Genomic DNA, 72,089 nt, shown 5'->3' with positions numbered 1-72,089 from the left:
AATTCTTGGCTCGGGTCACTGTGTGGTGTGTGCACATTCACCCTGTCTGTGCATGGGTTTCCTCTGGGTGCTCTGGTTTCCTCCCAAAGTCCAAAGATGTGCTGGTTATGTGCATTCACCATGCTAAATTCTCCCTCAATGTATCCGAAACAGGCGCCGGAGTACAGCAGCTAGAGGATTTTCACAGTAACTTCATTGCAGCGTTAACATAAGCCTACTAATAAATAAACTTAAACTTACTGATATAATAAAGCAATTAAATAGCTGCTATTGCAAAACAAAAAGAATATTTAAGGACACGGGGAGTGAGCAAGAGAGTAGAATGAGATGGCTGGTGTTGAGTCAAATGGCTTGTTTCTGTGCTATAACTTTCTATTATTCAATGAATATTACAGAGAGCTGAGTGAAGTGGGGTTCTTCAGATCGAGTTTCTGAAGAGATACTGTACCGTGCTTTTAATATGCGATATTGCCACAGGGGTAAGCCAATGCTGACAGATCTGATAGATTCAGAAAGAAGAGTGGTGTTCAGCGCACAGCTGGGGGGATTGCTTGTAGTGCAGTTCTCCCTTCATTTGGCAAACTTGCCTTTGTGCTTGGGTTCATGGCATGTCTTGTTGAGCTGGTGTTTCAGGCTCTCCATCAAAAAAAACCGAGAAGAAAGCTATTGCAGTCTTCTCATAACAAATGAGAAAGTCCAATAAAAAGTACAACTGGATCCATTAACTTATTATTTTTCTTTCTTGCTTGAAGGGACGGAATCAAAGCCTGGCCTTCCTTTAGAAACTGTTCAGTTGGATGGTTACTATCAAAGGCCTGAATTATTTTAGGGATATTGCAACATCCCTAAGAGGGGCTCTTGCATGGGCAATTGAAGTCTGCTTCCTTATGTTGACCTGGTATGCATGTTTCAAGGAATCCATTCAACTACGGTGGCAATGATGGTACAGTGATTAGCCCTGATGCTTCATAGCGCCAGGGACCTGGGTTCCATTCCCAACTTGGCTTATTGTCTGTGTGGAGTTTGTATATTCTCCCTGTGTCAGCATGGGTTTCCTCCGGGTGCTCCGGTTTCCTCCAACAGTCCAAAGATGTGCAGGCACGGTGGATTAGCCATGCTAAAATTGCCCCTTAGTGTCAGGAGGACTAGCTAGGGTAAATGCATGGGGTTATGAGGATAGAGCTTGGGTGGGAGTGTGGTCGGTGCAGATTCGATGGGCCAAATGGCCTCCTTCTGCTCTATAGAAGTCTATGATTCAATGCCACCTCATTCATTCACATTGTAACTCTCATCACTGTTCTAGTACAACTTCAAGTGACTGAAGGCATATCAACAGCATGAACAATCTGTGTGCACTCTGCATAAAAGCAAAAGTGAAACTAAACTCTATTGTCTCTCCCCACCCCACCCCCCACCCCCATCCTATCAGGAAGTCTAGCCCAAGTGTTGACTACTATGTGAAGAACTCCCTGACATCCTTCTCTTTTACTCGTTTTAACTTTTCCTATCTCATAATTTTATTTGAATGTGTGGCTGGTACTTTTTTATTGAAGGTGAGGAACATTTTAAACGTGGAGAATGGCTAATGCAAATGGAGGTGGACTTTCTAATGTAAATGGTGTCACTAATGAGGTGAATCATTCTGGCGGCCATTGACGTGTTGCATCATTAACCAGAATGTCAGCGACTGCTCCCAAGAAACAGATTGACATGACTCATTCAATAACACCACCAGACTAACCTGAAGAGGAGTAGTAAATCAGCAACCCCGCTTAAACAAGATCCTTGTTTAAAATTTAAAGATTTTTCCTAAAAGCTTATTTATTAGTGTCACAAATAGGTTTACATTAACACCACAATGAAGTTACTGTGAAAATCCCCAAGTCACCACACGCCAGTCCCTGTTTGGATACAATGAGGGAGAATTTAGCACGGCCACACCAGCATGTTATTCCAATTGTGGGAGGAAACCGGAGCACCTTGAGGAAATACAAGCCGACACAGGGAGAACGTGCAAACTCCACACAGACAGCGACCCAAGTTGGGAATTGAACCTGGGGCCTTGGCGCTGTGAGGCAGCAGTACTAATGACTGTGCTACCATGCTTATCACCTGTTTTGCTCCACCTCCTAACATTGGAACAGGAGGCAACCATTTAACCCCTTGAGCCAGTTCCACCAGCCAATGAGATCATGACTGCTCTGCAACCTAAGTCCACCCATCTTTGTCCATATTCACTCATATCTTTAGTTAACATAAATCCATCAATCTCAGATTTAAAATTTGCAATGACTCTGGCATGAATTCCTATTTGTGGAAGAGAGTTTTAAACTGTTACCAATCTTTATGGCTGGAACCTCACTCCAGATTGGTTGACTCTCATTTTTAGACTTTGTCACCATTTCTGGACTTGCCCGCCATCTGAAATAATTTCTGCCTATCTGCCCAATCTGTCCTTTTAATATCTTAAAAGGTTCAAAATTGTAGGAAAAATAAAGTTTGCCCAAATCACTCCTCATTATTTAGTCATTGGAGTCGAAGTAGCATTCTGGAAAATATGTGCTGCACTCCATTCATGGCCAATATGTCCTTCCTAGGGTGAGATGCCCAGACCTGCTCATGGTATAGTAGGCATGGCTGAACCAGAGTTTGTACAAGTGAAGAGTGATGCCCACATGGCCCCTTCCTTTATTATCATCCTCCTGATATAAAGGACAACATTACTTTAGCATTTTTGATTGTTTTCTGTGCCTTCTCATGACATTCTAATGAGTTGTGTACCTGGACCCCCAAGTTTCCTTGGAACTCCATTGTTTTCATTTTTCCACCATTTGGAAAATACCCTGTGCCACTCTTTCTGGGTCCAAAGTGCATGAACCTCATGCTTGCCTATGTTGAAATCCATTTGCCAATGTTGCCCATTTATTTTACAGATTGCCTACTCATTTGTAATTTTATGCATCTATCTGCAGTGCTAACAATGCTGCCTTCCTGCTACCATCACCAAATCTGTAAAAATGACTTTGTTTCCCATCATCTAATTCATTAATAAACACGGTGAATAGATCATCTGCTTTCATAGAATCCCTACAATGCAGTAGAGGCCATTTGATCCATTAAGTCTGCACAGTCTCTCTGACAGAATATCTTACCCAGACCCTCTTCTCTGCCTTATCCCTGTAATTCCATACATTTAGCATGGCCAATCCACCTAACCCACATATCTTTGCACTGTGGGAGAAAACTGGATCACCCGGAGGAAGCCCATGCCGACATGGGGAGAATGTGCAAATCTACACAGACAGTTAACCAAAGCCAGAACTGAACCTGGATTCCTGGCACTGTGAGGCAGCAGTGCTAACCGCTGCGCCACCGTGCCGCCCCATGGTGAAACAGTTGATCTGGAGATCAATTTCTTCCTCAAGGCTTTCACATATTTTAGCTATGATTTCTCCTAATCTGCCTACTTTTTGTGTTACTTTAGCCTTTTCAACATTTTTTCACCCTATCTTAGAGTTTTATAGTTTTTTCAAACTCCATTCCTCCGTATGTTACATGTTTTTGCCCCTTCTCCTTTTTTCATGTGTTGTCCCTCTTTAATGCTCTGTAGCTGTCACATTGTTCAGCCAAAGTCAGTGTTCGTAGCTGAAAAGCCAATTGACTTGGTTTGTTTCCCTCTGAAAAAATGCAGTTGGACTAGCTGACTGCATTTGATATTTTTCAATGATTTTCAAGCTCTCCTAGAAGGTGGTTTACATAGAATCATAGAATCTCTGCAGCACAGAAGAAAGCAATTTAGCCCATCGAGCCTGCACTGATGACAATTCCACCCAGGTCCTATTCCCATAAACCCACATATTTACCCTGCTAATCCCCCTGATACCGAGGGATAATTTAGTACATCCAATCATCCTAACCCACATATTTTTGGCTTGTGGGAGGAGGATAAATGTCAGGCTAGGAGGGAAGTTCTAATTCTGATACAGGTAATCAAATGCACTGTAAAATCTAGCATTCACTGATACTGGGAGTGTGGTGATGTCCTGCCAATTAAAGGAAAGTTTATTTATTAGTCTTACATTCACACGGCAATGAAGTTGCTGTGAAAATCCCCTTGTCGCCACACTCTGGTGCCTGTTTGGGTAAACTGAGGGAAAATTTAGCATGGCTAATGCAACTAACCAATATGTCTTTTGGACCGTTGGAGGAAACTGGAGCACCCAGAGGAAACCCACACAGACATGGGGAGAACGTGCAGACTCTGCACAGACAGCGACCTAAGCCAGGGATAGAATCCGCGTCCCTGGTCTTGTGAGACAGCAGTGTTAACCACTGTGCCACTGTGCTTCAGGCAGCTGGTGAAGTATGAACGGTGCGAGATGCGAGATTTGATGGATGGGGTTTCGCATAGGAAGAAAAACATTTGGTGAACTTTTCCTGAGACATTTGAAATGTTTGAGTCGAGTCCATAATAGACCGATTGGTCAATGTTTGCTGAGGGAGCTTTTTGAACTGATTTGATTTATTATTGTCACATATATTGGTATACTGTGAAAAGTATTGTTTCTTATGCACTATACTGACAAAGCATGCCATTCATAGAGAAGGAAATGAGAGAGTGCAGAATGTAGTGTTACCGTCATGGCTAGGGTATAGAGAAAGATCAATTTAATGTGAGGTAAGTCCATCCAAAAGTCTGTTGGCAGCAGGGAAGAAACTGTTCTTGATTCATTTGATACATGACCTCAGGCTTTTGTATCTTTTTCCCAAAGGAAGAAGGTGGAAGAAAGAATGTCCGACCTGCATGGGGTCCTTAATTATGCTGGCTGCTTTTCCAAGGCAGCAGGAAGTGTAGAGCCAATTGGCGGGAGACAAAGGATCTCACTCCTGTACTGATGTCTCTGCTGCTAATGCCAGAAGTGTGGACACACTGGGCCTATACGCAGGTAAGAAGCCCTTCAGATTGGAACCATCTTTGCTAAAATCTGGTCTGATCTTGAATCTCAGAAATAGTTTCCTATTTCACACTGGTGACATTGTGATTTGACAGGGCATGGTAGTTTAGTGATTATGTTGCTGCTAATTCACAAACATGAAGGAGGCCCAGGGCCAGATTACTGTCTGGTTCAATCGAGCCATTTCCTGAAGTTGTGGTCTCGTCTATTAACATTGAAGTCAATGGCAATTTGTATGGCCTGTCCATCCTACCAATGGGGAACACACAATGGGCATTGACTACAACATAACCAAAAGATCTCGCAGGCGGAAAGGGCCAGAAGAGACTGCTCTTGGGCTTCAGGCGAGCATTCATAATCAGGCCATCTGCAATCAGTCACATGTTTAACCAGCTGTTGTTGATAAAGTCACCAGATGGCAAATTTTGAATATTTGGCTGACTTCCCCCAAGGTTCATGAACTGATTTACCTGGTATAGCTTGCGCAGTCTTGAAGGATACATCTGCTTCCATGAAAATAGCCATGATATGGAGAATTGAACTCATTTAAATATCTGCTCCAATAACAGTTAAACAACAATGTCCTTGTTAGTGACTGTAACTTCCTGGTTAGTGCAGTGGTTAGTATTCCACCCTGTCTCCGGGGTTAAGCTCCTCAACGGGGAGCTGCCAAGTTCCATCACAACACGGCCGCAATGTTTGTTTTGATTTGGGGTGGCACGGTAACACAGTGTTTAGCGCTGCTGCCTCACAGTGCCAGGAACCTGGGTTCAAACCCCAGCTTTGGTCACTATGTGGAGTTTGCACGTTCTCCCTGTGCCTGCGTAGGTTTCCTCCGGGTGTTCCGGTTTTCTCCCACAGTCCAAAGGTGTGCGGTTTACGTGGATTGACTGTGCTAAACTGCCTCTTACTGTCAGGGAGACTAGCTAGGGTAAATGCAAAGGGGTTACGGTGATAGAGCCTGTGTGGGATTATGGCTGGTGCAGACTCAATGGGCCAAATAGCCTCCTTTTCCACTGGAGGATACAATGAAATAGCGAAGCTGACATCACTTAAGGTGGGAATCAGACTGAAACCCAGCATATTTCCCAACCCAGTGAAGATGGTGGGTGGCAAGAGTCAGAGGGTAAATGCAGCCCTGCACACCTCCTGTTTCTACCTCCCCATTAGGGTTTTCTCAGCATCAGGAGGTAGAAATGCATCCTCCTTCTACTTAATTTGGAAAGAAAGGGGGTTATTTTGATGAAAGGGTGACAGCAGGTATTAAGTGGCCAGCACTGCTGCCTCACAGTGCGAGGGACCCAGGTTCGATTCCAGCCTTGGGTCACTGTCTGTGTGGAGTTAACACATTCTCTCCATATCTGCGTGGGTTTCCTCTGGGTGCTCCGGTTTCCTCCCACAATCTAAAGATGTGCAGGTTAGGTTGATTGGCCATGTTAAATTGACCCTTTGCGTCAGGGGGATTAGGAGAGTAATTATATAGGGTTGTGGGGATAGGAGCTGGGGGGATTGTTGGCAGTGCAGACTCGATGGGCCAAATGGCATCCTTCTGCACTGTAGATTCTATGATTCTATGAAGTGGGGACGGTGCTAAGAGGACAGTCAATAGTTCAATAGTCAGATTTTAACCTGTAGTTTTGGGCGATTTAATCACTGCCATGATTGGGCGGCATGGTGGCACAATGGTTAGCACTGCCGCCTCACAGCTCCAGGGGCCTGGGTTCAATTCCCAGCTCGGGTCACTGTCTGTGTGTGGTTTGCACATTCTCCCTGTGTTTGCATGGGTTTCCTCCAGGTGCTCCAGTTTCCTCCCACAGTCCAAATATGTGTGGGTTATGTTGATTGGACGTGTTAAATTAATTCTTAGTGTCCTGGGATGTGATAGGTTAGAGGGATTAGCAGAGTAACTAAACGGGGATAGGGCCTTGGTGGGACTGTGCTCGGTGCAGACTTGATGGGCCGAATAGCCCTTTTCTACACTGTAGGGATTCTATGATTCTATTCTAAAATTATCCCTTAGTGTCCTGGGATGCGTAGCTTACAGGGATTAGTGAGTAAATATGTAGGGATATGGGGCTAGGGCCTGGGTGGGATAGTGGTCAGTGCAGACTCGATGGGCCGAATGGCCCTTTTCTGCACCGTAGGGTTTCTATGATTCTATGATTTGAATTTACCTGCTGCTACTGAACCAGAAACCTGCTGGGTTAACGCATGAGCGTTAACTGGAAAAAATTTTCCTGGCACCTCCAGACACCCAATTGATCTGAAGGTATGGAGACCACCAGGTGACCATTCAATAGAACGCTGTGATAGATTATGGATTGAAAAGCAGGGCACGCGGGTCCTCAGACATGTGCCGGAATTTTATCATCTCACCCACGCCAGAATCGGGGCAGACGAATCTCGTAGAATGGCATTCTCCGTTGGCCTCAGGCAGGATCTTAACGAGGGGGGTGCAGGTAAAGATGCTCAACTTTTCATCACATCGATGCTCATAGAATACAATCCCTACAGTGCAGAAAGAGGCTCTTCAGCCCATCGAGTCTGCACTGACCACAATCCCACCCAGGCCCTACATATTTTACCCTCCAGTCCCTCTAACCTAATCATCTTAGGATACTAAGGGGCAATTTTAGCATGGCCAATCAACCTAACCTGCACATCTCGGGATTTTGGTCAGTTATTGAACTAGTCTTTTCTGCCTTGTTGACTTTTAAAATGGATGTTTACCATTTTTTCTGCTGCTCTGTCTGGTCTCATGCCCTCCACCCCAAATATTTCACTCGTATCCACCAAGGAAGGGAACTTGCCACGCTGATTCAATCTAGTGTATGTGTGACTCCAGTACATTCAGTGCAATTTACTCTCAACTTATCTCGTGTGGCACACAGAAAGCCACCTTCTCAGGGCATCTAGGAATAGGCAACAGGTGCAGCAATGTCCACAGTCTAAAAATAGAAGTTTCCCTTTTAAGCTGCTCTAGCTTAATAGCAAAAGTAATTTTCCCAGACAATGGATTACTGATTCAAGCCACTTGTGCAACAATACCGGGTGATCAGACCTTTTATCGTTTGTTCAGACGCTGACAGTGGCGTTCTTGTCAGTTATTTGACTAGCCTTTCCTGCCTTGTTGAGTTTTGAAATGGATGTGCATTGATTAAACTCCCCAGAACATCAGCAGATGCCAATCAGCCCATTACTTTAAAAAAAAAGAGTCAGCGGTACAAAGAATATTGTGTGTGATCCACTTCGCGAGGTGTAAACAGTAAATCAAAGCACCATTTGCAGATCTAATATGAAAGCCAAATCCTGCAGGTTCTGCAAGTCTGAAATAAAGCAATTCTCAGCAAAGTAGACCAGGCCCCATCTGTGGAATGAAACAGAAATCAAGCTTCAATCAGGGTGACCAGCCGTCAAAGCTGGAGTGTTAAACTCTGTTTCTTTTTATTCCTCTCTCCACACAACTTGACCTGTTGAGGTTCTTTTTTTCTAACTTACTCTTTCATGAAATTTATTTATCATTTATTAGTGTCGCAAGTAGACTTACATTAACATTGCAATGAAATTATTGTGAAAATCCCTTCGTCGCCACACTCTGGCACCTGCTCAGGTACACTGAGGGAGAATTTAGCATGGCCAACGCACCTTACCAGCACGTCTTTTGGACTGTGAGAGAAAACCAGAGCACCCAGAGGCACGGGCATTGCTGTCTGGACCAGCATTTATTGCGCATCCCTTCTTTCCCTTGGGAAGATAGTGATGAGCTACCTTCTTGAAGCGCCGCTGTACATAAGACCATATGATATAGGAGCAGAACTAAGCCATTGGACCCATCGGATCTGCTCTGCCATTCAATCATGGTTGATAAGTTTCTCAACCCCGTTCTCTGGTTTTTCCCCCTATCCTTTGATCCCCTTACCTATCAAGAACCTATCTACCTTCGCCTTAAATACACTCAATAACCTGGCCTCCACAGGCTTCTGTGGTAATGAATTCCAGAGATTCATCATTCTCTGGCAGAATAAATTCCGCCTCATCTCAGTTCTAAAGGGTCGCCCGTTTACTTTGAGGCTGTGGCCTCGGATCCTGGTCTTGTCTACTAATGAAAACACCTTCCCCATCTCCACTCGATTCAGGCCTTTTCAGTATTCTGTAACTTTCAGTGAGATCCCCCCCCATCCTTCTAAACTCCATCGAGTGCAGAGCCGAGTTCTCAAATGCTCATCACATGTCAGTCAAGCTTTACGTTCCACAGTGCTGTTAGGAAAGGATTTTGACCCAGTGACAGTGTAGGAACGGTTCTTTTCTCAGACCTAATCTGCATTGCAAAGTGACCATTTCTCAATGTTTGCCAATATTGCATGAGGATATAAGGTTCACCTATCCTGAGCATATCTTTAATGACCAATTAGATTAGTAAATTGGATGTAGATTCTTAATCTTGCCCGATTGACAACACTGGTTTTGTTTCATTATGAAATGTTAATACTCTGCACTGCATAATAGATCTGGCAGGAAAGGCTTTTATACAGACCACTGAATGTAAACCATTTAAACTTAAAGAAGGTCACCTATCAGGGCTGCTAGGTGTTCAATGAGATTCCCTGAAAAAGGTTAATTTTCTTTTCAGTGCTGTGCTCTTTCACTGTGTCTCCAGATACCCAGTCAAATCTGCATATAGATGGAATGAAAATGTTACAGAGTTTTGGTTCAGGGACAGTAGATCCTCATTTTCTACCTTGTGATCGGCTTTATGAAGCGTGGTTATCCTTAAAATGGGCACGCAGTCCAAGTTCCAACCTGATTGATTAATCACAAGACACGAAGCTGAGTTTCACGGTGTCCATGAGGACACCCAGCATCCCGACCTGTAAAATAGGATATGATAACGTTGGAAGGGGTTCCTGATGGCATCTCATCACATCGTGACATTCAGGGAGTGCCTGAATGTTGGCAGCACACCCAGCCTCGATTAAAGGGCAATTAAATCGATAATGGAGTGCAATTTTAAAAGGCATCTTTACACTGGGGGCACAGACTAAATGGCAAGTGGGGGATGCCCAACATGCTTCTTCCAAATCTAGGGTGGGATATGAGGGTGAGGTTGAAGCATGGGGTAAGGATGTGAAAGAATCATTGAATCCCTACAATCCAGATGGAGGTTATTCAGCCCATCAGGCCTACACCATCAACAATCCCACCCAGGCCCTATCCCTGTAACCCCACATACTAGTCCCCTTGACACCAAGGGTCAATTTATCATAGCCCCATCAACCTAGCCTGCATATCTTTGGACTGTGGGAAGAAACTGGAGTACTCCGAGGAAACCCATGCAGGTACAGGGAGAATGTGCAAGCTCCACACAGACTGTGACCCAAAGCCAGAATTGAACCCGGGACCCTAATGCTGTGAGACAGCAGTGCTAACCACTGTGCCGCCCTGCCATCCTGTAGAGTAGACATGTCTTTTGTGAGTCTGGAGGACTGTCGCATGACAAAATTGACAACAAAATATTTTTTAAAAAGACAGAGAACTAACACAGGAAATTAAAGGCCAGTTAGTCTGGCTTCAGTTTTGGAGAAACTGACAATCTACAATAAAGGGTGAAATTACCAAACATTTGGAGAAACAACTTAGACCATTCATGGCAAAAAAAATAATGGTTTCTGAACTTATGGGAAATCTCTCACATGAGTGAGATAAGGCTGGAGGTCAGAAAGCAGTTATCATAAAGGACATTTCTCAAATTGACACATAAATGAGTGATATTCTACAGGACTTTATGATAGGGACATGGTCACTGTTTGTTTGTGTTGCACTTGAGAATTGAAGAAATATTATTGGAAGATGTTCATGACACCGTGGCAAATTGTCAGGAATTTTCTTCGAGACTGGCGTGGAGATAGCGTTGGTGGATACGATTCAATTTTGAAACAAAATATAAAATAATGTAGATAATATAACATCAGATATAAATTTCAAATGGATTAGAGAAGCGATGGGAGTTTTTAAAGTCTTTTTATTAGCATCACAAGCAGGCTTACATTAACACTGCAATGAAGTTATTTTGAAAATCCCTGAGCCGCCACACTCCAGCACCTGTTCGGGTACACTGAGGGAGAATTTAGTGTGGCCAATGCACCTAACCAGCACAACTTTTGGATTAAGAGAGGAAACCGGAGCAGCCAGAGGAAACCCATGCAGACACGGGTAGAATGTGCAGACTCTGCACAGACAGTGACCCAAGCCAAGAATCAAACCCAGGTGCTTCGTGCTGTGAGGAAGCAGTGCTAACTATTGTGTTATTGTGCCACTGTGCCATCCCTTGGGAAACCTTGGTTTGTGGGTATGTCAGTAGTTAAGTTGGATAATCCTCAAAACTGGCACAAGAATTTTAGAATAGGATAGAATCCCAAGTGCCGAGGGGGCCATTCGGCCCATTGAGCCTGCCCCATCAAATTGCCCAATTTGGGAAAATTCCACCCAAGAGTTTCTGATCTTTCCAAACTTAAAGCGTGATTATCAACAACATCTGGGAATCAGGAGACAAAACGAACATATTGCAGCTATCAACATCAAAAGGTGTCACAGCAGTCTAGCAACCTACCCTCCAACGCATCGCTGGGCTGCTACCCTAGGGGAGTGGCAGAGGCTTCATGGAACACAAACCATGAACCTGCCCTCTCTCAGGAAGGCAGCATTCACCTTCTTCCTGCTGTCAATTCACCAATGCCATTACTGTTGTCCAGTCAACACACATTTCTGCCTCCAGTGCTGAGAAGGTGCTATCTGAAGCTGGGCTGCTCAAAGGCATCATCCTGGGCTACTTGTAATCTACCTCCACTGAACGGTATTATAGTACAGGACATCGGCACAGGCACACAAGCAGGAAGAAAATGCACACAAGAGTGATTAATATCATCTTGTTTGCAACATGCTGAGATTTAATTTATCAATTATTTTGGAATGCATATTTTGTATTCACTTTTGTTGTTGTCTTCTGGTCAAGAAGATTATGCAATGATCCACAACAAGAGGGAAGGTGGGGTGTGTGTAAATGTTGGTGAATCGGGACAAGATGTTGAGGTTATTGCATCACAGTTGAATTACTTCTTCAAGTACATCCAGGGCAGAAAGTAGATGCAGCATCCCTTAATCTTCCTTATGTGTCATCTCCTCCCACCCATATCCTCTCCTTTCTCTTCCTCCTCCTCCTCTTCATGCTCCTGTTCCTCAGTGTCTCACCTGGACATTTCTGGCAAGTGTTGTGCCATTACACTTGCACAGCATGCAGTAGCTACCCCAAATTGTGTGACCCACATGAGCTCCCTCAAAGAGATCCAGTCAGAGTGATTGCTGCTTCAGGATGCTGAGATAGCGAACCAGAGTCATGGCTAACCCATGAACCACATCAAAGAGCAGCCACCCATGGGTTTGCCACCTTGAGTGAAATACAATGACCGCAATCTTTCCAGGAATCAGTCAAAAGGCTTTCACTAATTTAGAATATTACAACCCAGAAGGAGGCCATTTGGCCGATTCTGAAGGAGCCACGTTGTAGAATCCCAACATTGCACCAACTCTCTGACAAGAACATCATACCCAGGCCCCCTCCTTATCCCACCCAACCCTATCCCCATTAGCCCACAAATTTCAGGGGCAATTTAACAAGCTAATCCACCTATCCTTTGGACTGTGGAAGGAAACTGGAGCACTCGGAAGCACCCCACACAGGCATGGGGAGAACGTGCACACTCCATACAGACAGTGACCGAGGCTGGAATTGAACCCAGGTCCTTGGCACTGTGAGGCAACAGAGCTAACCACTGTGCCACCATGCCACCCACAAAGATATCAAAGATATCCCCATGCCTTAAGAATTTTCTCACATTCTAATTTCTGATGTGGAGACGCTGGCATTGGATTGGGATGGACACAGTAAGAAGTCTCACAACACATCAGGTTAAGGTCCAACACAATGATTCACCTGATGAAGGAGCAGTGCTCTGAAAGCTCGTGATTTCAAATAAACTTGTTGGACTGTAATCTGGTATTCTAATTTCTAATGTTGGGTTTTAATATTTCAAAAATGCACAGCTAGCTCAAAAGCGTCTAGCTTTGATTCTATGATCTATAAAAAGAGAAAATGATTAGTGAATGCTTGACTCAAACCCTCCATCAGAATTCTAATTCTGTTTCGATTATATTGATTCACTTTTATCCTTCATAAGCCAATTTGCAGTAATTTACCGAAGATTTATTAATTTCTTTCAATTGAGGTAATCTCATGCTTGCTGCTAGGCTATGACAAGGAAAGATGCAATTGTGAGCAAATTTTGGTCATGTTTTGAAAAAGTATTTTCTTGTCAGGATTATTTAAGATGCATGTGGTGAAATAATTTACTTCACAAATTAGCATGTTATATCTGAAATAATATTCCATTGAATTCTCTCAAGTTCCTATAACATTGAATTTCATATTTAAAATATTTATATTTATAAATAAATATTTATAACCTTTCCATGAGGAAGTATAATTTGATATGAAAGGCAATTTACTATTTACTAGGTTCTAAACGGCTAGAAAATACACAAAGAATATTCAGCAGGAAGATATACCACATTAGATCTAGTTCAAACCCAAATCTCATGTCTTCAGCCTAATCCTCCTGCTATGATTTCTAAAAAAATTTCAAATCAATTCATGGGCTGTGGACTCGGCCAGCATTTATTGTCCATCCCTGATTGCCCTTGGGAAGTTGAGCTGCCTTCTTGAACCACTGCAGTCTATGTGGTATAGCTATACCCACACTGTTGAGTGGTTCAATTCAACTAAGAGGCTTGCTAGACCATTTCAGAGGGCGTTTAGAATTCAATTACATTGAAGTGGATCTGGAATCTCATATCAGCCAGACCATGTAAAGATGGCAGCTTTCCTTCCCTAAAGAACCAGATGGGTTTTTACAACAGTTTATTTAAAGATAAAGTTTATTTATTAGTCACAAGTAGGCTTACATTCACACTGCAATGAAGTTACTGTGAAAATCTCCTGATTGTCACACTCCGGCACCTGTTCGGGTACACTTAAGGGAGAATTTAACATGGTCAATTCACCTAACCAGCACATCTTTCGGACTGTGGGAGGAAACCGGAACACTCGGAGGAAAGCCACGCAGACAAGGGGAGGACGTGCAGACTCTGCACAGACAGTGACCCAAGCCAGGAACCGAAGCCAGGTCCCTGGCACTGAGGCAGCGATGCTACTGTGCCACTGTGCCACCTGTTAATGGTTTCATGGTCATCATTAGACTTTTAGTTCTAGGGTTAGAATTCTCTATCCTTGCCCACAGATGGGATTCTCTAGTCCTGGTGCAGTGAATGGAGATTTCATTGAATAGCAAGTTCTCCATTTTCACTGGCAGTGGCTGTGGGATGTGCAAGACCAGAGAATTCTGACTCAGATATCTATTGAATTCAAAATCTGCCATCTGTCATGCTGGGATTTGAATGCAGGTCCCCTGTGTCCCTATTATCCAAGATGTCTAGGTTATTGCCTCTACAATTAATATAATCGAATAGTAATTTGTCTACGTGTCACTGCATCATTAGTGTGAATCTTTCTCTTGACAACTCCAAAGACTCATCAGCTTGGGTGGGAATTTTTGGTCTCACCAAGCAAAGCCATAAAATCCCACCCTTTATTTTTCAATCATTTTTCTAGCTTCCTAATATTTGTTTTCAGGACTTCATCGCCTTTCCTACCTAAATCATTGATACTATGATCTCTGGCTTGTCATCCTTCCTGAGAAGAACATCTGCAGTCTTTCCATGATATCCTTAAGCCTGGCAGCAGGGGGGCAAACTACCATTCTGTATTCACATCTACTGCCTATCTCTTCCCTGAACTAATGAGTCCCCCATCACTATTGCTCTCTGCCTCTTCTTTCACCCCTCCTGCACAGCAGAGCAACCTGTGGTGCCGCAACTTTTTTCTGACTGCACTCCTCTGAGAACCAATGCCCCAATCATTATCCAAAGTAGAAAACCAATCAAGCATAGCATACATTTACCAGCATGGTGTGACAAGGGTTGTAACACATCAACCACACATTTCACCTTTGTGGCTCCAATATATTCCAGCATTGAGACACTGTGCCCACAAAGCAGCATGCAGCAGCCTGTTGCCCTGGCAAAGCCACTTGCATGTTCACCTGCTTCTGGTCAGAGAGAATAAAATAAGCTCTCCTGTGAAGATTACCTGTCACCTCATTGATTGGTGAACTTGGAGATTTTAGATATTTGCCTATTCCAACCTGGAATGATCCTACAATTCAGGGCGATGGATACCTCCAGTACCATGGACAGTGCCATCCTCACCTTGTTCTGAGGCAGCAGTTCTGGTAGCAAGAGGTAGCAAACGCCTTTCAGCACTGCTTAGGTGGAGGTATGAGGATTGCTCTTGGAAGGTCCTATAACCTCCCTGTTAACCCTTCACCCTCCTTTGCCTTCTTCAGTGTCTCCTTTTGTTGCCTTTGCGACACCTGTCCCTTGCTGCAACCCCAGAGGGACTGCAGCCATAACACCAATAACCGAGCCCTTGCTGCCACGACCAACATCATCCCCACATGCAGCACCACTCACTTCAGATTACACCAACTTTAACACTCCTAGAAGCAATGTGCACTCCCCCAAGCTCAAATGGAGCCCGTTAAAAGTAAACGCAATCAAACCTGCAAGTTGATGGTCCTTTTAAATTGCATTGGTGGGGTGGGATGGTGAAGTGGGGGTGTGTGAGGGGAAGGGTAGGTGTCTCTTCCTGCTTTGAATGCAAGTTCAATGGTTTTTAAGTGGGGCTGACAAAGAGGTGTGGGTCGGTGCTCGAAATGAGGCTGGGGTATTAAAGTTGACACCAAGCTGATGGAGGAATATTTGAAAATAACAATCTGAAACTGCATTTTGATTTGAAATTATTTAGTTGTTCTCAACAAGTTATGGAACAAGAGAGCTAAACTACAGCTTAGTTGACTTCAGGAGATGCATATTATACTACAAATCTGCCTCCCCAACACTCCTTCATTACAGAATTACCAATATTAACAAATATGCATCTTGTTTTGCAACACGGCAGTTTGTTACACATGCTGAACAGAATGATAGCCATCTATCTGATCACATTGGAGTTTGTTGGAATAAGTAACTGCCATTGCAAGGACTTTCTGAACTCCTATATCACCCCATTGAAACTGGATTCAATCCAAACGCTTCTGTCACCCTAACCAGCCATTCTAGCTGTGGAGTGACACATGCAACACTGTGCATGGTCATCTTAAAATCAGATGGAACAGAAATCAAACAAAATTATATTTGAATAAACAGGAAACTTGGTGAGAGCAGGCAGCATGCAAAGAACCCTGCCCAGTTTGGTCAAGTGTCTGACAAGTGTTGTATATTCAGTAAGTTCTCAATAAACAATGTGCAGCAAACCCATGTCAGGAAAGAAAGGATGGAAAAAGGAAGGGATGGAAGGAAGAAAGTAAGGAAGGAAGGAAGAGAGTGAGGAAGGAAATGAGGAAAGGAGGTAGGAAGGAAGGAAGGAAAGGAGGGAAGGAGGGAGGGAGGGATCATTTTTATTATTATATAACAGGATGTGGGGGCCACTGCAAAAGTCAACATTTGCTACCCATCTCTATAATTACCCTTATTTGTGGTTGATGAAAGTGATCGATGAGCTGCCTTCTTGAACTAAGCAGCCAGACTTAGATCTGGCAAATGATCATCTGCGACCTGAGGTAGATGATGGCCAGAATTCTCTGGTCTTGCACGCCCCACTACCGCTGCCAGTGAGAATGGAGAATTTGGTGCACAGCCAAATCTCCATTCACAGCAACGGGACCAGAGAATCCCAGCTGTGAACAAGGTCGGACAATCCGGCCTGATGAATCTAAGTGATATTTGACTATTGCAGTTTTATAGGCTGCTATTGGCATTCCTTCAACAGCCAAAATTGTCGAAGGGGTGACAAATGTAATTTTGCAAGATATTGTGGGAATAGTGGGCAATTTGGAAGTGGTTTTTCAGTTTCAAATAGACAGACCCATGATGACAGACTGAATAAGGTGTTCCGACACTTGGAATAGAATCATAGATCCTTACAGTGCAGAAGCAGGCCATTCGGCCCATCGAGTCTGCACTGACCACAATCCCACCCAGGCCCTTTTTCCATAACCCCACATGTTTACCCTGCTAACCCCCCTGACACTAGGGTCAATTTAGCATGGACAATCCACCTAACCTGCACATCTTTGGACTATGGGAGGAAACCAGAACATCCAGAAGAAACCAATGGGGAGAGTGTGCAGACTCCACACAGACAGTGACCCGAGGCTGGATTTGAACCTGGATCCCTGGCGGTGTGAGGCAACAGTGATAACCACCATGCCACGCAAAGCATGAGGTTCAGACAAAGGCACACAAATGTGAAATGTTTCAAAACTTTGTACAGGATTTGGGTCATCGGGTAGACGAAGATGAGTTGCATCCCACCAGGAAAAATGTTTCAGAAATAAGAAATGTGCCACAGCCTCAAAATATCCCTGAATAAGAATATTTTTTGGGTTTATTTTTTTTTTAAATTCCTGTGTATTAAACTCTACAACAATCATATTGAAAAGCAGTACAGAAATTAGCTTACAGTGCGACACTGATTTAATAAAATCACATTTGCAGGAGAAAAATAAAGAACAGAAAAAGAAAAAGAAAGTGTAGGAAGAAGTAAAAAGGAAAATAGATGCAAAGTAAAGCTTTCCTAGTCCCAAACAACAAAAAAAGAAAATCAACCACAATCATTGGACAGATATAGTTTCACGTGATATAATATATACAACCTAATAAGCATCACTTACAGAGTCATAGAGATATACAGCACAGAAAGAGGCCCTTCAGCCCAACTTGTCAATGCCGACCAGGTTTCCTCACCTGAACTAGGCCAATTTGTCCATACCTCCAAAACATTCCTATCCATTTGTCTATCCAGATGTATTTTAACTGTTGTAATTGTTCCCACCTCTACCAATTCCTCTGGCAGCTAATTCCATTTACGCACAACCCTCTGTGTGAAAGAGTTGCCCCTCAGGTCCCTTTTAAATCTTTCCCCTTTCATCCTAAACCCGTACCTGTGGGAAAAGCCCTTGACTATTCACCTTATCTCTGCCCCTCATGATTTTATAAACCTCTAAAAGGTCAACTTTCGTTTTCCTACACTCCAACGAAAAAAGTCCCAGACTATTCAGCCTCTCCTTATAATGCAAACCTTATCCCGGTAACATCCTTGTAAATCTATTTTGCACCCTTTCCAGTTTAATAACATCCTTTCTATAGCAGGTTGACCAGAATTGTATCCAAATATGGCCTTATCAATGTCTTGTACAGTTGTATCATAACTCAACTCCTGCACTCAATGCTCTGGTCAATGAAGGCAATCTGCAGGTGCCATGGTGGCATAGTGGCTAGTCTCACAGCACCAGGGACCCGGGCACAATTCTGTTATTGGGTTGCTGTGTCTGTGGAATTTGCACATTCTCCCCATGTTTGTGTGGGTTTCCTTTGGGCACTCCAATTTCCTCCCATACTCCAAAAATGTGCAGTTTAGGTGGATTGCCCCTTCATATCAGGAGGTTAGCAAGCTAAATACTTGGGGTTACGGGGATAGGGCCTGGGTGGAATTGTTGTTACTGCAGGCTCACTGGGCCTCCTTCTGCATTGTAGGGATTCTATGAAACCAGTGACACCACATTCAAGGAATTATGTGCCTGCACCCCTAGTTCTCTCAGTTCGACAACACTCCTCACAACCCTACCATTAACTGTACAAGTCCTGCCCCCTGGTTTGTCTTACCAAAATGCAGCGCCACACATTTATCTGAATTGAACTCCATCTTCCATTCCTCAGCCCACTAGCCCAGTTGGTCAAGATCGTGTTGCAGTCTTAGATAATCTTCTTCACTATCCACTACACTACCAGTTTTGATGTCATCTGCAAACTTATTAACCACTCCTGCTATATTCTCATCCAAATTCTTTATATAAATGACAAACAACAGTGAACTAATCCAATAATAATCTCTCCCTCAATGTCAACAAAATGAAGGAGATTGTCATTGACTTCAGAAAATGTAAAGGAGAACATGCCTCTGTCTACATCAATGGGGACAAAGTAGAAAGGGTCAAGGCTTCAAGTTTTTAGGTGTCCAGATCACCAACAACCTTTCCTGGTCCCCCCATGCCGACACTATAGCTAAGAAAGCTCATCAACGCTTCTACTTTCTCAGAAGACTAAGGAAATTTGGCATGTCAGCTATGACTCTCACCAACTTTTACAGATGCAACATAGAAAGCGTTCTTTCTGGCTGTATCACAGCTTGCTATGGCTCCTGCTTTGCCCAAGATTGCAAAGAACTACAAACCGTCGTGAACATAGCCCAATCCATCACACAAACCAGCCTCCATCCATTGACTCTGTCTACACTTCCCGCTGTCTCGGCAAAGCAGCCAGCATAATTAAGAACCCCACCCACCCCGGACCTTCTCTCTTCCACCTTCTTCCTTCAGGAAAAAGATACAGAAGTCTGAGGTCACGCACCAAACAATTCAAGACTAGCTTCTTCCCTGCTGCTGTCAGACTTCTGAAGGGATTTGCCTTGCATTAAGTTGATCTTTCTCTACACCCTAGCTATGACTGTAACACTACATTCTGCACTCTCTCGTTTCCTCCTCTATGAATGGTATGTTTTGTCTGTATAGTGTGCAAGAAACAATACTTTTCACTGTATGTTAATACATGTAAAATAATAAATCAAATCAATCCCTGTGGGTTTCACTTTCACTGATATGAAAGTACAGAGCTATAGCTCCTCAAAATTATTTAGGAAAGTTTGCCAAGCCACATAAAAACCACTGATGGAGACTTTTTAATTTTTCAAGTATAAAATTCTGCGCAAGGTCACATATCCAATTTGTTAAAAAGGATGGGGCAGACTGCTTCCAATATCATGGAATAATATGCCTAGACAGTAATGTTGAAAAGGTGACCATCTCAGTCTGAATGTTTTGTAAGAGGGCGGTCATTTTGTTCCACTCCAAAGACTGTTGTATCAGGAGAAGGTTCAATGTTCTTTAAAATATATGAGAGCGATGTAAAACTTTTGTCTGAAAGGAGGCCAATTGAGGACACACCAGTATATATGAATTAGGGAGGCTGGGGCAGTAAGGCATTTAACACAGGTTAGATTTGGATGAATCTCAGATAATTTAAATCTGAATAATTAGAGATAGTGTAAGATTTTAAGCTGCAGCAGCCCATATCTTGCACATACAGATGGTGAATGTGCATGAGACAGAAAAGACTTGCAGCTCTCGTCTGAGAAATCTGAATCAAAATCTTGCTGCCAAAGAGTTGAAAGTGAAAGGCAGTGTAGTGAAAAGTTTCGAGAGTATAATTCGGAAGTGAAATTCTTCCAGTGTCTGTGTGCGTTTCCTCCAGATGCCCTGATTTCCTCCCACAGCCCAAAGATGTGGGGGTTAGGTGGATTGGTCATGCTAAATTGCCTCTGACTACTGAGGGTAAATGCATGGAGTTATGGGGATAGCGCCTCGGTGGGATTGTGGTTGCTGCAGACTTGAAGAGCCAAATGGCCTCCTTGTGCAGTGTAGGATTCTACAATGCTATGAAACCCCTGACATAAGGATTTAGTTCTAATCTAATATCAATCAGTGATTCGGAGGTAATCATGGAAAGGGGGTGTTTTTTGTCAGTTGCAAAAGAAATGTGTGCAGAGTAATCAAAAGAAGCAAAACTCTTATCTCTAAGCTTTAGTGAATCACGACAGTAAATTCATACTAAAATGTGGCAACATTTATTCAATGAACTCTTGAGGAAGAGTTCCATGGAATTGGACAATGGAGTGTGACAAAGTATTCCAGTGCGTAAAACTCAATTAGTAGATGGTTCAAGGTTCATACGTAACAATGTGTGCAAAAAGATTAAATTAGTATATGATGCCCCTCTATACAGTGTAGGTTTTGTGATCTCTCATGTTGGATAATGATGAGGAGAGACCAACTGTATTTGCCTCATACACCCTGAGTGCCAGTGATTGGAATCATGCTCAGATTGAACATGAAGCTTTGTCTTTGATTTTTGGAGTAAGAAGATTTGTAAAAACTTATGGTATGTTTGGGGTTTCACAATCAAAATGGAATATAAGCCATTGACAGCTATCTTAAATCCCCAGTATCCATTCTAGCTTCAACCTAAATGCAGAAATGAGCTTTGATTTTGTCTGCTTCTCGGTACGACTTTAAGTACAGACGATCGGAAGATTATTGCAATAATAATGCGATGTCTTGATTAGCATCCCCATCGGAGGCAGAGGGAAACAGGGGAGATATCTTTTTCTTTTCATTCATAAATAAGTTGTCAGCCACAGCAGATGATATTGGTAAAACAAGTCATTTGGATCCTGTATTGACGAGGGTGTAAAACTAGCGGGTTGCCAACACAAGCATTGGATTTAGAAATCTGACCGTTTTTAATGCATGAGGATAAGTTGTCAGCTGATAAAAGATGTGTTTTGTGGCGAGCCAGAGTTGCAGTTCCTGAAAGGTACAAATCATAGCTGTTATGTTGAACTTCATGTTCAACACTTAGGGATGAGTTTGACAAGAAGCTATTTTTGATGGCAAGGTAAGGATATAGAAAACACAGTGAAATAGTATAGAGCATGTCAAACACAGTACAGAGCATGACAAGCTGCTGAAAAGATGTTGCCATTGATATCTTTGCAACCAAAGAAATGGGCAGCTAGAGTTTGGCAGAAGTTGCACATAGGTTTTTCAAAACTTGGAGGGCAACGTTGTGATAACTTGTCATTCAACGTGGGGTTGAGGAGTTTTCAGTTTATCAAACCATAACTGGCAAACTCTTGATGTCTTGGCTAATTTGGTTGCTACTTATGGCTTCCCAAAGGAAGCTGGCTCAAACAATGGATCCCAGATTTTCAACTGAAGAAAATATAAAATTTATGAGAACGAATGGGGTGAAACACACTAAAATTCCACCATTGCATTCTGTTTAAAATGGAGAACCATTTGCATAGGACAAATAGTCAAACATGCTGTTGTTAAACAAATGTTGTAGGGTTAGGGTGGCACAGTGGCACAATGGTTAGCATTGCTGCCTCACAGCACCAGGTGCCCGGGTTCAATTCCCAGCTTGCGTCACTGTCTATCCGTAGTTTGTACGTTCTCCCATATCTGCATGGATTTCCTCCGGATGCTCCAGTTTCCTCCCACAGTTCAAAAAATATGCTGGTTAGGTGCATTGGCCATACTAAATTCTCCTTCAGTGTACCTGAACAGGTGCCAGTGTGGCGACCAGAGGATGTTCACAGTAACTTAATTGCAGTGTTAATGTAAGCCTACTTGCGACACTATTAAATAAATGTGAACTTAAAATCTAATTGGAAGAAATGTCAGATATCATGGAAACACAAACTATTGTTTTTTTTGTTTATTCACATCTTACAACAATACCAGCAGCATGCCTGCTGAATTATTTCTTATAAGATGGCCTAGGACAAGGTTTTCATTGCTGAAGCCATGTTTAGCATAATTAGTATCAAACTAACAATCCAGGCAGAAAGCATTATGATAGGGGTAGAGTAAGGCAAAGAAGTCTGAAGTTGAGCCAAAAGCTTGAAGGGAAAGATCATCATACATGTTGAAATGGTTACCAGAAAGAGTTGCGAAAATGTGTTGCAATTGTACATATTTGGTTAAGATGGTTGGCAGCAGAAAGGTGAGATTTCTAATATTGATCATGTTTTACCTTCAGAGGTTTATGAAGAAGAATTAAAGTGGGAGAGTTTAGTGAATTGGATACTGTGTTACAAGTGGTGCATCAATGGTCACTTCAAAATAAGTTGTGCCTGGACTTAGTACAGAGCCAAAGTGAGACAGATGTATCTGATCAAATGAAGAATTCAATTCAGGGTCAAGGGCAAAATCCATCTTTGGAGAAGACTTCTCCTCAGACTCAGATCAAGATGAGTCAAGGTCCTTCCCCAAATTCTGACAGTTCGGGTCAAGAAAAGAGGTTTAGCAATTGGAAAGAAATGGTTAAATTTGAGTTATAAATAAATGAAGAGCAAAGATGTATATAAATTGTATGGAATTTGAACTTTTTGTAAATTTTTGATTCCGCAAGATAGAGCCTAGTAGCACCCTCTTTTGGCTGTTTGCGTATGTAACTAAATCAAAACTATAATAATTCAGTTCACTGTGTACATGAACTCATGGCCTCTTTTTATCCTGCAAATAAATGTTTCTTTTCCCAAAGTGGCTTTCAAAACCTCAGAATGCCGAAAGGTGCTTTAGATTCAATTAAGTTCTTTTAAAGTGTAGTCATTGCTGTTGTCTTGAGGAATTTACATATAGCAAGGTGTTCCAGGCAGCAAAGATGATCTATTTTGGTCATGTTGGCAGAGGCCAGGAGTCTGGACAAGGCTGATGGGACTTGGGTTTCATGTCTTGTTTGAAAGTCGCCACAGTGCAGCTCTCTCTCAGCTCTTTACATTATCAGCCTGGGTTGTCGCCTCCAGATTTGAGAGCATGACAATAAATTGTAATCTTCTGATTCAGAAGCAAGAATACTCTCACTGAAGTGCGGCTTATGGCTTCCCAGAGGAAGTCAAACAACAGTCCTTAGTTTTTCTCTTGAAGAAATTGTAAAATTTATGAAAATGAATGGGGTAAAACACTCTAAAGTTCCATTATAGCATTCTGCTTAAAATGGAGACCCAGAATGCATAGGACAAATTGGTAGACATGCTTTTGTTAAACAAGTGCAGGAAAATGCACACTGGAGCCAGACAATAATCACACCTTTCTAATTCAGAAGGAAGAATGTGTTATAATTCAGGTCAGAAAATCCAAAGTGTTTTATGAAGTCTGTCTGGATCATAAGTTTTGCATTTTGAATTTGGCTAGGGTGAGCATGAGATATTTCACTTCAGGTATGACTCAACTGATCCACTCGGAAGCTTTTATCAAACAAAGTTTATTTAAGAATACAGTTAACATGTGTAGAAAGAAAAGCAGCAATAACCTTTAGCAATTACAAACCAGAAAAACAATCATGATGTTGTATATGAAATGTTCCAATTAAACACAGCAAATGCAAATGCTCATGTGATGCTGGAACTTAGTCCTTTGGGTGGAGAATTGAAGCTCTGATTTCCCAAATCTTGTAACTTCTAGCAGCCCTCTAGATATATACCTAAAACAGCTTGAGGTCAGAAAAGTTTCCCAAAACACCAGGGAGTGAGAGGCAAGGCAATCGCCAACAGCAGATTTTCCACTCCAGGAAGGCCAGGGACCTGCTTCCAGCTAGCCAGCAGACTCTATACCAGGGGGAGGGAGAGAGAGGGAGATTTCCAGTCTGATGGTCACCCCCTTCGAAACTAAACACAACTCAAAACTGGAAATTAAAGAGTTCCTGTCACCTGACCTTTCAACTATATGTCTTCCTAACAATGCAGGGTCATAAAACAAATCCCAGAATGTACCTGAGACCCAGAGTAAAAATAAATAAAACCCCATTTAAGCCACTGAAGCAAAAATTCAATATAGCCCAGCAATAATGAAAAATACACTAAAACTGTGATAGCTGTAGAGAACATGATTTTAAAAAATTCTCAAAGCTGCACTAACATCACACCTCCCCTTTAAAAAAAGAACCATCAGCATTTAAACCCTTTTAGTTTCACGCTACGAGTACACTACAATAAATATCCGTATGTTTTACAAAATCAAACAGTCCGTTTCAGTCTTTGTCTTCCACCATTGAACACTCCTCCTTCTTACCACATTTGTGACAAACTGCTTCACCTTTAAGATTCTCCTACAGTCCTTAATCCTGCTTTCATTCAAAATCCTCACTTAATTTTGTCATTATGATGATAAATTAGCTCTGGTAATGTCCTCAGAGAACTAAACATGATCAGTGGAATAACGCAATACATGTGTGTATTCAAGGCCATTCAGAAAGGTCATTTTACTTCTGTCCTTTTTCTTGTTTATTGGCCTTAGCTCCTCCTTTGCTAAGCAATTTGATTCCTTTGTTTGTTCTTGATCTGCACCATCACGTACAGCACACTTTTTGGCAAATCACACAGTAGATTGTTTTCCTTGGTGTCAGAACCCATTTCAACTATAAGCTCAGAAATCACTGTGACATTTATGCTGTTGTGAAAACCACTGTAATTTATTTAAACTCCAGCTGTGTACAGTGCTGTTTCACTGGATGTCCACATCACTGCACACCATGCAGAACCATTATGCCATCAGTTCATTTTAGATGATGGTACCATTTTAGCAAATGGTCTGATCTCACATTGCTGTCCTTCCCATTCATCCACACTCCTCAATCTCCTTTTTGGGATTGCACATGACTGTTGATTCATCCAACACTTTGCTTTGCATAGATAATAAACTGTTCCTGACAGCCCTGCAATTTATGTCAGGCAATTTGAACAGCTCAGGAATACAATCCAAAACAGTCAACTTTACTTGTATCTATCTCACTTTCTTTAGTTACACTATTAGCCATTAACTGGTTCTCCTTCTCCACCTTCACCAGTTTTGTGTGATTGATCGAGACTTTTGGCATCTCAGACTGAGTAACCTTCAGCTTTTCCATTTGAAACTATACCAACTTGAAAAGGTCATGTTTGCAAGGATGTTATTTAATTGGAACAGCATTTTCTACAGCTATCTCACTCCCAATTATTTTACTACTTCCCAACTTATTTCAACATAATTCTCCATGAGTTATTAATAACAGTTTCAGGTCAGTTCCATTTCCCTCTGGAAGGTAACTCAATAATTTATCCCAATCTTTAATAACGTCCTCATTATCCAATTTAATTTGAGGAATGTCAAACTCAGAGTCTTCTGGATTCAATTTTTCACTCTGAGTTATAACGACCCAAATGTTCTACTTCTGCTTTCCTTTCCTATCAAAATATCTTTTAAGCATATTCACATGACACACTTTGTGAGTTTTCCTCCTATCTGGCATCTATGTCAAATAATTTACTTTACTCAATTTCCTTTCAATTTGATAAGGCCCACTAAACCTTGCTTTTAAAGGTTCAGTACTAAGACTTCATCCCCATTCACAAAACTGTGAACTTTTGTTTCTTATCTGCTTCCTGTTTCATTAGATGCTGTGCCACTTTTATAAGTTGTCCAGTCAATTTCCCTGTTCTATTCAACCTTCCCCTATAATTTGACACATAGTCCAACAATGTATTCTCAGAACGCTGACTCACCGGATATAATTTAAGTAGTCGTCTTAATCATAACCAAAAATCAATTCAAATGGACTGAATTTGGTTGACTCATTAAGTGTGTCCATAATTGCAAAGAGTACAAATGGAATTCCTTCATTTTAATCCTCTGGATAATCATGACAATAATCCCTCAACATTGTCTTTAAGGTTTGATGCCACCGTTGCTTGTGATGCTGGATGGTACATAGTTGATTTAAATAGTTTTACTCCTAAGCTATCAATAACCTCCTCGAACAACTTTGGAGTAAAATTTGATCCTTGATCTGATTGTATTTCTGTGTGTATCCATATCTAGTAAAAAAAACTAACTCACTACAATCCTTTTAGCCATTATATTGTGTAAGGGAATGGCCCCTGGACACAGGAAGAAGGTGCAAACTCCACATGGACAGTGACCTGAAGTTGGAATTGAACCCCTGGCATTGTGAAGCAGCAGTGCTAAGCGCTGTGGCACCATGCCTATCCTATAGGGAGGGTTTAGAAAGAGAATTCCACATCTTTGGGCTTAGGCGACTGAAACTACAACCAGCAATGGTGGAGCAATGAAAAGTGAGAGATGTGGAAGAAGAAAGGAATGACGGAATTGTTTCAATGCAGCAAGATGCCAACTGACCTGTGGTATCGGTACCGGTTCCCTGAAAGAGCAACTCACCAAATGTTATGCATTGGAGCTGCACAAATATCTCAGAGGACAGTAGGGTTGAAGGAAAGTGCAGAGATAGGAGAAGGGATGAGACCTTGGAGGATTTTAAGAGCAATAATGAGAATGTTAACAATCCAGGCAGCATCCTCTTTGTCTTCAGTGTCCAGTCATAGCTAACATGATGAATGTGCCTTCATATCTGCCCATGAGCGCCCATAAAATGTATGTGGTACATTTCTCCTCAGCTCAAGAAAGCTGACATCGCATTGAGCTGACTTCTCAACGTCAGTGAGACCTCAGTCCTGCAAGCGGAGGGAAAAAAAATCAAGGAAGCGGTTCTCTTCCTCGGCCGCCTTGCAGATTTTTTTTCTCCCTCTGTGTGCTGAAAGTTGTTTTCCAGAACTGTCATTCACACGACAGATTCTGAAATTCAATTTGGGGTTTGTCAGGTTAGTAAATGACATCCTTTGGATTGTTTCCCCAGTAAATATACTCAAACATAGAATAAAATGAAATTTCAGGCAGAGAGAGAGTAGGTTATGTGGATTCGAAGCATCTTGGTGAAATGTTTATCTCATTGATATTCAGAGACTGCCGGTCCAGTGTTGTGGTCTTCAGCATTCAGGACAAGCACACATTCGTTGGGTTTTTTGAAGACTTGGATGTGGAGATCTAAACTGGCTGCACTCATTATTTGAGTATTTTCCAGGACATGCCTGCAAACTGGCATTACTCCAGATATTAAGAAATCTTATTGCCCCAACTCCCTTGATGATTATAGTTGAAAGTTATTTTCTTAGTTTGGATATAAACATGAATCCATCCCACATTTATAAAGAATAGCCCTAAAGTTGCTTAAAATTGGTGATCGATTATTGACTGAAGTCATCTTGAGCCTATAAATTAATCCTTAATTTAAAATATATGCCATGCTTCCTGACATATCAATTATACTTTCAACTTTATAAGTATATATAATTGTATATTTATAACTGTATAAAAGCAGACCTATTTTATAATTAATCAAATTTAACACTGTTGTATTGTGACTGGCATAATTCTGACATCTGGGCTCATAAAGATATGATTTACATTGTCTGATCTGATGACTAAAATGCACAGTTTTATTTTCTTAATCCCATTCTGTCCCCACCTCTATTTTTGCTTCTTCCTATTACTGACCCAATACTCAATTTGTATTGCAGGGACCATGCATATGGAACAAACCTGTCACTCAATGGGCCATATTTAGCACTGGGTAACTGGTCTAAAGTGTGCAGTGGGAATAATTTACGCTTCCAGCTTCATGCTATAGAAAGTAGACGTCTTTGCAGGTTGATGTGCCTGCTTTCATGCCTCAACTAATTGTCCTCTGACAGTAAGTGCAGCCAGGTAACTGCAACAGAGGTGGATGAAGACTCTTGCTTTGGACACCAATGAAGTAGGCTTCAAAGTCTTGCATATTTTTAAAAGTTTATTTATTTATTAATGTTACACGAGGGTTTACATTAACACTGCGATGAAGTTACTGTGAGAATCCCCTAGTTGCCACACTCCGACACCTGTTTGGGTAAACTGCGGGAGAATTTAGCTTGGCCAATGCACCTAACCAGCACATCTTTTGGACTGTGGGACGAAACTGGAGTATCCGTCAGAAACCCCACGCAGACACGGGGAGGGCATGTAGACTCCGCACAGACAGTGACCTAAGCTAGGAATCGAACTTGGGTCCCTGGCGCTATGAGGTAGCGGTACTAACCATTGTGCCACTGTATCACCCACAGTGAAGTCTTTGTTAACAATTCATAAGTATGTACATATTTACAGTAGAAGGTACAGATGTGGAGCTGAATCCAATCCAGGATTTTATCCATCTCTAGGCTGACCCTAGATATAGAATTACTTTAGCTTACTTCCATGACAAATGTGGCTATGAGTCGTATGCATTGTCTTCATTGTTACAGTCTTAATCTTATACTAACATTTTTGTGATGACATGGTTAACATTAATAACATTCTCACTACCCCATCTCTCCCCTTCCACAGGTTCCTCATAATCTTCAAAGTTCACAAGTAGCAAGCCCGCAGTTCTTCTCCAAGATTGCGACTCGTAACGCAATGCCACTGAATGAAATAAGTTAAGAGCCAACTGACCTTCACCCCCATTGCAGACCCTTCGCCTTCAGGCAGATGCATGCCGCCACCATGTTGAAAATTCTGCTATACTTTGAGATCCACTGGGCTTCACCTATGACCCTGACCAGGCACAGAATTGAAGCCTTTGGAGAAGATTTTCAAGATACAGAACTCAACCAACTCGCCCACCATGGCGACCGTCCAACAACGGAAATCTCTGTTGACCTCGGACGGGAATTTCTGGTCTTGCCTGAACGAGGCCGTAAAATCCCACCTATAGGATAGACGATACATGTATGGGGCTGACTCCATCCTAGATCATAAAATCCCTACAGTGCAGAAAAGGCCTTTCGGCCCATTGAGTCCGCACTGACTCTCTGACAGAGTATTTCACCTCGGCCCTCTCCCCCCCACCCTATCCCTGTAACCCCACACATTTTCCATGGCTAATCCCCCATTTGGAGTGTGGGAAGAAACTGAGCACAGGGTTGTCTGTGTGGCAACCATCCTTCTTGCCTTGTGATATACAGAGACCTTGTTGGACATGGGGAATAATGATCTGTTTGACAGATAGGAATCCTTCAATCAGGTAATGATGAGGTTACCAGTTGGTTAGGAAAGGTCATGCCTTGGGAGAACGGACAAGGCGAGTGACCAATAGCAGTGGTGTGGGGGTGGTGCAGTTTGAAGCAGAAGATAACACCTTCAGGAACCAGAGTGGACAATCCTAGCTGTATCGCTGGTGGCATCTAGCCTCTGTATCGGCTAAGTGTATGTTGAATATCCACTTCACTAGTATAAACACACCTCCAGGTTGATGCTTCACTTCAATACTGAGGGAGTGCTGTGCCTATCTGAGGCTGACCCAGGCCATTTTTAATCTTATCGTCATTTTTGACAATGAGTTAAACATCCACCCACATTTTAGCTCCATTAGCAACACTGCATCTTTCCATTTCTGACCCTACACCAGGTTAACCACTGCTGGAAGCCTCATTCACACCTTTGCTACTTCTTAAATGTCAACAATGGCTCATATAGCAGCACTCTACACTGCAGGACTGGAATACAAAAGTCTGTGTTGAGGGTGTGATACACAGTCAGAGGTACCATTTTTCACATGTGGCATTCAACTGAGGGCCTGTCTGCCCCCCAAGGTTGATGCCATTTTGATGGCAAAGAAAGGTGATATTCCAAGTGTCTTGGATGCTATTTATTCCTCAGTGGGCAAAAGGAGACCATTCAGCCCATTGAGTGTACTCCAACTCACCAAAAGAGCATCTCACCCAGGCCCTTCCGTCCACCCTATCCCCACAACCTTGTTCATTTACCATGGCTAATCCATCTAACCTACACAACTTTGGACTATGGGAGGAAACTGACCGCCTGGAGGAAACCCACACAGACATGGGGGGAATGTGCAAACTCCACGCAGTCAGCCAAGGCCAGAATTAAACCCAGGTCCTTGGCGTTGTGAGGCAGCAGTGCTAACTGCTGCCTTGGCACCTTGGACACCTCTATTACCTCTTTGAACATCTCTATTAAATCCCTTCACAATCGTAACATTTTTAAGGAGAACACCAGATAGATTCTCTAATCCATCCACGTAACTAAAATCCTGTTAGCTCCCTTGAGGCAGTGGCATAGTAGCATTGTTGCTGGACTAGTAATCCAGAGACCTAGGAAAATGCTTCTGGGGATCTGGGTTCAAATCCCACTATAGCAGATGACAAAACTCAAATTCACAGAAATCTGGACTTAAAAGTATAATGATGACCACAAAACCATTGTCGATTGTCGTAAAAACCCATCTGGTGTTCACTAATATCTTACGTGATCTGGCCCAACATGCGAGTCACAGCAATGTGTTTGACTCTCAATTGCCCTCAGGGGTGGGTAATCAATTTTAGCAGAGCCAGCAGCACCCACATTCCATGAATGAATAAAAAAGCTGGCAAGTTACTTACTGTGCTCCTGCTAAGTAGGTGGAAAAATGGCAGACTGAGGTTTTTCAGTACAACAAGGCAATATTACTGGTGCCACCAGCAAGGGGATTATGTCACATGACTTCCTGTTTGAGTTGCCAAAGAGTGTGTATCCCTTTTGTCTGGGTCCCTGAGATTGTTGATGTTCCAGCCAATAAGTTTTGGAAGGGAGGTTGCAGGGTCCATTGTTCTACCAAATGACTAAGCTGTGGTTGGCTTATGAAATGTAGATGGCCTTTGAATAGTTCTCATTGAATTTGGGCTCTGCGGCCCACAGAAGGTTATTAGCATCTCTTCAGAGATAATGAGGTATCGGGTTCTGCGAAACCGCCATATTAGGTCCTGTTCACAGGTCACAGACAGACATAGTATTAGCCATTTTAGAAAGGTCTTTATAGAGTGTTAGAAATTAGCCATGTGAATATCTTCATATATGTTTAAGAAAAAATCTAGAGTGTGAGATTATAGCCCCCTGATACTAAAAGAAAGGTATACTTTCCCCCAGTGGCCTCGATGGCCTCCAGTCCTACCGGCAAGGCCATCAAGACAGCTCCCCATTGCAGGGGACCATAGAAGATCCCCGCCGGTTAGGACATTCACCAGCGAGGCTGCTAAGGTTAGTGAGCCCAGAAGATTGCATCCTGGACTCACTCGTAATGTTCAAACTCAATTAAAATACGATTAAATTTAAAAAGTGCATGTGGCTGATCTTGCTGGATATCTGGGCTCGGAAAGATCGCGATAGGCCAGAAACCATGCGCACTCCAGATTTTTCGCACCTCAGGCGATCTTACTGGCTTGCCCCACCCATCGACTGGCAGGATGAGAAGGCAAGACCACCCCCGATATTTCCCCTTATGAGAGAATCTACTCAGGAATGCAGATTGAAAATAGTCTTTGATTTATGATAGCAATGAGGTGATTTTTTTTCTCTCAGGAGGTTATTAGTCTTTTGAATTCTCATCCCTAGGCAGCAGTGGAGACTAGGTCAATGAATATTTTTAAGCTTGATTGTGAGGTACAAGTGTGAGGTAACGCATTTTGGAAGGTCTAATACAGATAGGAAAGATACAGTAAACGGCAGAACCCTTAAGAGTGTTGATAGGCAGAGGGATCTGGGTGTACAGGCTACACTGAAAATGGCAATGCAGTTGGAGAAGGTATTCAAGAAGGCACATGGCATGCTTGCCTTCATCGGCTGACCTCATATTCTCATGTTTTTCACCAACCTCCAGATCCAGACACATGCTGGTTATAGGCTGAGCTGATAAGGATCATCTTGGGTTTCCAACAGTCTGGCAATTTTTAATGATTTAACCAATACCCTCCTCCTGCTCCCTCCTGCCTCCACTCACCACCGCTATGTTGGGACCTGCCCCCAATCCCCAGGCCTTGCAATGTTAAAATTCTGTTCAAATTTTCAAGGGGCAGAGTGATTCTCCCAGCCTGCTGTTCTTCTAGAGCAGCGCAGCAAGCAGCGAGGCATAATGGAGGCCATGTAGTGGGCTTTCCACTGGGCGCCATGGCATGCACGATTCTCCACTTGCCGGATTTCCGGCATTGTCAGCTCCAGGCCAGAAATCGGCACGGATCTCAATGAGTTATTTACATTACAATTTGCATTTCATTGATGGGCCCGGGACTGAAATCTCTAGGCCCACTTGTGTCCCCCCACCAGGAGTGTTTCAATCCAGTGGGGTTTCCAACAGATCCCCACTAACGGGCAGATAGGCAGCCTGACGCCGTTGGAATGAAAGAGGGCAATGGAGGTTCCCCCCGACAGTCCGGTGTACTGGGGGGGGGGGGGGGTTGTCCCCTGGGCATTGCCAGTGTGTCAGTGCCAGCCTATGCCCCGACACTGCCCAAGTGCGAAACGGCAATGCCCCAGCACTGCCCAGGGGGCACATTGGCACTGCCACAGAGGGAATGAGGCTGGTGATTGGAGCTGGCCATTGGTGGGAGGGTGGTGGGCATTTGCAGGCTGCCGATCAGGGTTAAGGGGGTTCGGGATGGGGTCAGGGAGATTGAGACTGCTGAGGGAGAGCGATTGAGGTGAGCCGGGAGTGGGGTTTCGGGGCTGGAGGCCAGCAATTGGGCATTGTGGCGGGCGGGGGGGGGGGTGGGGGGGGGGAGCGAAATTGGTGGGGGGGGGGGGCAGCTATGCAAGGTCATGGGATTGGCCAGCAATCATGAGGCTGGCAGAGTGGGGCTACAGCCCATGCGCCGATCTCCACTCTGACAGATCAGCGCATGCATAATGGCCCACTCAGAGCTATGCAGCCAGCCTCTCCAGTGGGAATAGGCCCTGCCACTGATTTTTAATGCGATTCATGCTAAGGCACTCTGTGATGATAGAATGTGGGAGATTCATTTTGAAAATCCTGCTGAAAAAAACAACGGGATTTACTCCAGCTTTTATGCGATTTTTAGATTTTTTGGGGGAGAATTCCACCCAACATATTTCCTATCAGCCCCTCTTGGGATCTTGTACATGTCTATGAGATTGCCTTTCATTCTTCTGAACTCCAAAGAGCACAGTCCCATTCCTCTCAACATCTTGTTAAATGACAACCCTCTCAGCCCAAGAATCAATGGAGAATCATTTGCTGCAACTTCTCTGCAGCGGAAACACCCTTTCTTTGGTAAGAGCAAAACAGTCAGTTGTGTACTACCAAAACCCTGTACAATTACAGCAACATTTCCTTAGCGTTATACTCCAACCCATTCACAAAAAAAGATAGTTCTCTATCTCAAGCAAGGAATGATTGTGAAGGACCTTTAGCAAGGCTGTGCCCCTTTAATTTAGCTGGAGCACTTGCTACTAATAATTACTTGGAAGTAATTGGCAAATTAGTAGCAGACACCAAATTGCTTAGACACGTAATTACTCAGGAAAAGATTAAAAAAAAGACCGAGAACCAACAGGAAACAATTATTGAGGGTGAGATTAAAATTATTGATTTACCATAAGGAATTATAATAGTGCTCCAATCAGTCTGCAGGGTGTAAACACTTACAAATAGTTCTCAGTGCAGACAGGTGCTGCCAGGGAGTGTGGCTCAGTGCAGGTTTTGAGGAAGTACGCTTGCTTTAGAGTCACATGTTTGTGGTGTCAAACCCATATCAGGGAGCTGAACAGCAAGCCAGATGGTCCCGCCAGTGACCTGACCAATTGTTTTCCCTCAGCAGGTACGTCTGTGCGGCAGAAACAGAGAATGCTGGAAAATCTCAGCAGGTCTGACAGCATCTGTGGAGAGGCAATGGAGGCAATGTTTCGAGTCTGGACGGTGTCCTTCGTCAGGGCTGAAGACAGTGGAAAATAGAATGAGATGACAGTGAGGAGGGGGGAGATGGATTTGACAAAGATATCATGGACAAAAAGGCAATGGGCGGGGTTTTCCAGCCACGCTCGCCCCAAAGCCAGTAATTCCCTCCCGAGGTCAACAGACCTTTGCCTGGTCGGCCAAATTTTTGTCCCACACACTATGATTCCTGATGGGAAAATTCACCCAAAGAGAACGTACATGGTGGTGATCTTAGCTGAGGAGGCCGCTGAAAGCAGCCATGAAGAAATCACAATGTGTAAATGGCAAAACAAAAGTAAGCAGAATGTCAAAGGACAGCCTGAAACATGTAACAGATGGCCCTGGTGAGGGGAGGGGAAACCATGCGGGGGGTGTTGGGGTTGATAATTAAGAACCCCATACACCCCGGATATTCTCTCTTCCACCTTCTTCTGTCGAGGAAAGGATACAAAAGTCTGAGGACACGTACCACTCGACTCGAGAGTAGCTTCTTCCCTACTGCCATCAGGCTTTTGAATGGACTCTTTTGCATTAAGTTGATCTTTCTCTGCACCCTAGCTATGACTGTAACACTACATTCTGCATAGTCTCATTTCCTTCTCTATGAACAGTGTGTTTTGTCTGTATAGCGCGCAGGGGACAATACTTTTCACTGTATGCTAATACATGCAACAATAAAAAAATCAAATCAAATCAAGATAGAAAGTGAGATTTTAAATGCAGAAAAATGAAATGATGGAAAAACTGAAAATAAACATTAAATAAAACGAAATAAAATATAATTAGAGGAAATGGGGAGGATAACGTTTATGCTCTGAACTCAATCTTCAGTCCGGAAGGATATAAAGTGCCTAATTGGAATCTAAGGTGCCATTCCTTTATGCTGGGCTTCAGTGGGATATTGTAACAGGCCAATTGGGTATCAAACACCATGCAATCAGATCCACTCCCGTCATCCAGCTCCTTGGGGAACTGGGTGACTCAGTTAGCTGAAGCAGCATACATGTTTACGAACATATTGTATCTGGATCTGTGGATAGTTATAGAAGAGATTCCAATTTGTTTCCATCACATGGCTGACCAGGAATCTGCCCCACTGTTGCCATCTTCTATTGGTACACATTGGTATTCAACAATCTATATTTTTAAACGTATTTATGGGATGTGGGCATCGCTGGCTAGGTCAGCATTTATTGTCCATCCCTAGATGCCTTTGAGAAGGTGATAGTGAACTGTCTTCTTGAATCACTTTGATCTCTGAGATGTAGGTACACCCACAGTGCTGTTAGAGAGAGAGTTCCAGGGTTTTGACCCAGTGATAGTGAAGGAATGGTGATATATTTTCAAGTCAGGATGGTGAGTGACTTGGAGGGTAACCTCGGGGTGGTGGTGTTCCCAGTTATCTGCTACTCTTGTCCTTTGAGATGGTTAAAGTTGTGGATTTGGAAGATGCTGCCCAAGGAGCCTTGTAGATGGTGCATACTGCTGCTACTGTTTGTCAGTGGCAGAGGGATTGAATGTTTGTGGAAGGAGTAGCAATCAAGTGGGCTGCTTTGTCCTGGATGGTGTTAAGCTTGTTTCGTGTTGTTGGCGCTGTTTTCATCCAGGCAAGTGGAGAGTATTCTGTCTCTCTCTTGACTGTATCTTGTAGATTGGCTTTGGGGAGTCAAGAAGTGGGTTACTTGCTGCTGCATACCCAACCTTTCATCTGTTCTTGTAGACTCAGCATTTATATGGCTGGTCCAGTTCAGTTTCTGGTTAGTAGTAGCTCTTTCCATCCAGTGGGGGATTCAGTGATGGTAATGTCATTGAATGTCAAGGGGTGATGGTTAGATTGTCCCTCGTTGGCTGCATTTTGTACACACCTTCAATTGCCAACAATTCATAGAATCATAGCATCCTACAGAAGGAAGCCATTTGGCCCATCAAGTCAGCACCGACCACGATCCCACCCAGGTCCAACTCCTGTAACCCCCATTTACACTGCCTGACACTAGGGTCAAGTTAGCATGACCAATTAGCCTAACCCACACATCTTTGGACTGTGGGAGAAAACCACAGCACCCGGAGGAAACCCATGCAGATATGGGGAGAATGTGCAAACTCCAACAGACAGTGACCCAAACTGGGAATCAAACAGGCTGTGAGGCAGAAGTGCTAATCACTGTGCCACCGTCCTGCCCCTATTCCGAGAGTTAGACTTGAATCTGGAGCTTTTGCCTCAGAAACAGGGGCCAGGATTTTCCGACATCGCTCGGGTGAGACTCAGGCGGGCATGCTGGTAAAATTCCAACTAGGGACTCTAGGCATTGCACCACAAGATCCTCACAACAGTAACGATACTCCAAATCTTGTTCACTGCTGTATAATGCTTTATGAAAATTTGCTATGTACAAAATGGCTACTATTTTTTCTGCATTAATGACATTGATTAGATTCCAGAAATATGTTATTGGCTTTAATGTGCTTTCAGATATTCCAACCTAATAAAAGGGCAACATATGTGCAAGTCTTTATCTATTTCTCTATTCTTTTTAATCCAGATCATTCTACCACGTATGTACCACTAACAAGTACAGAGATGTATTCATTTCTATATTCAAACACAATGATTAAATCTTGATGGTATGCAGGGGAGAAGGGATATAGCTTTAATGCACCCAAACTCAATGGGAAGAGAGTTGAGTTTGAATTAGATGTCTGTCCTGAATCTATTGGGTTGGTCAAGTTGAAATGAAGGCTTATTGAAATCATTCCTCTGAGGCTGGTGTCCCTTCACCAAATTCAGATTCCGCACTCAAATAGATACTTCCTCATACATAGTATAAAACCGGTGTGCCAGTAACCCTGACACTCCACATTAGATACACAGGCAGGGCTCCCTGACTGGACAAGCCATCAGTGCCTTAATCAGGGAGCTTGTATTCTAAGAGGGTCACATCGTAGGTCTGTTAGAGTCATTACACTTGTATTTTGTTTTTGCCATCCAATATGTATTGAACTCAAAGCGGAACATTGAATCATTCCTAATCACTGGTTGACTTTTCCCATTGAAGTCCAAATCCAATGTTAGACTAATTACAGTGTCGATAAACCATGTGGCTGAACCGGGGGGGCAGTGCTGTGGGTGGTGCCGGGGTACTGCCCAGGAGTGTGACTGGGGTTTGTACTTACTTTTGCACACTCGCATGGTCCCTTCACTTGATTCATATTGATCCAGACTCTACATTTGAGTGGGAAATCCAAATGCGTGGGACAACACAGCAGGGAAGCCAACTAATGACATAACAAGGTATATAAATGAGGGTCCCTGACCTTCCTGGGCATGAGTCACATGGCAGTGGGGGTGGGGACATTCGTGCTTCACGATTCTCATTTTTGGCCTCTTGTAAGATTTTACACCTACATCACCGTTGGCATCCCAGATTTCTCCCTGCCATTAATGCTGTTTCTCTCTCCACAGATGCTGCCAGACTTCTTCCAACATTTCTTATTTTTATTTTCTTTCCTGCCTCCAAGCTTGGCTCCAAGTTGCTGTGAAAATTACCCCCCACTGGGTGCTTCTGCCCCACAAAACATTCATTATTTACAGGTTAGTCATACTTATATTTTTGCAACGAGGATCTTAAGCATTGGCAATTCATCTTTGGGCAAGAAGTGCAAAACAAGTCACAACAAATGATGTCTCAAGTTGGATTCATGTTAATGACCAGTTAATTAAAAGCATTAGCTGCCTCCATCATTTTATGACACATCCCATCAAGGGTAAACACTTGCATGTATCTTTTATTTGGTCTGGTCTGAATTAGCCCCATTTAATTGGAATGTTTAAGGGAAGGTGGTGACAGCTAGAGGAATTTAATTTCAGTTAATAAATCTGATATTATAAAGTTAGCCACAGTAATGGTCACTGTGAAAATGTAATCAAATGATGTAAAACCCCATCTGGTTCACTAATGTCCTTTAGGGAAGGAAATCTGCTGTCCTTACCTGACCTGGCCTACATGTCACTCCCAACTCACCACGATGTGGTAGACTCTTAACTGTTCTCTGACAAGGCCTAGAAAGCCATTCACTTCAAGGGCAATTGGGGCCTTGCAACAAATGCTAGCCTTGCCAGTAATGCCCGCGTCGTATGAAAGAATAAGTAAAAACACACATCAACACATTACATTATCTTGAAAGTTTGTGATTTACCTTATAACAGCTACCATAAAAATGCAAACATAATCTGTGAAAGATTGGAGGTGACTTGATGTGGCTCCAATGGTGATAAGGATTTATTTGACGTAAATAATAACTCTTTACAATGGATCTGACTGAACAAATACACGGGTCTACTTTCTTCTTCTCCCTGTTTTAAAGTTTATTTATTGGTGTCACCAATAGACTTACATTGAAGTTATCATGAAAATCCCCCAGTCACCACACTCTGGCACCTATTCAGGTGCACTGAGGGAGAAGTTAGCACGGCCAGTGCACCTAAGCAGCACGTCTTTCAGACTATGGGAGGAAACCAGAGTACATGGAGGAACAGAGGGAGGATGTGTGAACTCCACACAGACTGTGACCCAAGCCAGGAATCAAACCTGGATCCCTAGCACTGTGAGGCAGCAGTGCTATCCACTGTGCCATCCTTGTCTTCAGCTGAGCTCCTTCCAGTCCCTGGACTCACACCCTCACTCTGGATCGGCCTGGCTTCTCACACTTCGATTCCATCGGGTCTGGCCTGATCCCGTGGCCTACGCTGGATTGCCCCTTAAATGGGCAACATCACCACATGATTTTCATACAAATGGAAGAAAGATAAATTAAAATAGTTTTGTTAAGAACTCTGAAAATAGTTCTCTAAATTGGGAGTTTGTTAACAGCAGTTCCTGGCGGGAAAGGAACGCCTGCGCACGTGTGGGTTAGGAACAGACTACACTTACCCACACGCTGCAGTCATGTGCTGAGGAACAAATGTATGTGTCTATCAGTCACCTGACGTGGTGATGCTGGTGTTGGACTGGGGTAAACACAGTAAGAAGTCTCACAAACCAGGTTAAAGTCCAACAAGGTTATTTAGTAGCAGAAACCACCAGCTTTCGGAGCATGATGTCTTTATATGCCCTGTTTGTGAACAGAACTCCCACTTACCTGATGAAGGAGCAGCGCTCCGAAAGCTAGTGACTTGTGCTACCAAATGAACCTGTTGGACTTTATCCTGGTGTTGTGAGACTTCTTACTGTATCAGTCGCCTACCATGAGGAGTGCAGCAACTAATACACCCTGTGAAACCCCAGCCTTTGAGTTTAATGTGTAATTGCTTTTAACTTAAGGAAACCAGAAGACAACATTGTGACAGTGGGTGCCTGGCAATAAAACATGAAAATATTCGAACCGAATTTAATGCTGAATTAGTTTGAAAAATCACCAAATGAGCGCTAGATAGAGTGAAAAACTGAATAAATTGTATGAAAATAAAATGGCTACCACAGCAATAAACATACAAAGGCACTGGCCAAGAGGAAAGGATTTGCTACTTCCTTTTGTAAATAGGAGAAAAACAGTTAAATTTGTTTGGCAGCTGATTTGATTTGATTATTGCCACATGTATTAGTATACAGTGAAAAGTATTGTTTCTTATGCACTATACAGACAATGCATACCATTCATAGAGAAGGAAAAGAGAGGGTGCAGAATGTAGTGTTACAGTCATAACTAGGTTATAGAGAAAGATCAACTTAATATGAGGTAGGCCTATTCAAAAGCCTGATGGCAGCAGGGAAGGAGCTGTTCTCGGGTCGATTAGAACATGACCTCCGGATTTTGTGTCTTTTTCTCGACAGAAGAAAATGGAAAAGAGGATGTCCGGGATGTGTGGGGTCCTTGATTATGCAGGTTGCTTTTCCATGGCAGCGGGAAGTGTAGACAGAGTCAATGGATGGGAGGCTGGTTTGCATGATGAACTGGGCTTCGTTCGCGACTCTTTGTAGTTTCTTGCAGCTTTGGACAGAGTAGGAGCCATACCAAGATATGATACAACCAGAAAGAATGCTTTCTATGGTGCATCTATAAAGGTTGGTGAGAGTCATAGTGGAGAAAGTAGAGGCATTGACGGGCTTTCTTTATGATAATGTCCGCATGGAGGGACCAGGACAGGTTATTGGTGATCTGGGCATCTAGTCACTTGAAGCTCTCGACCATTTCTACTTTGTCACCATTAATGTAGGGGCATGTCCTATACTACGCTTCCTGAAGTCAATGACAATCTCCTTCATTTTGTTGACATTGATTATTGTTGCTGCACCAGTTCACCAGGTTCTCTATCTCATTCCTGTACTCTGTCTCGTCATTGTTTGAGATCCGACCCACTATAGTGGTGTCATCAGCAAATTTGGAAATCTAGTTGGAGGGGAATTTGACCAGAGAGTCAGAAGTGTACAAGGAGTATAGTAAGGAGCTGAAGACACATCCCTATGGAGCACCGGTGTTGAGGATAATTATGGAGGAGGTGTTGTTGCCTAATCTTACCGATTGCAGTCTGTGGGTTTAGAAGTTCAGGATCTAGTCGCAGAGGGAGGAGCCGAGCCCCAGTCCATGGAGTTTGGAGCTGAATTCCGTAGGAATAATGGTGCTGAAGGCTGAGCTGTAGTTGATAAATAGGAGTCTGACATAGGTGTCTTTGTTATCTAGGAGTTCCAATTTTGAGTGTAGGGCTAGGGAGGTGAGCATTTTCTTTGGACCTGTTGCAGTGATAGGTGAACAGTAGTGGATCCAGGCAACCTGGGAGGCCGGAGTTGATCCATGCCATGACTAACTTTTCAAAGCACTTCATAATGATTGATGTCAGAGCCACTGGACAACAGTCATTAAGGCACACTGCCTGGCTTTTCTTTGGCAGAACGTACACTAAGGGAAATAATCTGCATTGCCCCAGCCCTGAGGGGTGTGGGTGGGATATTGTGAGAGCTAGTGCTGTCAGTTTCAGAATGAGGTGACCAATAGGACCATGCAGCATCCCTGTGACTTGGGAGACAATTGAAAGTTGTCAAGCTGCACACATTCTAGTTAAAATCCTCGTCATCCCAGGTGTTAACTCACTGGGAAGGAGATAATTTTGTTTATCATGTTTTCCACTGTCATTTGATGCAAACATTTAATCCCACCGTCATTTCCAAAGGAAATTTGTAAAGGGACCATCACTAAGATTGCCAGATAACTTGTCTAATGACAATATCATGAACTGGACATTCACATAACATGAATATATATTTTAAAAAAGGGGAAGCAGAGTAATTTACAGGTACCTAAATGGCAAAAAGCAATTAAACAAATCCCTGTGAATTAGCAAAATAACATCTGATCTGTTTGCTCTCTTTTTAAACTGTATCTATACACTAAATCGATTCATGTTTAGGATCTCTTCTGTTCTGCTCCTAATGGGAGCTTTAGTGGTTAAATGGAAGCTGGGTGTGGGAGATTTCTTGGGTGGGGGGGTGTCTCATATCTGTATGTAGACAAAATAAGAGTGATTGCTGTCCAGACAAGAGATCAATGGAGACACTTCCTGGTTCACCCACAGACTGGACAGAAAAAGCTGCAGAGAGTTAACTGCTGGCACTAACCTGGTGAAAGAGAGAAAATGAGGCAGAAATGCAAAATCTTTAGCAGCAAGCAAGGATATTTAACACACAAAGGCAAAGAATGTAACTAATGGAGAAAGCGGCCAGCGATTTATTCTGCCTTGTGGCTAATATATCATTGCTGCTACATTTACGCTCAATGCATCCTCTGGTCTTCTCATAATTTCCAAGGTTATTGTACTGGAAGCTTCTCAAGTGGAACGCATGATTTCAGTTTATCACAGCGTTGCTGCAGATAATCAGCTATGAAGATATAAATTGCCTGCAACGCTGATTTACTGATTCACTGATAAACATTTAGATCAGATTTCTATGCTTGGCTAGTGTTTCCACAGTCATCCTATACACACTTGAGACCCCAGTATTGTACACTGAGGGCTGAGATTCCTGCAACCATTTGTATCTACAGCAGACTTCAGGAGCATGTGACATTTATTTTAGCCACCACCAAAGCAATAAACAAAGACGTATTAAATAGATATCTGGAGCATTTGTCTGCCAAAGGATCCAGTGGTAGCCTACGCTGATTAGTTATCTGCCTGTTGTATCTGGTATGTATATCCCTGTACAATATGCCCAATATTTACAGGGAAGTGGGAGAGTGCACAGGAGGTCAAATCCTGATGGAAAACCCAGCAAGGCCAGGGAAGGAAAGTCCTGCCAACTTAACAGCAGAACATCATTCCCATATTTAGCTCCATTTCCACCCAGCAGCCAGTGCAATAGGCAGCCTGGTTGATGCATAAGAGGAGACATCAATGGCAGAAAGTCATAGTTTACGGTGGGGTTCTCAACATTTGTAGAGGCAGGAGAGAACACAGTCAAGAAGTGGAATGAGGTCATAACCCGGAGAAGGGTGAGACCCTTGTGTCATGAAGAGGGAAAAGAGGAGACAGAGGGAGTAATGTGGCATAGTGGCAAGTGGTTGCATTTTTGCTCACAACATCAGGGACCTGGGTTCGATTCCGGCCTTGGGTGACTCTGTGTGGAGTTTGCACGTTCCCTTTCTCTGCCTGGGTTTCCTCCCTAATGACACTACCAGCAAATCGTGTGATCAGCTCTTAAAGCAACATGCAAGCCTTTCAAATATATAACAATATTGAATTATATTTTTATTGGAGTCAAACATTTCTAAAATTCTATATTTTAAAAGTGTCCTCTCAGATTTGCATTCTAACCAGTGGGGTTAAAATGTTCCTTTGCGTATGGTAATAAAAGTCCTAAGTATGCAGCCCCAATGCAATATAAATCCCAGGGTCAAAGTTGCTCATTCATTGGCAATTACAGTCTAAGAGGTCATATTATGGTCAACAAACAGAGAGAAAGGAATAGAAGAATATGTTGTTAAGGTTAGATTAAGATAGTTGGCAAAAGACAAATATAGAACACAAACATCTGCATGAAATGGTTGGGCCGAATGGCCTGTTGCTATGCTGTAAATTCCATACTATTCCACAAATTGGGAATGATAATACTGACTCGTACTAGTTCTTAGGAAATCTGAGTGAAAATAAAGAGTTAAGATTCACTCTAATCTTCGTCTGTATCAGAATACCAAACACGTCCTTCAAACTGATGCTTAGAATTGCACTACAAATGCCAAGTACAGAAAACCTTCAAACTGTCCCCCTCCAGCCTGAATTTTATTTCGTCCGCGTGAAAAACAACCCATGCTGCATTCGACCTCAGAGTGTTTGGTGTCAATGTTGTTTAAAGGTTTTAATTTCTGAATACATTCTGACATGCATTGATTTTCTACTATTTTTGCTCGAGCGATGAAATGACCCGGTGTAATTACACACCCAGAAAGGGCGACAGAATGAGCGTTAATGCTTAAGGTGCGGATAATTCTGCAGTCTCTGTATTAGTAACAGGGCAAATATCTGTTAACATGTAAATACACTATTAGCATGGGAGTTATGTGAATGACAAAAGTGCTGGCTGGATCTTGACGTTGTGGGCTAAACTCCAGTCAGTGGGCTGACTCACATCTCTTCCAGTTGTGACTGGCATTGATTTCAATGGATGTAAAACAGGATACTGATTTTCTGTCGCCCGTTTTACAGTAATGCGCAGAGACAAGATCTACTCCACTGATTTTGATGGTTCATTAGGGAGAAGGTCCAGATCCCCAGCAGTTGTTGGTTAAGGGGAGATCATTATTTAGGCATGCTGCGGTCTGCTGGTTGACTGTCAGCAGATGTTTGAATTGTTCCACTTGGGTCTTGTTTCCCAGCAAGCTAATCTTGAATCTGTTGTGCTTGGTGAACCACAGACGTCACTGCTGCAATGCCAATGGAGAGCTCAGAATATATTTGCTTACATTCACGGTTGGGTAGAGGTCTTAACTCTTTGAACTGTTTGGTTCAAACGTGGGCATGAAGGAGCTGTGCAATAATAAAGGGTAAAAATCCTTAGAGGAATGACTAGTTTCAACATGTTAGTGGCAAATCACATCGGATCTGAACCACTCTTTTTATTGTTTTGCCTTCTGGGAAAACATGAACCTGACCTCATTTAACCATTGGTTTCTTATTTACTTTTTCTTCTTATAAAAGCGACAGGGTGGCACAATGTTTAGCACTGCTGCCTCACAGCTCCAGAGACCTCAGTTTAGTTCCAGACTTGGGTCACTCTCTGTGTGGAGTTTGCACATTCTCCCTGTGCCTGCGTGGGTTTCCTCCGGGTGCTCCGGTTTCCTCCCACACTCCAATGTTGTGCAGGTTAGGTAGCTTGCTATGCTAAATTTCCCCTTGATGTCCAAAGATGTGTAGGTTGGGTATGTTCACAGAAATTCTACAGTGCAGGAGGAGGCCATTCAGCCCATCAAGTCTGCATGGACCACAATCTCACCCAGGCCTCAACCCCATAACCCCACATATCTGCCCTGCCAATCCCCCTGACACTCGATTCAATTTAGCATGGCTAATCCCGCACTTATGCCATGGCCAACCCACCTAACCACCATGGCCAATCAATGATTAGGTTTTGAGGAGGGGGAGGGAGGTATTGATGGGTTCTTTGGGAGAATCAGTGGTCAGTGCAGACTTGGGTTGGATGGCCTTCTCCTGCACTGTAGGGATTCTATGTTTCTCTGCTTAACCTGGATAGCAGCGTACACAAGGAGTCTTGGCCTAGCTTTTTAATGAATTTATTTCTTATCTTAAAGAATGCTCCTAAAATAAGGCTTAACAAAGCCATCTTTCATGTTTTTATTTCTTTATTCATTCGTGGACTTGGGTGTCACTGGCTGGTCAGCATTTATCACCCACCCCTAGTTTCCCTCGAACTAACTGTTTTGCTCAGCCATTTCAGAGGGCAGTTGAGAATCAACCACATTGCTGTGGCTTTGGAGTCACACCTAGGCCAGTCCAGATGAGGACGGCAGGTTTCCTTCCCTAAGGGACAAGAGGGAACCGGATGAGTTTTTTCTGACAATCGACAATAGTTTCATGGTGATCAGTAGACAGAGTTTCTGGATTAATAGTCCAGCCATCATACCACTTGGCCATCATTTCCCTTTTACCAATAAATACAATCAAGCAGCATAATGCATTCTTTTGGTTCCTTTTCCATGAATTACTTGATATATGTCAAAAGAGTAAACAGATGCAAGGACCTGGGTTCGATTCCCGGCTCGGGTCACTGTCTGTGTGGAGTTTGCACATTCTCCTCGTGTCTGCGTGGGTTTCCTCCGGGTGCTCTGGTTTCCTCCCACAGTCTAAAGATGTGCGAGTTAGGTTGATTGGCTGTGCTAAAATTGCCCCTTAGTGTCCTGGGGTGTGTAGGTTAGAGGGATTAGAGGGTAAATGTGTAGGGATATGGGGTTAGAGCCTGGGTGGGATTGTGGTCAGTGCAGACTCGATGGGACGAAGGGCCTGTGTTCTGCGCTGTAGGGTACTATGTTCCATGTTCTAAATGCAGTTTGATAACGTTCTGACAGAAGATCATTGATCTGGTACGTTGTGCGGGGTTTTCCAGCCGGGCTCTTTCTGTCCTGCCAATGGCACCCCACCTCTCCAACCCCCGCCATAGCTTCCCTGGCAGTGAAGAGTGCAAACAACAGGAAAATCACCGGCAGAAAATCATTCCGCAGCGGGGGGGTGGGGGGGGAGGGGGGGTTGGGGGGTGGTGGGGGCGGTGGGGGTGTGGCCAGGGATACCTGCCCAGCGACTGTTTTTCCAGGCACAGACACTGCCAAACCTGCTGGCCAGTTTCAGCATTTTGCTTTTCCTTGAAATTTAGTAAAACAGCTGTATCACCAGATCAGAGCACTTCTTAAAAATCACGTTACTTTAAATAAATGCTTGTTTCAGATCAGCCCTCCTCATATCATAACGTAAATTAATGACGTAAATTAATTAAAAATGACGTAAATTATCTGACGTAAATTAATTGAAAATGAGTTACAAAAACAGTACTTAACGATTTACCAGGTTCATCTTTTGGCACCACGGTGGTTAGCACCACCGCCCCACAGCGCCAGGGACCCAGGTTCAAACCCCAGCTCGGGTCACAGTCTGTGTGGAGTTTGCACATTCTCCCCGTGTCTGTGTGGGTTTCCTCCGGATGCTCCAATCCCCTCCCACAGTCCAAAGATGTGCAGATTAGGTGGATTGGCCGTACTACATTGTCCCTCAGTGTCGGGAGGATTAGCTAGGGTAAATGCAGTTATAGAGATGGGGCCTGGGTGGGATTGTGGTGGATGCAGACCCGATGGGCTGAATGGTCTCCTCCTGCACTGTAGAGATCCTATGATTCCACCTTGTTATCACGTATAAGGTTAAAATGTGGTGTTTGACAAATGTAAATATTGAAAAGAAATGCTCAGAAAACCAAAAGAAATCATATAGCTTTGTCTCTTTAAAAGGCATGTGGCTTTGTGCTTAGAATTTTAAACTGCAGAAAATAGGCTGCATAAGAAATAGGAAATAGGAGCAGGAGTAGGCCATCTAGCCCTTCGAGCCTGCCCCGCCATTCAATAAGGTCATGGCTGAGAAGTCAACTTTGCAATGTTTGTGTCCAAAGCAGCGGCCAGAATTCCAGCAGAGCAAAATAGACTTTGAATTGGGCCAATGATTTTAAAGCAAGCACTCAAACACACACAACCAATTGAAATCAAATCACTGCAGCCTCAGGTCACTCAAATTACAGGGATATTGTGAGGTAATTCTAGGAATTTAAACCCAGACAAGGGGAGGTAATGGTGAGGTTATGCTTGGGGGAAAGAGGGCAATTTTAATGTACGTCTTCATCAAATCACCATCTAAATGAAAGGAGGAACCAACTCAGAAAGTATTCCAGACTGAAATATCAGAAGAAAATCCATGCTCTCATCAGACGCCTGGTATTATATTATAGAGGGATCATATTCCATGAGGATTTATTTCATTATTCCTGAATGAGTCTTGTAATTGGAACAGCATTCTATTGGGGAGTTTATTCAGTTTGCTAATTGTTTTAATAAGGTTGTGGCCCAGTTTTGCTCGTTGGAGAGTGGCAGATCCATCCTCGATTTACCAAAATCAATAGTTTCCTCTATCTCATGCACACTTACTTAAGATTACAAGGCGAGGTATATCCCTTTGGGAGTTTCCGAAATCGCCAGAGGGAAACATCACTTCTGTGTTGTAACAAAATATATACACTCATCTGTTTTTGTAGCAGAAATATTTTTAGTATAAAAACTCTTGCAAAACTTACCTGACAAAGCCTTTGCACTGAAAGAAATATAATTTAACTTGACAAGCCTTCTTGAACCAGCACAATCTCCTAATTCTGAACAGAGGTGTGGTCAGTTTTGCAGACAAAGTTCGGATGAGCTGAATTTTGAGCCAGGGTAAAACATTAGAAAAAACATGACCCTCCATGGTTTTGGGCATCATTTGTCCAGGTTCAAATACCCCCAGTTTTTTTCTAGTGTTCGATCGATGTTTCCTGGATTTTTAAAAATTCATTTATGGGGCATGGGTGTCACTGGCTGTACCAGCATTTATTACCCATCCCTAACTGTCTCCTCCATTTCAGAGGGTATTCAGAACTACGGTTCTGCAGTCACATGTAGGCCAGACCAGGTAAGAATGGCAGATTTCCTTCCCTAAAGCACATTAGTGAACCAGGTGGGTTTTTATAACAATATGCAATGGTTTCACGGTCATCATTAGACTTTTAATTCCCGATTTTTATTGTATTCAAAATTCACCATCCACCATGGTGGGATTCAACCCTGGCTCCCCAGACCATTACCCTGGGCCTCCGGAATACTAATCCAGTGATAACACTATTATGCTACTGCCTCCTGGATTGCACTGATGTAATCAACAGAAACAACTGGGCAGTTTATTCCCTGACATCGAATCTCTGGTTTAGTCTGTAGCGATAACCCATATTTCTAATCTTGTGTTTGTCCATTGAGTTTGTTTTCCTTTCTTTTTAAATCTATGATTAAAGATTATATTCATTAAAACTCCATTTATTAAAATTGATGTGGCACACAGCAAAGTACATTGCAACCGCTTAAGTACTTTTGAAGTGTAGTCACTGCTGCAATGTAGGAAACAGACTCTACAGGAATAATTGACAATTGGTGGCCCTCCTAAATTTAGAGATAATTTTCATTGACCTGGTGGGAGTCCACCCACTGCCCAGTCTATAAGAAACAGGATATATAACATAATAATATATCAGTATCTCCTACTCACATAAATACTCTATCATACAAACTGCCCAACTCATGCTATCTGAATATAATTATCTTCAATTGCAGCATTGGTGTTACACTTACCGGTGTTAAGGGAACATCCCTTACGCCAACAGTGGTTAGCACAACTGCCTCATGGAGCAAGGGTGTTGGGTTCGATTCCACATGTGTGTCACTGTCCGTGCAGAGTCTGTACCTTCACAGGTCACAGGCATAAGTTGCAAGGCAGTAGATTTAACACTGAGATGAGGAGGAACTAATTCTCTCAGAGGGTGGTGAATTTGTGGAACTCGTTGCCCAGTAGTGCAGTGGAGTCTGAATCATTGGATGGTTTCAAGAAGGAGATAGATGTATTTCTGATTAAGATAAGGGGATATGGGGAACAGGTGGGGAGGTGGATTTGAGACCAGGGAGAGATCAGCCATGATCTAATTGAATGGCAGAGCAGGTTCAAAGGGCTGAATTTGCCTACTTCTGCTCCTAATTCCTATGTTCCTATATTCTCCCCGTGTCTGCGTGGGTTCCCTCTGGGTGCTCTGGTTTCCTCCCACAGTCTGAAGATGTGCTGATTAAGTGCATTGGCCACACTAAATTACCATAGAAACATAGAAAGTATCATAGAAACCTGACAGTACAGAAAGAGGCCATTCGGCCAATCGATTCTGCACCAACCACAATCCCACCCCATATCCCTTCACACTTACCCACTAATTCCTCTAACCTAAACACTAAGGGCAATTTTTTTTAGCATGGTCAACCAACCTAACCTGCACATCTTTGGACTGTGCGAGGAAACCGGAGCACCCGGAAGAAACGCACGCAGACACAAGGAGAATGTGCAAACTCCACACAGACAGTGACCCAAGCCAGGAATCGAACCCAGGTCCCTGGAGCTGCGAAGTAGCAGTGCTAACTACTGTGCTACCGTGCCATCCCTCAGTGTGCCTGAGCAGGCGCTGGAGTGTGGCAACTAGGGGATTTTAACAGAGTTTCTAAGCAGTGGAAGGGACCACCACCAACATGTTAAATAAAAAACACCCACCCATTCACCCAGTAACAGTGCAGTGTATTAAACTGAAATGAGTACAGGAAAACTATCATCCAGGATTTTACAGGCTGGTGGCTTCTTCTGCTGTTTGAAGTTTTAAGGCAATAGGCACTTACATCGAAACATTTTGTTGCTGTTCCTACTGCACAGTCTGTTTTTAACCTTATATGGTGGACAAACAATTGCGTGTCATCTTCTTGTTAGTACAGTAATATTTACCCACACATACAATTGATATTAATAATCACCCACCCAATCAATACTAAGTTATTTACAGAATCCTAAAGTTCAAGTTGAACACTAGACCTTGACTTAGCTTTTGCATGACTGGCAAGTCCCCAGGCAGAAATTGGCCTTTATCCGTGTGTTGGCCTCCATAGTTTTCTGCATAGTCTGATCCTCTGGTCTGGTCTGATATTTCGGCTCTGGGTCTTCCTTCCTTTATTTTGGTGTGGTGGCTCTCCTTGTGCTGGTTTTTGCTGGGGATGGTCATTGCTGTTGTCATTCATTGGGGGGAGAGAGAGAGAGATTCTGCTGCTCTGCAGCACCTTTTTTTCACCTAGTTGGTTTTGCACCCTTTTTAGTTATTGCCAATCAATTGATCAGGGCTGATCACCCTGATCAATAGAGTCTCATCGGGTGCTACCACACCGATCTCTGGGTGTCTCCACATCATGTGTACCCAGCAGCCATGCCTGTAGGTGCTGGAAACACATAGGTTATATGCCTCTCTCTCCCAAATAAGGGTTTGAGGCTACCCTGGTAGACAATCCAGTTTGACCAGAAAGTGTCCTTTGCCTTTGAGATAACCTACATCCCCTGTATTTGTAGTCTGAACTGCAGCCTGTTTATCTCTGTCCTTCAGGGCTGCAGCTTGTCCGTTTCTGTACTTGTTCAATTATCCCAGCATGCTTTATAAATCTCCATCTTAGGTGGCCCGTTTGGCCACAATACATAGAAAATAGAAGCAGGAGGAGGCCATTTGGTCCTTTGAGCCTGCTCGCGCATTCACTTTGACCATGGCTGATCATCAATTCTATAGCCTTCTCCCCGTATCCCTTGATCCCTGTAGCCCCAAAGGCTTCTTGACATCACATGACATTTTTTATAGCAGATAGTTTGGTTCAAGATCAGCTTTGCAAGTGTTAAACTAACCGAGCTTCAATCAACTTATTGACAATAATGGTTGATATTCCCGAAACAACATTGCACAGCTGCTGTCATAACCCAAAACTGGAGGTAACATTTTAATTATCATCGTCTAAATTACAGACTTGTCACTGGTGACAGTGAGTTATTACGGCTCTTATGTAACTGGCACTTATGAATTATAATGCTGATTTGCCAGAGTGAGACTATATGTGGAATAAGTATTCACCAGTGAGATCCTTTGTCTTTTTTTTCAAATTGGCCATGGTTAGAAAAGAAGTTTAACTTGGTTACAATCACTCTTTTCTATTCCTATTCCTTTGAAAGAAAATACAAACAAGGCATCATTTATGTTCTGGTGTCCAGTGCTGACAAGCCTTATTGATTAATTCAGCTTTTGTAATTGATGAGACTTATTAATTAATTCAGTGGTAATCGCCAAAGCTCGCTGCATCATTCCCAAGGCTTGTTAAACTTCTGTTTGTAAGTTGACACGACTTGTTTCGGAATGCCGTCCTTGTAATTGATGAGTTCAGCCGGGTCAGTTCCGAGAATTTGGTTTCTTGAAGCTCAGTGTTATTTGCCCCAGAACCGCTGAGTAACACTGTACGACAGAGATATGTACAACATTATTATAGTTAGTCGCAGTCTGAAAGAGTACAAAAGAAGGTAATATGTTAATTAGCTGTCTGGTTAGCAAAGCAGTAGTGCAATACTCCCAGCTCATGAATAATGCAAACTCAAGAATTCTCACACTAATAACATTTTTAGTTTAAATTGGAAGCAGAAAATGAAAATAAAGTAAATGTTTCAGCATCATACACACAGGCCAATTTCAGAAATTAAATGCATAATGTAACATTAGAAAAAAATATGATATAAATATATAAAACAGGTAGGTAAGGTATGTAACTGATCTTGTCCAGTAGTTTGAATGTGCACTATCTGGTAATATCTGGGGTGGCATGGTGAACTCACCTGACGAAGGAGCAAACCCCAAAAGCTAGTGGCGTTTACTACCAAATAAACCTATTGGACTTTAACCTGGAGACTTCTTGCTGTGTTTATCCCAGTCCAATGCCGGCATCTCCACATCATGGCACAGTGGTTAGCATTACTGCCTCAAGTGTCGGGGACCTGAGTTTGACTCCTGGCTTGGGTCACTGCCTGTGCACATTCTCCCCATGTCTGCTCGGGTTACCTCCGGGCATTTAAGCTTCCTCCCACAGTCCAAAAACGTACTGGTTAGCTGCACTGACCAAGTTAAACTCTCTTTTACTGTACCCGAACAGGCGCCAGAAAGTGGCGACAAGGGGATTTTCATAGTAACTTAATTGCAGTGTTAATGTGAGCCTACTTGTGACAGTAATAAATAACTACTGAAAAGCTGTGTTCAGGCAGCTGGGATGAATATACAAATAATGGCAGACAGGAAAAGTCACCACCTGCCTTCCAGGCTGTCAGCATTACAATTATATATCGCTTCCTCGGTGAAGCTGCGCAAACTCTAGAGGAGGTGAAAAATCAGATAGAAAATGTGGGCCAAGTAAAAGGGCAAAAAAAATCTGGTAAATTTCCTCTCCTTAGGTGGTGAAAACCAGTCCGGGCAATCATGTTGGAGCTAATAATTCCCTGCAGTTTCAAACCTTCATCAAAAAGTGATGTCTGCCTCAGTCAGAAACAGGTCCTGCTCTCATTGGAAGCAATCCAAGGGTTGACCGCACCACGGCAGCCTGTTCCAGTGATCCTCTGGGAAAACAGCTTTAGTTCAGGCCTGATATTTTAGTCTGTGGACCATCCTAATGCAGAAACAAACAAACACAATCTATTTCCTTCGACATCTTTAACCTCGATTAAATCATCCTAGATTTTGCTTTCTTTAAAGTGTAGTCATGATTCTTTGAGCCTATCCCTCAAATCGACATGGTGGTGTTCATCTGCACCTTTTCAAAGACCTCAATATGACCCAGCACGCGAGGAGACCAAATCTAGAGCAAATATTAACCAAATGTTTTCCCTTCTAAAACAGTGTAGGACAAGAGGTCATTGCTGGAGAGTAAGAAGGGGGAGTTTCAAGACAGAGATAAGGAGAAGCTACTTCCCACAGAGCCTTGTGAATCTATGGAACTCGCTGCCCCACAGTGCAGTGGATGCAGAATCAATCAATGGATTCAAGAAAGAGGTAGATAAATATTTGATTAAAAGCACAATTAAGGTTCTAGGGAAAAGGCAGGGAAGTGGAGTTAGGATGAGATGGAGATCAGCTATGATTATATAGAGTGCTCGAAGGCTAAATTGCCTACTCTCACTCCTAATTCCTATATTCTATTGTTTCAAGAAACAATATTCTCATCATTTGAGGATGTTTGCTGATAGCTCAGTGCACCCTTGTGGAAGCATGCCATCTCAGTCAAGCAGACATTGTTAAAATCCACAAAGCTACTGCAGGTGAATGAAAAATTCTGGCCACCTCTGATTTGATACATTTAGATTTCCGAAAACCATGGAACTCCAACTTGATCCAATTTCTCAAATGAGCAATAGCATTTCCTTCAGTCAATTTCATCCATTTCTTAGAGTTCCATGATTTTCACTGGGAACTTTATTTAATACTCTTTGGAACTCTAAACGCATCAAATCATACGGAGGCAGAACTTTTCATTCACTCGCGATGCCTTTGTAGGTGGGGTGGGGATAGGTGAACGTAAAATCTTTTGGAGACCCTCATGACGACCATGTACATTCCTCCTATTCATATCATTGCAGGACAAATACAAACACAGCAAGGTGAGTAGGTGCAGCCAGCCAGAATCATTCCCAAGCTCAGAGAATTAACCCTAGAGTTGGCAGGGGATGGGGAAGATCATTCCTGAGGTGCTGGTGAAGTGGGAGAAATGTGAGATTCCTTAAGAAACGCTGTCAGTCTTCAAGTCCTATGTGAGTAATCAGTGCTCCCTCTGTATCCCCTGTAATGCACTGATGCCACCTCCCTTCTCTTGCAGGCTAACCAGCCAAAAGGCTGGACCATCCTCACACCCTCCTGGACCTACAGACTCTAGCAACTCAGAGGGGGGCTTCTCCAACCCCACCATTGAAGAGGTGTCACAGCTATCACCCGCTCCCACCACCAGAGCAGATACTCACACCTCGGTGGGTTCAATAAGGAGACAGGCTTCTGGGTTGCACTGGCACTGTAGTAAAGAGGTGCTCCTGCTGGCATTCTCTCCCTCAGAACCCACCTCCAAAACCCCATCTATGGCAAGGTGAATCCCCTCGCTAACCTCCCCCCAGCCATCAAAGTGCACTCCTCTCATATCTAATATTGTTTTCTAGTGATCGCGAGGCCAGGGGCTGTTGAGATGCTGCCAGGGTGCCCGTCTCGGCTGTAAGATAGTTGTGAACACCAGGACCCCTGACGCGGGCGGGGTCTGTAGTAGCTGATGCTACCCATCCTGCGTTTCTGAGCCCTGTGATAAGCCCATCCGATGTCAGGATGTGTTAACCTGTCTGTCAGGCAGGAGTTAGACACATCGCTGAGGGTGAGAGAAGCATCGCTCTGTCCTCAATGCAAGTCATCATCATTCTCCCAATAGTCCGGCCAATAGCTTCAGCACCCTACCCATGTCGCCCAGCAACAACATGGACGCACGCTGCTGGCACCACATCACTGGTTAGATGTCAGTCCCCATGGTGGGAGTGCCAGTCAATCCTAAAATATAGTAAAGTTTATTTATTAGTCACAAGTAAGGCTTAAATTAACACTGCAATGAAGTTACTGTGAAATTCCCCTCATCGCCATACTCCAGCATCTGTTCAGTTTAATGCACCTAATCAGCAAGTCTTTCAGAGTGTGGGAAGAAACTGGAGCAAACCCACACAGACACGGGGAGAATGTGCACATTCCACGCAGACAGTTGGGAATCGAACCCGGGTCCCTGGCGCTGTGAGGCAGCAGTGCTAACCACTGTGCCAGTCCTGCTAATCCCTGAAGCAAGTCACTATGAGGCCATCCCTAGTGCATTGGCCCAGTCAGGCCCTGACCACTGCCTAGATTTCTTCCACCTCGTCAAATGCGTGTTCACCCTCGCCACTCTCCTCAATATCCTCCTCATTCGAGGGGAAGTGGCGCTCCTCCATCTCCTCCAGGTCCAGATGGTCTCCCCTCTGCAGCACCATCTTGTAAAGAGCACAACAGACTATAATGGCGCAGGAGGCACCATTGGGGGATCTATTGTAGGACACTCCCTGACCAATCCAGGCACCTGATCTTCAGCAGGACAATTGCCTGCTCAGCCAGCACGCACGTGAGGTGTGAGCCTCATTGTAACAAGTCTCTGCTAGTATTTGTGGCTTCTGTTTTGGCATCATCAGTTGTCTCCTGAATGTGTATCCCATGTCCATGCGGAGCCATCCCTCTAGCCGCTGGTCTCTGGTCACAGATGGCTCACACTTGAGAGCACCTCAAGATGTAGCTGTCATGAACATTCCCTGGAAAATAGGCCCTCATCCACATAAAGCGCAGCGTGCAAGCTCCACAAGTGACCCAAGCTAAGAATTGAACCCAGATCCTTGGCACTGAGAGGCAGCAGTGCTAACTACTGTGCCGCCGTGCTACCCTGCATGGTCCCATGTGTCCCCATATGAGGGACAAACCAGATCCGAGCTGACAAGACATTGTATCCCATCTTGAGCTCGATCAAACAGGATCCAAGCTGACAGGATGAGGCATTGCACCCCCTCCTGGGCTTGATCTGACGCTTCATCTTAGCAAAAAGACCGAGGTGGCATTGAAAAATTGCATCAGGTAAAGCCTCAGTTTAACCTTATTGGCTACACTGACCCTTTACCCTAGCTTAGGCAAACCACAATCGTAGGCGTCAGCACATCCCCACTGCAATGGGCTAGCCTCGTCCCTTGTCAGATCACGGTTCACCCCGTTTTGGAGACAACTAATTATGGGTGTCTAACAGCCCAGAGTAGACTGGAAGTAACTGAGTAGTGTGGCTGATATCTGGATTAAACTAATAAAGACAGTCATTCTCATCTCAGTGTCAGAACGAATGGACACAAAGTCCTACAAGTTGAAAGAATACAGTATGCAAGCTGGGAGAAGGGTGCTCAGGAGAGGATGGTAAATGGCCACGATTTGCATTATAAAATGAAGATTTTGAATTGAAAGTTGTGAGGAGGAGATGATAATGGCAGGGGCAGGAGTGGTTAAGTGAGTGCGGGGAATGACGATTAAAGGAGATTGATGAGGTGGAGTTTAAACAGGGTGAAACTCAAGAGACTGCAAAGGTCAGTGATGGAGAAATTGAGCTGGAAGCTGAGTGGTGAAACTTTCAACAATGGTGGAGTCATGACAGGGACTGAACTGATGATACAACACATCAATTCTAGCAGAGATTTTTCAATTAGATTTCCCTTTTTGTTTGCAAGAAAAGTAATTTTCAGATCTGTGTAGAACGTACCAAAAATGGAGAGAGGGCATCAAATAATTAACATTGAATTCAAACACTTTCTTTACACATTGATGGTAAATTTCTCACAAGTTGATAAATGTTACTGATCTACTACATAACCACATTGTCACCATCCTTAACTTATGGGCAAGCTGTGAATGAACTTTTTTTAAATTTAAAATAAAGCTCCTTAAAACCCTGCAATTTAATCAGTGTTAATGTGATGTCAGTAGGTTAAGCACAGGATGATTAGCAGATTAGGCAAATTCAATAACATACTCTGCCTTTAGGCTTTCTGTGTCAATAGATCTAGTTTATTAAAAAGAGCACTAATCAGTGTGTGGGTGATAGTTTACAGCGGGTCTGAAAGCATCTTTAGCCAATCACTGACGGATTAAGAATTGTTTAATCAAATTGGGATTCAGTTTTGAATAACGGACTTGTTTAGCTGCCCAAATAGCCGGGACGACTTTGGCAGCTCAAGCCTTGTTGTCTGAGTGTGTTACATTATGTTGAATATCCTCTTAAAATCCCCTCGTCAGCCTGTCACCAAATAAATATATGCTACGTGCATTGTGTACCATCTCATCACATTGAAGTGCTTCACACAATGAATTGCTTTTGGAGTGTAGCATTTTCTCCCATGTTATTCCATATCAGCAATCTCCCAGAAAAAGACAATGGGATGAATGGCCATTTTATCCATTTGTGGGGAAAATGGGCAGTGGTATGGATATTTGATTGCACCTTCCTTAATATCTTTAAAGTCCACTAGATAGGCAGGCAGGGTCTCTGTTTAATCTCTTCATCATGCACTCCCCATTTACTTAGCAACCTAGATAATGTTGGCACAATGGTTAGCACTGCTACCTCACAGCACCAGGGACTCGGGTTCGATTCTAGCCTTGGGTGATAATCTGTGGAGTTTGCATCTTCTCCCCATGTCTATGTATGTTTCCTATTTGACAGCCAATCCCCTATCCACGCTAACACCCTACCCCCAACTCCATGCCCCCTAACCTTCTGTAACGACCTATAACAACCTATAAAGGTGCAGTGGTTACAATGATATGAAATTGACTAAGGGACAGAAAGCAGAGAATAGTGGTGAACAATTGTTTTTCGAATGGGAGGGATTGTGCAGTGATGCCCCTCAGCAAGGATCAGTATTGGGAACACTGAACCTTTTGACATACATATCAACAACCTGGACTTCATAGAATCATAGAATCCCACAGTGCATAAGGACGGCATTCATCCCACCGAGTCTGCACCAACCACAATCCCACCCAGGCCCTATCCCCATTACCCCCTGCATTTACCCTAGCTAGTCCCCCTGATACTAAGAGATACCAAGGGACAATTTAGCATGACCAATGCACGTAACCCGCACATCTTTGGACTGTGGGAGGAAACCAGGGCACCCAGAGGAAACCCACACAGACATGGGGAGAACATGCAGACTCTACACAGACAGTGACCCAAGCTGGGAATCAAACCAGAGTCCCTGGTGCTGTGAGACAGCAGTGCTAACCACTGTGCCACTATGCCACCTAATGCATATGCACTTCCATGCACATGTTACAATTTCAATATTTGTACATGGCACAAAAATCAGAACTGTAATAAACAACAAAAATCAAATAGACATTAGGAGGACCTGGATAAGCAGGTAAAATGGACAGGCAAATGGCAGATAAAAGTTAATGCAATGAAATAAGAGTTGGTACATTAGATTGCTAGAATGAAGAGAGGCAATGCAAACTAAATGGTACATTCCTTAAGTGAGTACAAGGAGGATTTTATGTTCACAGGTTTTTGAAAATGGAAGGACAACTAGCAAAGGTTGGCAAAAAGGAATAAAGATCCTTGACTCCATCAGTGGAGGCACAAAAAACATCAGAAAAAAACAACCTGTGAAAAATCTTCATGAAAAAATGTTATGTAGTATCACAGCTACTTCTGGTCAAGGTCTTAGAGAGAATGATTTACAACAATGATACCAGGTATGAAATGTAAAGGACTGCAGATATAAATACAAAGCTATAAAATAATCCAGCTATAAATCAGGAGTCATCAGACAAAAAAATAAAGTGAGCCTCCTATGAAGTAGGGATTAAAACTTAAAAGCAGAGTTCAAATTAAATGCAATTTGTATCTACTGGACAAAGGGAAAGGAGTTAAAAAGGTGGTAAACATGCTTGTGTGCTCAAAGCCATCACCATCCTGTAGCATAGATTATGGTATATGCTATAATACAAGGAATCTCTGAAAAGAAAGGAACCTGGCCTTTATGTTACCCTAAGTAAGACATTAGTAAGTTGTAAGATACTACAATCTAATGACAGATAACCTTTAGAATGATCCTAAATAACTTGGTAACTGAATCTTGGAAACAGGATGTTACAGGTAAATGTCTGCTATCTGCATCTATTTGCTTGAAGGATATTTACAAAAGACAATGTATGTTGTCCAGCATGAGTGGAGAGCATCCTCCTGGCAGGTTTCCTTCATTGAGGGTATCAATATTGGCACTACATGGAAGATTCATTGGATTCACTCCAAGTTGGCTCAAGGTAAATGTAGCTGCTTCAGTATAGCGATGATAGTTCTGCCCTTAATTGGAATAAAGGCTTGTTTCAGTAGCTTTCTACTTCTTCCTTCCATGACAGGTTATTAAAGTTAACCCTTTATGGAACTTAGTCTAACATATCCCATTATACATAAACAGTGTTGCTGGTTACTCAGTTATTATGTGGAAATGCCGGCGTTGGACTGGGGTAAACACAATAAGAAGTCTGACAACGCCCAGTTTAAGTCCAACCGATTTATTTGATAGTAAACTCTAGCTTTGATAGTAAAGCTTGTGAGTTTACTATCAAATAAATCGGTTGGATTTAAACTTGGTGTTGTCAGACTTCTTACTCAGTTATTGGCAGCTCCTTTCTTTTTACGGAAATGTCTAAGTCACTTGTTTCATGCTGTGTAGCCGAGAGAAAATGTCATTGAACTTCATGTCACTCAGTTGCTACACTGCTCCTCCGCATTCAGAAGTGATTGTGATGACCACAGATCTGGCCATTCATCTCCCGCTGTTGCTGCAAGCGAGGATGGAGAATTTGGCATTCAGCCAAACCTCCATTCACTGCAATGGGACCAGGGAATCCCGCCGGCATGAACAGCCAGAAAATTCAGACTCTGTTTTAAATATCAGACCTCAATGTGGTATTTGAATACCCCTCTGATAATCAATCAGTGTTAACCATAATGGTCAGTTTGGTCTTCAGATTTTGGGAGCCGAAGTTCATGGGAGAGCAGCGTGAACAGTAAAAAGAGATGAATAATGTACAAACCTATTATTGTCATCACCACTGGTGTTGCTCTCAGTCTGGTGTCAGACTGTAGTCAAGGCAGTTAGAATCATAGGGTCCCTACAGTGCAGAAGGAGGGCATTCAGCCCATTGAGTTTGCACTGGCCACAATCCCACCCAGGTCCCATCTCCATAACCCCATGTATTTACCCTGCTAATGCCCCCTGACACTTAGGCATGGCCAATCAACCTAACCAGCACATCTTTGGACTCTGGGAGAAAACTGGAGCACCCAGAGGAAACCTATGCAGACACGGGGAGAATGTGCAAACTCCACCCAGACAGTCACTCAGGGCTGGAATTGAACCCGGATCCTTGGCAGTGTGAGGCAGCAGTGCTAGCCGCTGTGCCACCATGCTGCCCATTGATTGTCCATTGCTTACCCTGTCATAGAAATGGAACAAAGTGGCTGCTCAAACAGATATCCTGAAATAAATCATGTGGAAATTCAACATTCTGAACTTTGACATGCACACTCAATTTAGAACACTGGAATGTAGATGTCATGAACATAGTGGGCGGTGGCGAAGGGGCACAGTGGTTAGCACTGCTGCCTCACAGCGCCAGGGATCCGGGTTCAATTTTCAACTTGGATCACTGTCTGTGCATGTCCTCCCCATGTCTGATTGAAAGATGTGCTGGTTAGGTGCATTGGCCATGCTAAATTCTCCCTCAGTGTACCCAAACAGGCACTAGGATGTGGCGATTAGGGGATTTTCACAGCAATTTAATTGTAGTGTTAATGTAAGCCTGCTTCTGATACTAATAAATAAACTTTTGCGTGGTTATTTGTACACTGTTTTTCTTTGTATGTTTCTCTACATGTGTATAATTATTTTCACAAGTCTGTACAAAAATGCACAACTTTAAATTTGTCATCGTAAATGTCCTTCACATTAAGAGGGAACAGTTTTTCATGTGGCAGGTTCATATGTCAATAAGAGTGCTATATTTTCTCACTGGTACTTTTCGCAACTTCGGGTGCGTTCTTCCAGGCTGCTCATGTCATGTTCCCACAGCACTGAATGGAGAATTTGGCACCCAGCCAAATCTCTGTTCACTGCGGCAAGATGGGAGAATCCTGCTGGCAGAGCCGGTGATCGTAGACTCCCGTCAATCACCCTTATGTAGCCCACACCACCACATTGAGGCTGTATTTGCTTTACTGTTGAATTCCGGATGCTTTCTGATGGATCTTCTCCTTTTCCAGTGCCCAGAAGCTGAGTTGATCACAGTCTGCGATGTTTCCCCTAATTTTTTTGGTGCCTGTTGCACAATGTGTGGGTAGGCACGTCCACCCACTACCCACCCCCACCCCCAGCTCACTGCAGCTGGAAGCCTTTGTTGTGATTTTTCATTGTGTACAATGGTATAATTTTGTTAGCGTTTCTGAAATGTCCGTTGTTGCATGTGGGAGACATTTCATCCACAGCTGGATGAGCCATTCATCACTTATACCAGTTAACTTGCAATTATGCTGCTTGAGAAGCATGAAACAAGCTTCATTACAGAGGTAACTTAGGACCATTTAGTCTAATGATAGTTGTGGGCAAATTCTTAGAATCCTTAATTTGAAATCAAATTATTGAATATTTAGAAGTGGAGAACGTCATTGAGACGCGTTTAAGGCAAGCCCCGACAACTGCCTTAGCTGTTAAACAAATAACCGTCATTTCAAGTTTCTACATCATGTACCTTTTTCAGTAATCAGAATATACATGGATTTTCAGAAGGTACGGCTTAAACCTAAATCTGTTCAAACCTTCAACAAACATCCTGTTATCCTATTATTGCTTTCTTTGTCTCAGTGTTTGTTTCCTTTTGATTATGCCTACTGAAGTAATTTAGGATTTCCTTCGACATCAAAGGTGCTATAGAAATGCAAATTGTTGCTGCTATTAATATTCAAGGTATTAAATATAGAAACATAGAAGATAAGAGCAGGAAGAGGCCATCTGGCCCTTCGAACCTGCTCTGTCGCCATTCATCACAATCATGGCTGATCATCCAACTTAATAGCCCGATCCTGCTTTCTCCCCATAATCTTGGGGGTGAATTCCATTCGCCCCCAAGTGCTATATCCAGCCACCTCTTGAATACACTCAATGTTTTGGCATCAACTACTTCCTGTGGTAATGAATTCTATAGGCCCACCACTCTTTGGGTGAAGAAATGACTCCTCATCTTCATCCTAAATGGTCTACCCCGAATTTTCAGACTGTGACCCCTGGTTCTGGACTCCCCCACCATGGGGAACATCCTCCCTGCATTTACCCTGTCTAGTCCTGTTAGAATTTTATAAGTCTCTATGAGTTCCCCCCTCATTCATCTGAACTCCAGCAGAAACTAACCTAACCTAGTCAATTCCCCCTCATACATAGCCCTGCCATTCCCGGAATCAGCCTGGTAAACCTTTGCTGCACTCCCTCGAGAGTAAGAACATCCTTCCTGAGAAAAGGAGACCAAAACTAGCCTCACCAAGACCCTGTATAATTGCAACAACACATCCATGCTCCTGCATGCAAAACCTCTTACAATTAAAGGATTAATTAATTAAAGGATAAGGGGCAAAGGCAAAGATATGGGGTGAAGTTTTCTGGCCACGCTCATCCAAAAACTGAAGGATCCCACTTGAGGTCAATGGATCTTTGTATTGTCCACTCCCTGCCGCCCGCTACAATTCCCATGGCGGGCGGCGTTGGAAAACTCTCCCTTCCCAAGGAGTCAGATCAACCATGATCTCTATTGAATGGGAAAGTTGGCTCTAAGAGCTAAATGGCTTACTCCTGTTCCTATGGCCAGAACTTTCCACCAGTCATGGGGGTGGGGATCACTGGCACTGGACCTGCAACCTTAAACCATTGGCTGGCACAGCCATTTTGAGGCTGGTCAGAGTCTGAATGGCTACAAATCCAGGACAGAGGCAAATAGCCAACAAAGGGGTCCATTCCCAAACAGCACGCAGATATTGTACACAAATCGGCAAGGGCATGAGGGGAGCTCTGATTAATCCTGTGAGAACACCTCACCTACCTCCACCCATCATCCCACATGGCCAATGTCTTGGTCATTAATTGGTTTCAAACAGGTGAGCTTGTCTGGAACATATCTTTACGGAGTTGGGAGGAAGCTGGAACTGGCCTCAATATCTGGCTCGCTAACCTAGAAACAAAACCGGATCATTCTTATTTTTAACCAAGAAAACATTCAGGTGACCATTGCCTGGGCAATGGAGCTCTAATTCAGGTAACCACTGACCGGGCAGTGGAGTTCTGATTCACGTGACTACTGTCTGGGCAATGGACGTCTAAACCTCAGAATGATCGGGTCCATTATTCTTGGGGAAGTTTGTGATGAGTCATTTCTTCCTTCTTGGCTGCTGCATTGTCTCCTTCTCCTGGATTCCTGTCTGGTATTCTGCTTCCCATTCATTTGTGCATTATATATTTTTGGCAGACAGGAGTAGGCCAAAGGCCTTTCGTGAGTATTGCACAGGCCCAAGTTCAAACATTGGCCCAATTTCTCTGGTCAGCTGCTTTGCCAAGGTGCATGCCGATGACCACAATTAGAACCACAGCCTTACCTTTCTTCCGCTGGAGGAATAGGATATGCCATTCCCAGCTGTAGGATTTGGGAAGGTAGCCATGAAGAGTACAGATTAACTGAGCCTCTTTGAAGTCATCTGGGGAGGGAGTGCCCCTCTCTGTGGTGGATAGTTGATTTAAATATTTAACTATCTCCTTAAGGTTGATTCCCTATGGGAGGAAGGAGGGATCAGGATATTGAATTCGACGATCAGCTATGATCAAAAGGCTGAATGGCTTCTTCTGTGTTTCTATCTGAAGCGGCTCCTCCCCACCGCTCCCCCCCACTCCTCTCCCTCCAAACCTCCCCCAGCAATCGTGGTCACCTGCTTCTTTGAGTTATCGAAACTGCGGGATCCACGCCCATAGAGAGGACTGGGAACTGGCAAAGCAACCCCCATGCCTCTATTGTGCCAGCCAGAGGGGTCCACCTGCAAGGTTACTCTAGGTTTTTGATTTTTACCCTAACTTCTCAATCCGTGCATTCCCTGGGCTGCCTCAGTAACACCCAGCTCTCCCAGTGTAGCTGCTGAAGGCAGCTGCTAGTCCTCTGATTTTTCAACAATACCTACATCCAGCCCTCATCCTTAATTGGATGGTAAGCCTAGAAGCAGCAAAGTTGTTCCCCATATTGCAAGATTGTACGACTAGTTATCGTGAATCATAGAACCTCTACAATGCAGAAGCAGACCATTCAGCCAATTGAGTCTGTACCAACCTCAATTCCACCTATACCCTATTCTCATAACCCCACGCGTTTACCCTGCTAATCCTCCTGACACTAGGTTCAATTTAACATGGCCAACCATCCTAAATTGCATATCTTTGGAGCATGGGAAGAAACCAGAGCACCCGAAGGAAACCCACGCAGGCACAGGGAGAAAGTGCAAATTCCACACAGACAGTGACCTGAGGCCAGGATTGAACCTGGGACTTGCTGTGAAGCAAGTGCTAACCACTGTGCCACCATACCATCAAGAGGGCACACTCTGGGGAAATAGCTGAGATGTTTTGCTGTTGGCAACTGTGGGCTCAAGATCACTAACTTTGCCCCAATATTGGGATTCTGGAGCCCATGACACAATTAGCTCAATGTTTCTGCTCAATGAGTTGAACTCTTTCCACAGGTACCACCAGGCCTGTCGAGCATTTTATGATTTGACATCAATTTCCAGCACCCACATTTGTGTTGCTCATTCTTAGCCCATTCTTGACTCATTCAATGAAAAAGACATATCAAAGTCTGCCAGCGTTCATTTTTTTCTTATTCTGGCACCTCATTTTTTGCTAATAAAGAAAGTAAACGTTTCCTCCCATAAATTCAATTTTCCAGAAAAAAAAGCTATCCCTTCCTAGCTGTTACATTGTCATCCCAGTTTGTTAAAAACTTCAACACTATCCAGGGAATTTGTACTTTGTTCTCCTTAAGAGACCAGACAAAGTTTGCAAAGTTTTAAATCGGCCTTTATTCTAGCAGGGAAGTCTTCCTTCCACGAGGTGGCGTACTGACTTCTTGATTGATGCATGGACAGAGCAATTATACTTTTGGTTATCTTACAAATAATTTGCATATACCAATCACAAGTATAAATTTGTTCTGAAGTTATTGATATTCAATTGTAACTAATTGTTCTAATTACTTCATTTATATCAAATGAATATAATTAACCAGCTACAGTCTCTAAACTCCTGTCTAAAAATAATATTCAATTACTAATGAAACATGCCTATATGGCTACACCATCCAAACATGCATACCTTTAATATGGGAATCGTTTGGCAATCTTGGTCATCAATTTGCACCCAGAATTTTTCCACAAACAGCTAATGGGATGAATGAATAAACTGTCTGTTTCTTTTTGTGGTGGTTTTGTTTGAGGATGGAGTGTTGGGTAAAGATGGTAGGAGAAGTTTCTCCTCTTTGTTGAGCAGAGATGTGGGATTTGTAACATCCCGTTGAACTGGAACACAGAGAACCCCAAAACTGTAACTCAGCTAAAAGACATCACCTCCAAATTCCAGCATACCTCTCAATATTTATGCGGCTTGAATCCTCAACTTTCTGATGGTGAGGATAGAGGGCTAGAGTCATGCTAATTCTTTGATAAGCACAGAAAGTTCATGGGAAAACAAATTTGTGTATGGTTCATTGGTGCGAAAAAATGTTTACGTTGAGGGCAATTGAGTCTGTCAGCAAATGGAAAATGGAGAACAAATGCAGGCGGTGGAGACTTTAAGGTACTTATTGAAATGTTTGTTTTCTACATGTACTTTTATGAATTCCCATCTAAATCTCCCTGACAGACTGATGTTTTAATCATAATATTTTGTAAAATTTATGATGGTGTGTAATGGTGTGTGGCATAAGATGGCAGATCATTTTAATCTTGATGGAACAACAATAGTAAAAGAACCATCAATCACTGGTGTGGGATGGTGCAGATTGATGGCATCATGTTCAGCTTACTGTCCTCGTGAAGTGTGCCAAAGAGGAGAATGACTCTCAGTGGGTCAGAAAGTAGACACTGGTCAGAATTTAAATTCGAATTCAATGATTTGTTTGGGATGTAAAAAGGACCAGAAAGCTCAGCCCATTCATAATGTGCGTGCTGTAATTTAACCATCCTGTTTTTAACATGCATTTATTAATCTCATTCCCTGGTTTGTAACACACATTTATACATGCATTGTCCTGTTTGTAATATGCATTTGTTAATTCCATTATCTTGTTGTAACATGCTTCATTAATCTCATTCCAATTTGTACCATGCACTCATTCATTGCGTGATTTGTACCGTGCATTTATTAATCTCATTATCCTTTTTGTACAGTTTATTCACTCAACCCCATTATCTTGTTTATAACTTGTATTCACTCACCTCATTGATTGCCTGTAACTTGCATTGACTACTCCTGTTACCTTGTTTGTAACATGCACTGGTTCATACAATTATGTTTATTTGTAGCAGCTGCCTGAAAACAATTAAAAGCAGAAAATACTGGGTATACTCAGCAGATCTGGCAGCATCTGTGAAGAGAGAAACAGAGTTGCCTGTATGGCTTCTACAAAACTCGGTCTACAAATCAATTAAGAGATGATCAGGAAAAAACATTAGTTGAATTAGTTTCTCATCAGAGGTAGGTTCCTGACCCAAAAACAAACTTGGCTTCTGTTTCTTACCTTGACGGTGAAAATTCATTCCAAGATCAAAAGGAATTCCCTTGCTGAGCCACAGTGCCTCTCTCACTCCATCTTCTGTCTTTAATCATTTCTTGCAACCTACCTCCTACAGCGAGCTTTAGATTATCTCTCTTAATATGGCTTGATATCAAATATGATTTGATACTGTACTATTCTAAAGATACTGTGTAAGTCCAGGTTGCTGTTGTGAGAAAAGTAGTAATTCACTGGGAATATAAAATAAAATATAAAGCCAGAAATGAGTCAAAAACGCACAAACTACATGCAGGTATTTAAATTAATTTTAATGAAAAAATGAGGTTTACCAAGTTGCTGTAGCAAACGCAATACAAACCTTGAAAAGACTCAGTAAAAATTCCAAACCAATCAATTGGGATTGATGAGTATCAATTGCTTCTTCTCTTCCCATTTCCAGCTGAACATGTCATCATGCATTTCAAGTACCAGTGACTGATTTCCATTGAAGCGTGTAACATAGGTCACACTGGAAAATGACATGTCTATGGACTGTAGCACCAGCAAACGGGCTGGTCGCTTTGAGACAGAATGGAGGAAATGCCAGAGACATTGCTGCCACACATCACCAGGGGCCTGGCCTGGGGTGACTGTCTGTTTGCGTATTCACCCAGTGCGTGGATTTCCTCTGGGTGCTCCGGTTTGCTCTCACATTCTGAAAGATATGAAGGTTAGGTTAGAATTGGCCATGCTAAATTTCCTCTTTGTGTCCAAGGATGCGTATAGGTTAGAGGATTAGCTGGGTAAATGTGTAGGGTTACAGGGATAGGGCCTGGGTAGGGTGCTCTTTTGGAGAGTCTGTGCAGAATCAATGGGCTGAATGGCCTCCTTCTGCACTGTAGGAATTCTATGAGCATGATTTTACAGTTTCACTCATCCCAAAACCATAAAATCTCGCCTGATGTCAACGGGCCTTCCCATTATCTATCCCTCGCCTGCTCCATTTTCTGTGGCAGGTGGGATGGTAAAATTCTGGCCTATACCTCTGCAACTGAACAAATATTGGGAGCGGAATTTTCCCATCCCACCTGTCACAGGAACTGGAAAGGTCTGTTGACTTTGGGTGAGATTTTCTGGTCTTGGGGCAACAACGGCCAGAAAATCCCACCCTTAGCGTCTGTCTTCACGGTAGGAGACACAAAGTACTTACCAGAAACGGAGGGTAACCAAGGGATTAATATCAGTGAGGAGCTTGAAGTAATTAATAACAGCAGAGCAAAGGAAAACTTGATGGACTAAAATCTGACAAATCTTCAGGACTTGATGGTTTACAACCTAGGGTTCTAAAGAATTGGCTGCAGCGAAATAGGGTACATTGGCTGTGACTTTTCAAAAAGCTCTATATTCTAGAATGGTTAACTTCAACTCTACTGGGGCTAATGTCAAGAAAAGAGGAAGAGAGAAAACGGGGGAGTACAGGCCAGTTAGCCGGGCATTAACCAAGGAAATGCTGCAATCCACTTGGAATATTAAATGGGGCCATAAAACTGTTTGCATATGCAGACAGCTAATTGCCTGTCTCGGACATACTTGCTTGGTTCCATTCACAGGCCTGTCCAAAAAAGACTCTGAGTAGGCCTCAGGCATTCAAGGCACATTCACTGTGTTGCCAACATTTTCAATTCCCAGGGCACTTTACCATCAAGGCATTTAAAATCTCGCCCCCCCCCCACCCCAACAACATCACTCCCCCCCGTGATAAATTTACAAACTGTCACCAACTACAATCATAAGAGTTTGAGAATTCTGACAAAGAGCAGCAAAAAAAAACTCCTGAGAAATAAAGCATACAAGTGTTTTCTATCTACTTTGCTGCACCTTCAAGTACATTAATCAGGGGTTGGTAGTTGTAAATTTGCCCTACTTACCTGGTATGTACAAATAAAAATGCACCGAAAAATTTAGAGCTTATCCATGCTGATGTATAAACACTTTTAACACTGCATTAAGTATTGATCAATGCTAAATAACCTGTTTTGCTCTGCAAATTCCTATATACAAGTATAGGATGGAATTCCTTGAGAAAAAATTTGAAGTGAACATGGGAGAGTTGCAGTTTTTTTGGGGGTCATAAAAACTCACCCAATCTTATGCACATAGTGCATGAAGAAAATGTCTAGACTATTTCTAGCTACAACAGACAGTGGGTGGGCCCACCAGCCAGCATAGCAGGAAGCTATTGCGCATGTGCAGACCTCTGTGTCTGAGTTTGTTTTGTATTTTCTTTGATTCCTGTCACCTGATGTCATCCCTTTTGTGCTGAACAGCAGAGGTGTTTATAACAGTGCAATATACAATGTCAATAACTCTCAAAGCCAAAATATATCCCAGCATCTTAAATGTCAATAATGACGGCTTATGATGCGCCTATTGTGATATGATCACGTTCTTAGTGTTCTCCGTCTTTCATTTCTCTCATCATGTTGCTCTATAGCTCAGGGTGAAGTAGAAGGTGTTCCCCAGTGTTCAATTGTTCAGTGTTTGATTGGGTATGTCTGTTGATCCTTCTCTGTGCTAGGTTCTGTTAGTCAAGCCTGTGTTCAGTTACAGAGAAAGAGAAACTAAACTGAAATAAGAAGCTGTAAGCATGAGGGCAGACATTTTAAAAGCACTGCGAGTATAACTCCTTCACAACCTCTGGTTGTCGTCTCTTCATATCTCTCAGGTATAAGTAATAACACATTTAAGATTAAAGGGGCATTCTGTCGTATTTCCAGGTGTATTGATGTAGCTCAAAAATGTTATGATAATCACATTTTTGTACCTGTGTGAAGTTTTTTTTGTAGGTTTAACCCATAAGATTGCACAGACAATTCTGTCATTGTTCACTCTCATTGGACTGCAAAATGGTCATCCTCAGAGTAATTGTTTTACTGCTGCTTTGGATAAGATGACTCATCGACTCTTCGGCATGAGTTTGCGACTCAATGGAACACTCTTGCCTCTGAAAGAGGCACAACCCAGCCACACAGAGATTGTGTGTCATCTTTAAAGGGCATCCCGATCATAACCAATATAAACCTCTCGCCAGCCCACCATACAGTTCTCAGGGGTTCCCCTCCTCACTGCCAGTTGGAATCAGTCCCTTCTCTCCCCCACTAATCATCCTCCCCTTCCCTCAGCCCCTTTGACTCTACCCCTCCCCCAGTCAGCACCCACCTCCAACCCCAACAGCTAACGTCAGCATCGCCATCTCCTTCATCCCCTCCTGACCACCACCACATCTAAATAATCACCCTCCCCCTTGAGACTCCCACTGAGGCCCATTGCTTGGCAGAGGTTGGCAGTGTTTTGGGCATGGTGCCAACCTAACTGTGCCAAGGGCAGTGCTGGAGGCATTGACAAAGCACTGCTTTTGCTATGTCCCTCTGCCCTGGAGCAATACTTACAATTCACCCCTTTGGGAAATGCCCATGACAGGTTTAGGTCTGAGTGAACCAGTTGTAAACCATACCCGCGCAATGTCACGATGTCAGTATACAGCAGCGTGTCAATATCTGGTGAGGGAGCAGGTTAATAACATTTAAATATATTCAAATGAATTTAAAACAGGTTTATTGCCTATTATAGGCATGAACCTGAAGATGTCGTCAGCTGGAGGTGGTGAAGGGTTGGAGGGATGTTGGGGGGGATCTGAAATCGCATTCTCGCTGTGAGATCTACGATTTCCAGATCTCATGGTCCGACCAGCATTCACCCAGACGGTGAATGGAACTTAAGATTACTCCCATGATTTGAAGTAAAGCAGGGGGTTGGGGGAAGAGATTCTTTCCAATGTTGTGGTAAATTTTTATCCCTCAGCCAACGTCATCAATAAAGATTCTTTGGGTGCTTAATTTGTGTTTGCTGTGTGCATCTTAAATGGAACATTCCATACAATACAACAGTCTATACATTTCAAAATTGGCTGCTCAGACTGTTTGAGATGTTCTGAGATTGTGAAGGACACTGTGCGGAATTTGCACACCCTCCCCATATCTGTGTGGGTTTCCTCTGGGCACCCTCCCAAAGTCTGAACGACATGCTAGTTAGGTGCATTGTCCATGCTAAATTCTCCCTCAGTGTACCTGAACATGAGTCAGAGCGTGGCGACTAGGGGATTTTCACAGTAACTTCATTGCAGTGTTAATGTAAGTCTCCTTGTGACACTAATAACTGAATTTCAAAACCCTATATAAATACAAGCTCTCTTTCCTCTTCTTACATTAGGTTAGACATTGATTGGGTCACAGTTAGGATCTTGACTGGATAAAAGCATATTTGGAGTTTGGATATCGGAAGGAGGATTAGAAAGGAAAACCCTGGGATCTCAACCATGATCAGCTGGGATCCATTTAATTGTGGTTCGCAAATTGGGACTTCAAATAAATCTTTGAGATGTGAAGCATATTTTATTTCCCTCGTTACATTCAGTTATCACTCTGCAGGGTAAAGCTCTGTACTGTCAGACAAAGCATCACTGATGGCCAAATAATATCACTGAGGCAACTGTGATAAGTGCAGTTGCCTAGGAGTACCAGTAGTTTACTGACATTGCCTGTGACCCTTTTCTGTGGAAAATGGCCTCTTCAGTAAATCAGATCATCAGTGTGGAGAGGTTTTGTCACTCACTTCATGCTCTGGAGTCACAGCCACAGCCAAGCTGACAAAGATTGGAGGTCACATCATAAAAACATTTGGTTTAACCCATGAGCCACAATCGTGCAGGGAAACTGTATTAGGGGTTGTACACTTTATTGAAAGGTTATTAGAAGGTGAGGGTAGAGTTGATGGATTCAAAGGTCTGAGATTATTTAGATTAGAAGTCAAAATATTTGGAAGGTTGCTTGTGGAGTGGAGAAGGAATGAAAAAAAAAATGCCAGCTTATATGTTGGCATTTTATCCAATGAGGATGTTTGGGACTCAAAGCGGAGCTGTTTCCCTTCATTGTACTCCTTGGCAGAATACTGATTCTCGTAACCCAGTCAGCTCACCTGATTGGATGGAATGAGTAGCAGGGCTACAAATGCTTTTCATATAGTTTGCATTACTGGTGTAAATTCTCAAGTTTGGAAAATCCCAATGAAATTCATTGAAATCAAAGCACGTTCAACAGGGACAAAGTGGAAATGGTCAAGAGCTTCATGTTCCGAGGTATCCAAATCACCAACAACCTGTCCTGGCCCCCCCACGCTCACACTATAGTGAAGAAAGCCCACCCACACCTCTACTTTCTCAGGAGGCTAAAGAAATTTGGATTCTACGACACTCTCCAACTTTTACAGATACATTGTAGCAAGCATTCTTTCTGATTGTATCACAGCTTGGTATGGCTCCTGATCTGGCCAAGATCACAGGAAACTACAATGCGTTGTAAATGAAGCCCAGTCCATCACACAAACCAGTCTCCCATCCATTGACTCTGTCTACACTTCCTGCTGCCTCGGAAAAGTAGCCAGCATAATCAAGGACCCCATGCACCCCGGACATACACTCTTCCACCTTCTTCTGTCAGGA

Source organism: Carcharhinus amblyrhynchos, chromosome 24 (genome assembly GCF_965287045.1).
Source record: "Carcharhinus amblyrhynchos chromosome 24, sCarAmb.v2.hapA, whole genome shotgun sequence".
Classification (NCBI taxonomy): Eukaryota; Metazoa; Chordata; class Chondrichthyes; order Carcharhiniformes; family Carcharhinidae; genus Carcharhinus; species Carcharhinus amblyrhynchos.
The sequence above is the reverse complement of the archived record's forward strand: the minus strand, read 5'-3'. Positions refer to the sequence as shown.